This window comes from Cajanus cajan, chromosome 10 (assembly GCF_000230855.2).
Source record: "Cajanus cajan strain Asha chromosome 10, NIPB_CcT2T_4, whole genome shotgun sequence".
NCBI lineage: Eukaryota > Viridiplantae > Streptophyta > Magnoliopsida > Fabales > Fabaceae > Cajanus > Cajanus cajan.
In genome coordinates, this window is record NC_138526.1 from 13,745,298 (window position 1) to 13,817,386 (window position 72,089).

The 72,089-nt window shown below is 35.8% G+C and overlaps 5 protein-coding genes and 1 non-coding gene across 8 annotated transcripts; 2 read left to right on the top strand and 4 right to left on the bottom strand.

Moving 5' to 3' along the window:
• Positions 1–5,487: 5,487 nt before the first annotated feature.
• On the bottom strand, positions 5,488–5,979 carry LOC145952319 (uncharacterized). Its single transcript, XM_083064663.1, has one exon. The coding sequence runs from the start codon at positions 5,977–5,979 to the stop codon at positions 5,488–5,490; it is 492 nt and encodes a 163-aa protein (XP_082920789.1).
• A 2,518-nt stretch (positions 5,980–8,497) lies between these two features.
• LOC109806306 (uncharacterized) lies at positions 8,498–9,250 on the bottom strand. The gene has a single exon (XM_020368677.1). The coding sequence runs from the start codon at positions 9,248–9,250 to the stop codon at positions 8,498–8,500; it is 753 nt and encodes a 250-aa protein (XP_020224266.1).
• Positions 9,251–23,885: 14,635 nt separating this feature from the next.
• LOC109805540 (Gag-Pol polyprotein/retrotransposon) lies at positions 23,886–29,709 on the top strand. Its single transcript, XM_020367643.3, has 9 exons — positions 23,886–24,039; positions 24,143–24,289; positions 26,680–26,713; positions 27,126–27,177; positions 27,792–27,887; positions 28,153–28,206; positions 28,291–28,356; positions 28,836–28,914; positions 29,449–29,709. Exons 1-9 carry the CDS (start codon positions 23,971–23,973, stop codon positions 29,524–29,526), a joined length of 675 nt encoding a protein of 224 aa, XP_020223232.1. The 5' UTR covers positions 23,886–23,970; the 3' UTR covers positions 29,527–29,709.
• A 2,975-nt stretch (positions 29,710–32,684) lies between these two features.
• LOC109806746 (BTB/POZ domain protein) lies at positions 32,685–35,585 on the bottom strand. Of its 3 annotated transcripts, XM_083065596.1 has the most exons (3): positions 35,426–35,561; positions 34,250–34,490; positions 32,685–34,014 (listed from the first exon to the last, which is right to left on the bottom strand). In XM_083065596.1, the coding sequence occupies exon 3, from the start codon at positions 33,698–33,700 to the stop codon at positions 32,837–32,839; it is 864 nt and encodes a 287-aa protein (XP_082921722.1). In that variant the 5' UTR covers positions 33,701–34,014; positions 34,250–34,490; positions 35,426–35,561; the 3' UTR covers positions 32,685–32,836. The 3 variants fall into 3 exon arrangements, with proteins under 3 accessions (XP_082921722.1, XP_020224840.1, XP_082921723.1); XM_020369251.3 differs by lacking the exon at positions 34,250–34,490 and having other exon boundaries at positions 35,426–35,585; XM_083065597.1 differs by lacking the exons at positions 34,250–34,490; positions 35,426–35,561 and adding an exon at positions 34,992–35,369.
• A 25,763-nt stretch (positions 35,586–61,348) lies between these two features.
• On the bottom strand, positions 61,349–61,924 carry LOC145952320 (uncharacterized). Its single transcript, XM_083064664.1, has one exon. It carries the CDS (start codon positions 61,922–61,924, stop codon positions 61,349–61,351), a length of 576 nt encoding a protein of 191 aa, XP_082920790.1.
• Positions 61,925–63,158: 1,234 nt separating this feature from the next.
• Positions 63,159–63,264, top strand: LOC114916411 (small nucleolar RNA R71). Its single transcript, XR_003804861.1, has one exon. It is a non-coding gene; the product is annotated as a small nucleolar RNA R71 (small nucleolar RNA).
• Positions 63,265–72,089: the final 8,825 nt, after the last annotated feature.

Below are 72,089 nucleotides of genomic sequence, written 5' to 3' on the forward strand. Positions count from 1 at the left end.
GTAAAGTTAAGGTTTATTTACAAAATGGCTGGGGTAAGTTATGGGGATTTGTATAAATGGGTTAGAGACGATGTGTTAAAATGTGATTCGTCCTTGAATTCTTGTGCTGCCATGGATTGCTTTTATCGAGAGCATGTAGTCTGTAGTGTAGGTGATAATGTTATTATTTGTGAGCCTTGTGTAGATAGGGAACCTGTCTGTGTTAGTGCCCCTAGCGCCCCCCCTAGAGCGTTTCACATTTTGCTATGCTACTCTTATCTCCAAACTTAAGATTCGGTGGCCTCTGACTGAGTGCAAGAAAGGAGTACTCCGAATGTTAAATGTGGCCCCCACCCAATTCCACCCAAATGGATGGGCCTTTGTTCACGGGTTTGAGATTTTATGTTTAGGACTCGGGATTTCGCCGAATATGAACAAATTCTTTTACTTTTTTGAGAGTCGGATAACGAAGCGTAGTAGCTGGGTGTCGGTGAGTGGGGTTACGGGTCAGGGATTGTTGTCCCTTTTCCAGTCGTCATATAAAGATTTTAAGAGGTCTTATTTCCGGATTCGTTGCACGGCGGGCAACGAGAGCTTGCTCGAAGGATACCCACTATATTGGTGTGAGAAACCAGCATCTATTAAGGGGTTAGAGGCCAATGTTTTGTCGGAAAATGACCGAGAGGATGCTAAAAAACTTGAAGACCTCAAAACCATCTTCAACACTGCCAAACTTCTAGACTTAGAAAATAGGCCTACTGAACTGAAAACCTACATAGGTACTTTATGATTTTTTTGTGATTATTGTTGTTGCTTTACTTAACAAGATTCAATTGTGAATATATTGTGTATTGTTGAAATTATTGCAGAAAACATGGCCAGCGTAAGTAACCGAGAACTTAGGAAATTGTGGAAAGAACAAGAGGCGTCCAAAGCTGTCGGGGTCGAGGGATCAGCGGTCGAGAAGGTGGGAGAGTCTGGAGCTCCCGTTCAGCAGAAAAAAGCAAGTTCTCCCTCGCTGAAGCGTCGCCGAGAGGCCGACAGGTCAATATCGGTCGTGAATTTGGAGACTTTAGTCGCCACTGAAGAAGGTGGTGAAAAGGATGAAGAGAATGAAGTTCAATCGGTTGAGAGGATGTTGAGTTTATGTCTCGGTGAGGATTGGGAGCCCACGGACCGCGGAGCCGAAAGGGGGAAGAGTGCTTCATTCTGGGATGACAAGTTCAACCACCCCGGTCACATTCACGGGACTGACTTGTTGGAGGGCGACAAGGAAGATTTGGAGAAGATGAGTGCCTTCTCCATTGTGAAAGGCATTGAGTCTCTGACCAATCGGCTCTCTGTCCTTTCCTTGGTTAACGAAGACAAAGTCCGGAGCCTAACACGAGAATTGAAGCTTCAGGGGAAGAAGGTGAGCAGTTTGGTTTGGAGGAACACTTAAATAAAGGAAGGGCGGATTTGAAGTGGGTGACCAATGAAAGAGACAAGCTCCTTGATGGTCGCCGAGAATTTGAGAGTGAGAGGAAGGCGTGAGCTGAAGAAAAAGCGGGAATGGAGAAGGAACTTGAGGAGACTCGAATGGCTCGAGACAAGAATGTTGACGTTGCCCAAGTCTTTGAGGCTGATGTTTCCAATCTCAAAACTGAAATTGAGGACTTGAAAGCCGAACTTCATGCTGCCAAGATGGAGGCCTTGAAGAAATTTACTGCGGGTTTTGACGCGGCGACTGCGCAGGTGAAGTTTCTTCATGCCGACTTGGATCTTAGAGGTATCGGGTACTTCAAGGAGATTATTGGTGGAGAGTTGGTGGATCTCCCAGAAGACGATTGATCTTTTGCCTTAAGCTGTTTGTTTGTTTTTATGTTTTTGTGTCCTAAACCTTTTTGTATTACCTTTGTAAGCTGGATAACAAATGTTTTGGATCGTGTATGAAGTATGTTCTTTTTGTTTGATATTGTGCGTAATTGTTAGACTTATAATGTATCTTCTACGTTTAAAAACTTATGTAATCACCAAAATATCAGTCTCTACCGCGAGCAAGAAAATTTTCTAAGTTAAATAATGAAATTTGATCAACCACATCACCCAAAATTTTGACTTTAATCAGAGTGAGAAATTTTTCTAAGTTGAAATTGAAGTTTTTACAAAAGGAGTCGTCCAAATTCTGACTATAACAAGTGTAAAATATTTTTCTAAGTTAAAAAGTGAGGGCTTGTACAAAAGAAGTCGCCGAAGCTCCGACTTCAACAAAGGTGGAAATTTTTTCCAAGCGTTGAAAGGTCGTACAAAACAGTCGTCCAGATACCGATTCATGCACTATGAATCGCCAAAATTCTGGCTCAAAAGATGTAAGTAGAATTTACCGAATTAAAATCAACTTCAATCATATGAGCAATCATCCCAAATCCGTCTCATATAACTAGTTAGAAATTTGGCTAAGTTAAAAAAGAAAATTTCACGAGTCCAGTCAGCAAAATTCCGACTTATATAATAAGTAAAAAACTCTAAGAACAAGAAAATTTTGCAAGGCGACTCACCCGAATTAGTAATCACCCAACTCCCGAATCAAATAATGTGAAAATTTTTCCAAGTTAACAGCGAATTGAGTAGCTAATCGTCCATTTACCAAGTTAAAATTCAGCCTCAATGATATGAAGGAGTCGTCTGAAGTCCGACTCCCGTAAAGAGTAAAAAATTTTCTAAGTTAAAATGAAATATCAAGTAGCCAATCGGCCAAATTCCGACTCACATCGAGTGGAAAAATTTGCTGAGTTAAAATGAAATTTTAAGTAGCCAATCGGCCAAAATCTGACTCACATCGATCGGAAAATTTTTAAAATGAAACTTCAAATAAATAATCGGCCAAATTCCGACTCGTATAGAGTGGAAAAATTTGCTAAGTTAAAATGAAATTTCAAGTAGCCAATCGGCCAAAATTCGACTTACATCGATCGGAAAATTTTCTAAAACTGAAATTTCACGAAGCCAATCGGTCTAATGCCGACTGAAGACAGTGAGGAAATTAAACTATGATCGTCAAAACTTTGATTTGAAGATGTAAATGTAGTGCTCTGATAAGATCAATAACCGAAATATAGTTCGGCTATTTGCCGATTGGTCGATTGAAGGGAAAAAATTCGCGTTTCTGAGCTAAATTTCTAAATCGGCCACATGTTGGTCCTTGACAATTAATGAAACAAAGTCGTCCCAAAGGCGACTGAGATAAATAATCATGGTTTCTTTTTAGTTGCCAAAATTCTGACTTTGATGAAGTAAAGAAAATCACCCACGTACGGTAAGGGAATAATCCCAGTTAAAAGTGAATTGGAATTGTAGTAGTTGTCCTATACCTGACTCAAATTCACGAGAAGATGTGACAACATTCATTCTATTTCCGATTCCTATAGAGTGAAATAATTGATAACCATAACGGGTGTCGCCTAATTTCCGATTGAGTTTGTGAGTTTGTCTTCGAGTTATTTATACTCTCCCAGTCAGATTTTTTTCGATCAATCATGAGTTTTGTCTTCGAGTTATTTATACTCGCCCAGTCGGATTTTTTCCGATCAATCACGAGTTTTGTTTTCGAGTTATTTATACTCGCCCAGTCGGATTTTTATCAATAATCACGAGTTTTGTCTTCGAGTTATTTATACTCGCCCAGTCGGATTTTTATCAATAATCACGAGTTTTGTCTTCGAGTTATTTATACTCACCCAGTCGAATTTTTACCGATCAATCACGAGTTTTGTCTTCGAGTTATTTATGCTCGCCCAGTCGGATTTTTACCGACAATCACGAGTTTTGTCTTCGAGTTATTTATACTCGCCGAGTTGGATTATTACCGATCAATCACGAGTTTTGTCTTCGAGTTATTTATACTCGCCCAGTCGGATTTTTACCAACAATCGCAAGTTTTGTCTTCGAGTTATTTATACTCGCCCAGTCGGATTTTTTCCGATCAATCACGAGTTTTGTCTTCGAGTTATTTATACTCGCCTAGTCATATTTTTACCGATCAATCACGAGTTTTGTCTTCGAGTTATTTATACTCGCCCAGTCGGATTTTTATCGACAATCACGAGTTTTGTCTTCGAGTTATTTATACTCGCCCAGTCAGATTTTTACCGACAATCACAAGTTTTATCTTCGAGTTATTTATACTCACCCAGTCGGATTTTTACCGACAATCACGAGTTTTGTCTTCGAGTTATTTATACTTGCCCAGTCGGATTTTTACCGATCAATCACGAGTTTTGTCTTCTGTATATAAAAAACGTGAAAAATCATATAAGGAAGTAAGGGATAATCATGTTCATTGAAATAGAGAAATTATTGGATTGTGGTGCCTCGTTAAAAACCTTCTCAGCAAAAACCCCTCTCATTTTTACGGGGAAAAAATACTGAGTTAGGAAAAGAGTGCACCTTCTACAAATGAATGGACTAACTGTAATAGAAGCGTAAATTTGATGCATTCCACGTTCTCGGTATCTTTCCTCCATCCAAAGTCTATAATCGGTAAGCTCCTTTGCCGACTACATCATCAATTTTATAAGGGCCGACCGATTTAGGCGACAGTTTGTTCCTCATTTGAGTTAGCTGAGCGCGCTTCAGGACGAGGTCTCCTACTACAAAATCTCTTGGGACGACCTTTGTATTATACTTGAAAGCTGCCCTTCGTTGCGCTACTGCTTGATTTATCCGTGCTCTTTCTCTTGTTTCTGTGATCAAATCCAAATCAACTCATCTTCCCTGTTCGGATTCCTCTTCAGAGAAGCATATGGAACGTACCGAGGGTTCAGCAATTTCGATTGGTATCATAGCATCTGTCCTGTAGACTAGGTTGAAAGGGGTGTCTTGAGTCGACGAGTGGACAGTCATGTGGTACGACCACAACACTCGGGGAAGTTCATCCACCCATGAAGTGCCTGAGTCTTGGACGCGCTTTTTTAGTCCCGAAAGTATAACCTTATTAGCCGACTCCGCTTGGCCGTTAGATTGGGGGTGTTCGACGGAAGTGAATGTCATTCGGATACCGATCTCTTGATAGAAATCACGGACTCTCCCACTCGCGAACTGTGTCCCATTATCAGAAACAAGCACTTGAGGAACACCATACCTGCACACCACATTCTTCCATAGAAACGCCCTAACCTTCTCTGCTGAAATGGTTGCAACTGGCTCCGCCTCGATCCACTTGTTGAAGTAGTCTACAGCTACTATCAAGAATTTCAGCTGTCTTACCGCAATTGGAAAAGGTCCCAGAATGTCAATGCCCCACTTGTTGAATGGCCAAGGAGACAAGATCGAATGAAGTCGCTCGACTGGGGAATGGTGTAAGGTTGCGTGTCTCTGACAACCGTCACACTTTTGGACCCAATTGACGCAGTCGTTTCTCAAACTCGACCAGAAGTACCCTGCCCGCGCGACTTTGTATACTAGGGCTCGCCCTCCGATATGACTCCCACACATGCCGCTATGCACTTCGTCCATTACTCTCTGCGCTTGTTACATAGTCAGGCACCTCAAGAGAGGAGAGCTAAAACCCCTTTGATATAGCCTTTCATTGATGACTACAAACCTAGCTGACTCCCTTTGCACCAATGACGCCTCCCTTTTGTCTTCCGGAAGCTCCCCCCGTGTCAGGTATGCAATGTACGGCCCCATCCACGAATCAAGCTCCTCTTGGATGAAAAGGACATTCCCCTGTGGCTCGTTGATACTCGGCTGGGCTAACGTTTCTTGGATAACCGACCAAGTGGCCCCTGGCCTCCTTGTGCTTGCTAGTTTAGATAGAAGATCAGCTCGTGAATTCTGCTCCCTAGGGACGTGGTTCAGTGAGAACTTGGTGAAATCGGCCGACACGACTTTTACCTTCTCCAAGTACCGAGCTAGCTGGGGATCCTTTGCCTGGAACGTTCCTGTCACCTGACCCGTCACGAGCTGTGAGTCACTTCTCGCCGACAGACTTGTTGCACCCATCTCCTTTGCCAAGGTCATCCCTGCTAACAGTGCTTCATACTCTGCTTGATTATTGCTCGCGCGAAACTCGAACCATAGTGACTATTCCAAGAGTATGCCTCCCGGACCCTCGAGGACGATCCCGGCTCCGCTGCTGCCCAAGTTCGAAGCGCCGTCGACAGATAAAATCCACTCACTTTCTCCAGAAGAATCCTCTTCGGCGGGTGAAGTCAACTCCACTAAGAAGTCGGCCAGTGCTTGAGCCTTGATGGCACCTCTCGGTTCATATTTGATTGCGAATTATGACAGCTCGATTGACCACTTCATCATCCTCCCCGCCAGGTCGGGCTTTTGCAGAACCTGCCTGATCGGGTAGTCTGTCCGAATTATTATCTCGTAGCTCTGAAAATAATGCCTGAGCTTTCTTGCCGTTATCAATATGGTGAACGCTAGCTTCTCAATCTTCTAATAGCGAACCTCCGCTCCCTGTAACACCCTGCTAACAAAGTAAACAGGCATTTGAGAACTACCTTTTTCTTGCACCAGAACAGTGCTGACAACGCTGTCTGACGCCGACAAATACACCAGCAGTAGGGAATCGGTTCGTGGTTTGGTGAGGATCGGCGGCGAGGTGAGAGTCTTCTTTAGTTCGTCAAACGCCGTTTCACATTCGTCTGTCCACGCAAAGCGATCGTTTTTCCTTAAACATTAGAATAAGGGTAACGACTTGTCAGCCCCTTTCGAAAGGAACCGAGAGAGGGAAGCCATCCTCCCTGCCAACTGCTGGACCTCTTTTACCGTCGTAGGACTTCTCATACCGATTATTGTGGAGCACTTATCTGGATTCGCTTCAATACCACGATGAGTCAATAAGAATCCGAGGAATTTCCCTGCTTGGACGCTGAAAGAGCACTTGGCGGGGTTCAACTTGAGCTGGTAGCGCGCTAGAGTGTCAAACGATTCTTGCAAGTCAGAAAAATGTCGAGACACACTAGACGACTTGACGACCATGTCGTCAACGTATGCCTCCACATTCCTTCCTAGTTGATCTGCCAACACCTTGTTCATAAGCCTCTGGTACGTCGCCCCCGCATTTTTCAAACCGAAAGGCATGACCTTGTAACAGTAGGTAGCTTGGTCGGCTATGAACGTCGTTTTGTCTTCATCAGCGGGATGCATCCTGATCTGATTGTACCTTGAGTATGCGTCCATGAAGCTCAACAATTCATACCCTGATGCGTTGTCAACTAGGCAATCTATGTTGGGCAGCGGGTACGAATCTTTTGGACAAGCTTTGTTTAAGTCAGTGAAATCCGTGCACATCCTTCAGTTTCCATTGCTTTTTCGTACTATTACCACGTTCGCTAGCCACGTCGGGTATTGGATTTCCCGAATGTGACCAGCCACCAACAACTTCTTCGTCTCCTCAGCTATGGCTTTCTTCTTATCCTCTCCAAACTTTCGCCTTTTTTGAATCACCGGTTTCGCCTTGGGGTCGACCATGAGACGGTGACATAAGAAGTCGGGATCAATACCTAGCATGTCGTCGGCACTCCACGCAAAGGCCGATATGTTGCTCTTCAACACAGTCAACAACCCTTCATCGTCTTCTTTAGCCAAAGACACACCGATCTTGACCGTTTTTCCTTCGGCCAGGCTAACTTCCTTTACATCCTCTGCTGGGGCTGGTCGGGAATGGAAGTGAATCATCCTCGGATCTAATTCAATTGACTGAACACCCCGATCAACCTGCATCACATATAAGTGTCTTCTCGCTCTCAAGCTGTCCTCATAGCATTTCCTCGCGACTTCTTAATCGACACAAAGGACCCCGACCTTTCCGCTGGGCAAAGGATACTTCAGCTTCAAGTGGGGTGTGGAGACGACTGCTCCCAACTTATTCAGTGTAGGTCAGTCGACTAATATGTTGTAAGACAACTGAGCGTTCACCACCAGGTATCGGACAGTGTTAGTCTTCATGTGATCTCCCTGGCCAAAAGTTGTCTCCAAGTCGGCGTATCCCCTGGCCGTTACCTGATCACCTGCAAAACCAACCAGCGTACCTGCATATGGCATAAGGCAGTCAGTCGGAATTTTCATCCCGACAAAAGCTTCCCAAAACATAATGTCTGCCGAGCTGCCTTGGTCTACCAACACACGTTTTACGTTGTATCCCATGACGATTGCTGAAATATGACTATGGGGTCGTCCTCATGGGGAGACACCCTTTCGAAGTCGGCGCCCGAGAATGTGATGGCTGGCCGAGAGGGTCTCACCCAATCCGAGACCAACAACACCGAGCGAGAGTATCTCTTCCGTGCTGTCGATGTCGGACCTCCTCCGGCGAATCCCCTCGCTATGGTGTTAAAGTCTCCATGAACAGCCTGTTGGTGGGTCTCTGAACTCTTCTCCGAGACATCTCTCGGAGGAGACCCCCTTTGCGTCTTCCTCCCCTCGCATCTTCCCCTTCATGTCTGCGTCGTCTGTCCGATGAGCCTTCATCATGCTTACCTGCGATGAACTTATTCAAGTGATCCTCCTTGATAAGACGCTCAATCTATCTACCAAGAACAAAGCAATTCTCCATAGTATGTCCATGGGTGCGATGAAATTCACACCAGTCAGTCTTGTAAGGACCCAATTGGCGATCAGTCGCTGCCGAGAACTCGAAAAGCGACGCATTGTTGACGTCATGGAGTATGTGCCTCCTGGGAACGTTGAGTGGGGTGAATTTTTCCTGTTCGTTGCTTCGTGTCCACTCGCCCTTCGCCTGACCACCATAGTCTGTCTGCCTGTGATTCCCCTCCTTAGTATCGTAGTGATCACGTCGCTTATTCCAATCTGAGCGCACCCGGAGGTGCTTGTTGCCCTCCTTATTACCGCCCCCTGCCTCTCGGCTTTCAGCTGCTCTTTTGATAATTTGGTTTTCCTCCGTCTTGATGTGACTCAGGGCGAAAGCCCTGACCTCCGACATCGTTTGACAATTAGCTTTTTCGAGCGCGATGTCGAAAGCTCCGGACCTTAAACCCTTCTGGAATGCAATGACCGCCATCCTTTCATCCAACGACGCTATCCTCAAGGCGACCTCATTGAACCTTTGCAGAAAGTCCTTCAGCGACTCCTCGCGTTGCTGCTTGAGGTCGAACAAGTCCGACGTGATCGGCGGTTTCTTCTTGTTGGCGGCGAATTGTGCCATGAAGAGTCGACTGAAGACATCGAAGTCAGTGATTGATCGGTCAGGGAGACCACTGAACCAATCAAGTGCTGCCTTTTTGAGTGTGCCCATGAACAGTTTGCAGCGGACTTCCATGCTTCCTCCACAGATCAACATTTGAGCTCGGAAATCCGTCAAATGCTGACTAAGATCCTGCGTTCCATAAAAAGGCTTGACTTGGGGTATCCGATGATCCCTGGGGATGGTCTCGGCCTCTATGGCTTCCGAGAAAGGTCAAAAATCCCTAGGGACTTCCAACATGACATCCTCCTCCACCGTCCTGGTACTGGCCGCTATTCTGGCCTGCATCTCGTCAGCTCACCTCCTGATCTCCTCGTTCTCGCGTTGAATGGCCTCCTCTCTCTCCCTAGAGCGCGCATTCTCCTCCCGTAAGCCATTGATCATGGCCATCATCTCCTCCATGGTAGGGTGTTGTGAGTCGTTGTTCGATATGCCGCCTCTTGCCATGGTAAAGCGCGAGTTCCTCTATCTGACTTGGGGCGTAGGAAAAGTTTTACCGTAGCCCCACGGTGGGCGCCAAAATGTTCCGGCCAAGGGGTGCACTAGGGTTTTCTCCTAGGTCGAGCCTCAAAGCCAGAACATTCAAAGGTGTAATCTGCCCCCTCAACTCTAGGGTTTTGGGTTTTATAGTTTTTCGTTTGTGGGCCTTATGGGCCCCGAGAATATAGGGATCTCTTTGGCCGTTCTAATCTAGAAAATACTTGATGAGTGAGGGTGGGACCTCGCCATTGCTGAGTATCCAATCGGATAACGACCGAGTAGGCCTTTATGGGTAAATGAGATCGACATCTGGTTGTCGTGTTACGAATTGGCTATACGCCAACTGACTCTGAGAGGGCGAGTTGGTATACGCCGATTGACTTTGAGAGGGTGAGTCGGCCAAGATTACAGTCGGGTGATTGCGTGAGGAGAGATCAGGTTGTGATTCGGCCTAGGTAGTACACGGGTCTATAGTCGACCTCACACACATTGTAGCTCTTATCTTTCGAGACACCACTCGGCTTACGGCCGAGACGGTCCAACATGGGTTGAAGAACTTCCTCAATTGTTCATTCCTTAACTCAAGAATCTCCATTCAATTTGGTAATGGAATAGATATTATGATATCGATTGAAATCAGGAAACCTTCTATGTGTATTGGTATGTTTCTTTTGAGGAGGAGTACAACTGAGCACCTAGAAAAACTAAACATTCTCCAAATCAAAACAAAATTAAACTTTAATTCCAAAATATGACATTATCAATTGATTTTGATCATTATAATATTTTAAAATTGATAATTAATAATTAATTTATATTCGCAAATATCACTTTCATTGACGAAATATACTATTTTAACATTAATAGAATCCTCGAAACACAAGTCAATCCCATTGATTATTTCAATTACGGAGTTATAATCTATTCATAAAATAAAATATCAATAACAACCAAACGAAGTTATTAGATATTCGAGTACTGTTTCATAATGTCAGATAAAGTCATAAACTTCACCTAAATATTATAAATTATAAAATAATTAATTAAGGTATGATTCTTTGCTGAAATCATCAACCTTACCAAGCATGGGATGCGGCGAATTTTACAATGCATTTGCCTTGATCAGGACCACGTGGTTCCTGGAAGTAGCCTTAGGATTCAGTTTTACACGTAAGTAAAATTTTAAATATTTGATTTAATTGTATTTTTTAAGCATTTTAATTTTATGAATTTTACTCTTATTTTTTAAAATTTTCTTCTAATTTAATAAGAAAAATAAATTAAATAATATTGATATAATTTTTACTAATTATTACATCACTAATAACTTTATCTTAAAAGTATATTCTGTCAATTCAATAATAAAATTATATATAACTTTATGTTACCTCGAATATTTATGATAATTTTTATTAAAATTGAATAATAATAAAAGGAAACCAAATTATTCAGTTTACTATATTTTGAAAAGTACATATATTATCGATTTTGATTTATATAAATGAGGTATTAAATAATTTTATTTTAGGTTAAAATATTTTTTAGTCTTTATAATTTTATTTATTTTATTTTTTAGTTTTTATATAATCTAAAATAGATATTTTTAGTCTTTATAATTAAATTTTTTAATCCTTTTTACATATGTCATTAATTTCTTGTTAACACTATTTCTATGTAAATAATTTAGGTTTATTAAATTCATGTGACAATGATATATTTTTAATTTTGTTGTAGTGATTTGATACAATGATTTAAGAGAGAAGAAAATGAAGAATTTGATTATAAAGTTTTTTTTCTCTGTTTATCAACATGCTTGTGAAGCAAATAGGAGAAATCTTATTAAAATCTTTCTTGTAGTAAAGTGCAGTGGGTTAGAGTTCTTGTTCAAGGAAGGATGTAATATTGTCATAGTCTTAAGGAAGTGTGCATATTGTTATTTTTGGTGGATTGTGATGGTGTTGCTATTTTTGGTGGAGTGCATCTTAGCAATGGATGTCAAATGTGAGAGTTAAAAATAGACATGAATTGTTGATGAATCTAATTTAAAATATTTTATCAAAATAAATTTCACATCAAAATTAAAATTAAAGATTTCTATTAAGTCAACACGAAAAGTGATAATATTATAAAGAAATTATCGGTAAGAACTAAAAAGGATTACAAAATGTAACTATAGGAACTAAAAATATATTTTAAATCATAAAAATTAAAAGATAAAATAAGTAAAGTTATAAGAATAAAAGATATTTAAATATTTATTTATATTAATATAAAGTATCATAAATTTTGCTCTTAAATCGCAACAATTAAAATATTTTGTTTGTGATGGGTTAAAGGAATAGTGACCACAATTATATATTAATTAAAAAATAGTCATCACATAAATGTCATTATTGTATGGTTTTAGTATGTGGAGACAAAATTCGTGATATTCCGTAAATTTGAGTGTAAATATTGAAATAAAAAAAACATGACAAATTTTACAAGATTGTATAACTTTAAGGATAAAATGTACAGTTTAACATGAATTTTTAATATATACACATTCTGCAATATAGATGAAGCATCTTTTGAGCAAGTATGTGCTTTTCCACTGAGAGAAGGAAAACAAAAGAAAGAGATACAAAGAGGGGATTAAAATTTGCTATGATCTCATAAGTTCCAAAAATGTCTAACCACTTGCAAGACTTGCATATATAGATTTAAAATTTACAGAAAATAACCAAAAATAAAGAAAATAAATACATTCAAGTAATAATAAACTGTTGTGAATTTTGTCTCCCACAACGCACAGTAATTTAGCCACACGAGTATCTTGCTAACAAGTTTGGTGCTTCCATATTGGTTTGCTCTGCTATATCTTTTGCAACCTTTGAAGATTAAGGGGTGTATTGGTTTAGGATTTCGTAAGACTTTAAAAGATTTTTTTGAGTAAAAAAGTTCATTGATATTCAATCAGGATTTTATGTCACTTAAAAACAATCTAGTAGTATTCAATTTGGATTTTGAAGATTTTTTAAAGAGTCCATTAAAATCATTGGTATTTATTTGAGATTTTTTACAACTTAAAAACAATCCATTGGTATTCAAAAATATAAGGATTTTAAAGGATTGTTGTGTGAGAGAGATTTTGAAGGACTTTCTAGTGTTATCTATAAATAGCAAATTCATAAAACAATCCCATCCAAACCCATCGGATTTTGAAGGATTGTTTGAAGTGATTTTTCAAGAATTTTCAAGTGAGTTTTTTATCTTCTTTTTTTTTCTATGCTCCTGTCTTCTCCATTTTTTCTCTGTTAATAATACTGCACTATTGTTCATTGTTCATATATAATATTGTAGTACTGCTCTCATCTCATTCTCCTATTTTTGTGAAACTCCAATATGTAAATGATAGTGTCATTGACTTGCTCTATTTTTCTATTCGTTCTCTTTAATTGACTTGCTTTATTTTATTCTATGTAGTTGAATTTGTTCCTTTATATAACACAAAAAAAATGTTTGAAATTTTAATTTTTAAGTGGTAATTTTTTTTATAACACACGTCAAGAAAAGAAAAAGGTGAAAGATGAAATTGATATCATAATCTCTACAATATATATATATATATATATATATATATATATATATATAAGATGAATTTGTTAGGATTTCTGTGAGTAGAATGAGATGAAAATGAATCTTAGTTGGGAGAAGAACCCTCTCAGCATAAAAACTACGATATCTCTATTTCCTTTAAGATTGTTATTCTTATCACTCCTCCTTTTATGACTCAACAATTATTTTATTTTTTTTACTATGAATATTTCTTTTTATTTTTATATTGTGAAATTAGGACTTTTTTATATTTTAAAAAAAGAAAATTAACATAAGACATTGCAGTATCTAATTTTTTAGGATTTAGGATTTATGCCTTCATTAGCTTATTTTTTAAAAAAGGAAATATTGTTAAAATATTTTTTAGAATAATTTACATTTATAAATATCGTTAAAAATTATCATATAATATATAACTAAAATTATATATATATATATATATATATATATATATATTCTCTATATCTAAATGCTTATTCTTTAAATAATAATAATTATCCCCTAAAAAAATTATTATAATTATTATTATTATACTAATATTATATATATTGCATATGTAATTAGGTAAATATTTTTTGGTGGATTGTGGATTTCCTAATCGATGCCAATTTTTAGCTTCATTTCGAGGTGTAAGATATCATCTACAAAATTTTGCAGGTCAGGATAATGACCCTGAAAATGAGAAAGAATTGTTCAATCTTCGTCATACGTCTTTAAGGAATGTGATCAAGATAATATTTGGTATTTTCAAATCAAGGTTCACAATTTTTAAGTCAGCACTTCCATTTTTATTTAAGACACAAGTAGAACTTGTGTTAGTATGTGCGCACTACATAACTTTCTACGTAAAGAATGTCGTTCGGATGAATTTCCAATTGAAGCGAAAAATGAACCTTCATCTTCAACGTTACCAGTTAATGAAGATCATACTTTTGAGCCTATTATTCAAACCCAGGAGTAAGAGCGAAAAGACGCTAATACTTGGAGGACTAGTATAACTATAAATATGTGGGTGTATGCTATTTAAAAGGATAGGATATTATGAAGAATTATTATTATTATTATTTATCTAGACATTATTATTATTTTTATTATTTTTGTCTTTGACTCTTTTTAAATTTGAATGTATGAAATTTTTTTTGAAATCTTATCAAATGTCAAAAATCCACGAAAAGTCTTGCAGAATCTATTAAAATCCTGATTTTAAGTCTTATAGAATCTTGCAAAATCTTAAAAGTCATGAAAATCCTGCAAAATTTTTTAAATCCGCAGGATTTTTTTTAACTAAAAAAGTCCTTTAAAATCTTAATCCAATATGCCCCCCTAAGACCACTGAAAAAGATGTAGTGGTCTTCTTCTTCAAAGAGTGCACTATCCTCTAAGTGAGTTGAATTTCACCAATTTTAGTATTTAACTTAATTAAACATAAATCACTTTAGATTTAGATTATTTTTTTTTCAACCGACATTATTTGGGTCGGTTAATTAAGTTAATTAATTACAATATTTATATATTCTAAATTTTGAAACAAATACAAAAATAATACATAATTAGTTCAAATTATAATACATATCTCAATCAATGATGACAATTACAAATAACATTTAATATAATATATATTTTCATATAACGTAATACTAACAAAAATAATAAGATAAATACATGTTAGATTATTAAGTTTTAATAAATGTATCATATATATCTATAATTCTATGTAATAGGATTCCAATACATATTAGATAATTAACATTTTTTAATTATTTAAAATTTTGTACTGATCAGGTTATAAATTTTTTAATCTCTTAATCCAATCATAAATATAATCGAGTAAGTAAGAAAATGTGTAACCCAATCAAATGACCTATCTCTAAAATGTAATTAAGTTGAGTGGGTTGGTTAAATTTAGACAAATATTATTTTGTTCCCACTTTTATAAGATTATATTACCCCTTATTTATCGTCTCTTTTTACTACATATCCGTATTCTTTCTTTCTTTTTCAGTTATTTATTTTAATCTGAAACTACTTATAAATATCTATAAATTATTTTTTCTTTAACCACACCTTATATTACTTTCCTCCTCTTATTTTATTTTAGATTTTTTATAAAAAAAAAAAAAAAAAACAGAGAGGTACATAAACCTCTTTTCTCCTAATTTAATAATAAAGAATATATGATAATTTTAATCTCCTATTTGAGTTATATATACAAAATAATGTACACACATTAGTCGAGAAATTTTAGTATAATTGTTTGAGTACTGAGTATATTGGTTGGATTTCAGAAAAAATAAAATAAAATAATATATATATATATATATATATATATATATATATATATATATATATATAGATAATACACACTAATCTAGTGATTTTAGTATAATTGTTTGAGTATATAGGCTGGATTTCGATCATCAAATCTTACTTGTGCACGTGTTAAAACACTTTTTATATGTATTTTACACACTAACTTTTTCATTAAAAAAATATTTTTTAATCATTTTAGATTATTTTCGTTCTTTTATCAGTTTCAATCCAATCATTTATTTATCTCTATTGCTAAATTAATTTGTTTAAATTAATTATTAAATTTTTTTATCACAATTTAAATAGTTTACTGAAAAATATATATTTATTTATTATAAATTTAAATTAAAAACTTAAAGGTTAAGATACATGTAATATCCTATTTTATTTTTCTACTCCACAAGCAATTTCTTCCATCACTATTTGGTATTATCATATCGTAAGCATAAAATATGTTTAATAATTGTCTAAAATAAAATATATTGACATATTTGATAATTATCAATTTTTTGATAACCATGTTATTATTATGTAGTTTGATTTAGCCCTACATCTAATATTCTTAAGAGACTTTTCTTTCTATATTACTATATAATTAACACCTTGTAATGTTTTTATTCACACCAAAAAGTAATAAAACATTTCCTAATGTAGTCGTGGACATAGGTACATACATTGTGTGTTGAACCACGTTAAATCCTTCTATCATTCTTTCTCTCTCTCTCTCTCTTTCTCTCTTTTCTTTTATTTATATGCTTTCCTCCTAACAATTGGTATAAAGAGCCTATATTTTAGTATGCTATGTGGTTGTAACTTTGTTTGATCTTCTACATCAGAAAAGATTTGGTTTTCTCCACGAGAGTCTTAGTTTAGAGAAAGGAGTTGGAGCTTTCTTAGTTTAGAGAAAGCAATATGAGTGATGGAATTATAAGAAAGGAAGGTGAAGATTGAGAAGTTTGATGGCAGAGATTTGGATTATAGAAGATGTCGATAAAGGATTATCTCTATCAAAAGAAGATGTATCAACCCTTAATAAGGAAGAAGCCAGATGACATGAAGCAGACAGATTGAGAGTTGTTAGACTGATAGCCTCTTGGTGTGATCCGATTGACATTGACCAAGAATGTTGCGTTCAACGTTTTGAATGAGAAGACAATTGCAAATCTGATGAAGGCATTGTCCAACATGTACGAGAAGCCATCTGCAACCAACAAAGTATATTTAATACGTCGGATAGTCAACCTCAGAATGGGAGAAGGTAATTTTGTGACTAATCATATTAATAAATTCAATACAATTCTTGCCCAGTTGGCATCAATGTAGATCACCTTTGAAGATGAGGTGAAAGTGTTGATTCTACTATCATTTTTGTTGGATAGTTGGGGTGCAATTGTTACTACAGTTAGTAGCTCTAAAAGGAGTAACAAATTGAAGTTTGATGATATTCATGACATGATCTTAAGCGAAGATATTCGCAAGAGAGATTCAAGGGAGTTTTCCAGTTCTACTTCTAGTTCAGCATTGAATACCGAAAGTAGAGAAAAGAGTAGTCAGAAGGGTTATAGTCAAAGCCAAGGCAGACCAAAATTCAGAGGAAGATGGCATACAAATACCCAAAAAAAGATATCATTTGTTGGAATTATGACAAAAGAGGTCACTTTACCAATCAATGCAAGGCTCCAAAGAGGAAAAACAAAAAACAAGAAGCAAAATGATGATGATGATGAATCTACAAATGTAATAACTGATGAAAGTGCAAATGCACTAATTTTTAGTTTAGATAAATCTATTAACTCATGGATTATGGACTCAGGTGCGTCGTTCCACATTACACCTTCCTTAGAATCATTATATAACTGTTTCTAAAAAATTTGGAAAAGTTTACCTTGCAGATGGTAAATCTTTTAATATTGTGGGAAGAGGTTTAGAACCTCTAATAGGACCTTGTGAACATTACACAATGTCAGACATATTCCCACCTTAAAGAGAAACCTAATATCCATAGGGTAGTTGGATGATGAAGGGAATTACATCACTTTTGGAGATAGAACTTGGAAGGTAACAAAAGGTAATTTGGTTGTTGCCTGTGGAAAGAAGCGAGGGTCCCTTTACATGGTTGTAGATGAGGATATGGTAGCAGTTAGTGAGGATGCCAACAATTCCTCTTTATGGCATCAAAGGCTTGGACACATGATTGAAAAAGGAAAGAAGATCATGGCATCAAAAGGTAAACTATCTAACTTAAAGCATGTTGACATTGGTGTTTGTGAACACTGTATCTTGGGAAAGTAGAAAAAGGTTAGCTTCTCAAAGTTAGGAAAGAGATCAAAAGTTGAAAGGCTAGAACTGGTGCGTAGAGATGCTTGAGGTCCAACTCCAGTAAAATCCCTTAAAGGCTCACATTATTACGTCACCTTTATTGATGACCCTACAAGAAAGATATGGGTTTATTTTCTTAAAAATAAATCTGATGTATTCTTTATGTTCAAAAGGTGGAAAGAAAAAGTTGAAACTCAGACAAATTTAAAATTTAAAAGTTTGAAATCTAATTATGGTGGAGAATATGATAACCAAAAATTTAAAAACTTTTGCTCAAAAAATTTGATCAGAATGATCAAGACAATACCAAGAACACCAGAGCAAAATGGTGTGTCAGAGAGGATGAACAAAAATCTAAATGAAAGAGCTAGATGTATAAGGATTCAGTCTGGTCTACCTAAGGTATTTTAGGCAGAGGCAATAAACACTGCAACCTATCTCATAAATAAAGGACCATTACTTCCTTTAGATTATTAGTTACCTAAAGAAGTATGGTTTGGACAAGAGGTAAATCTTTCACATCTAAGAGCTTTTGGTTGTGTCTCATATGTCATGATAAACTCTGATAGTAAGGATAAGTTGGACCCTAAGGAAAAAAGAGATGTTATTTCATTGGTTATGGATCTGACATGTATGGCTATAGGTTTTGGGATGACCAAAATAGGAAGATAATCAAAACTAGAAATGTCACTTTTAATGAAAATGAGTTCTATAAAGACAAGTCTATAGAATTTGTGTGTGCAAGCAAACAGCCAGAGATTTATGAGAAAGTAGTATTAGAAGAAATTTCTGAAAGTGATTTTGCCAACACAAAACAAAATACAGAAGTGGAGATTCTATCAGAACCAGAACCAATAATAGTACCACAAACTCCCAAGACCCAACTAAGAAGATCTAGTAGAATAATAGCAACACCACAAAGGTATTCCCCTTCATTAAATTACTTATTATTAATTGATGCTGGTGAGCCAGAATATTTTGTTGAGGCTATGCAAGGGAATGACTCCATTAAGTGGGAGCTAGCAATGAAAGATGAGATGAAATCCCTTCAGAAGATTGGAACCTGGTCTTTGACTAAACTACTAGAAGGGAAGAAAGCTTTGTAGAACAAGTGGGTCTACAGGTCAAAGGAAGAACCTAATGGTAGTAGAAGATACAAGGCGAGACTCGTAGTGAAAGGATTTCAGCAAAAATAGGGAATTAACTTCACAAAGATTTTTTCTCCTATTGTCAAGATAACTACCACAAGAGTTATCTTAAGTATTCTAGCTGCAAAGAATCTTCATTTGGAACAGTTAAGTGTTAAAATTGCATTCCTACATGGTGATTTGGAAGAAGACATCTTTATGACATAGCCGGGATGTTTTGAAGTACAAGGTAAGGAGAATCTTGTATGCAAGCTTCATAAAAGCTTATATGGCTTAAAACAAGAGCCGAGACAATGGTACAAAAAGTTTAATGAGTTTATGAGAAACTCAAGATTTCATAGATGTGAAGGAGATCACTATTGTTATATTAAAAAGTACATTGATAATTATATTATCCTTACTTTATACATTGCTGACATGTAGGGTCGAGTATGACAAAAATTAATAGGTTGAAACAACAGTTGGCAAAAAGCTTTGAGATGAAGGATCTTAGTCCAACTAAACAAATTCTTGGTATGAGAATCTTCAGGAACAAATTAGAAGGTACTCTAAAGTTGTCCCAAGAAAAATATATATAAAAAATTGCTTGATAGGTTTAATGTTGGAGATGCCAAGACTAGGAATACTCTTTTGGGAACTCACCTAAAGTTCTCAAAAAGGAAATCTTCTCAAATAGATGAAGAAGAAAGTGATATGTCTAAAGTACCATATGCGTTTGCAATAGGGAGCTTGATGTATACTATGTTATGTACCAGACCTGACATAACACATTGTTAAGTCTCAATTATACTTCTTTTTGGACAAGACTTAAGGAACAATTTCACTCATTCTTTGAACCATTGCAATAGAATTGTTCTCTTTTTGATTCATTTTGTGTGCAGATATAGCTAACCCATAATTTAGCTAACAATACCCTAATACACCTCATTTTTTGTGCAGGTATTGAGCTAGAGATTTGAGGATTGAAGACCTTAGGATTGGAAACCTAAGGAGCTAACGAGCAGAGAAGAGTGACTGCGCCAGGCGCAAGATGACCCGCGCCAGGCTTGATAAGAAAAGAGTGTCTCATCTTTGCAAGTTATATGTGCACTGGGTGCAAGACTACCTGCACCGGGCGTGATCGCGACAGAGAGTACTTCAAACTCTCTGGAAGACATTGCGTCGGACGTAAAAGAAAATTGCACCGGGCGTGTCCTGAGGCAGATAGTGCTCAACTTCTCTGGAAGGCCCTGCGCCGGGCGCAAAGACTTATGCGCCGGGCTCGTAACCCTAATCTGACTCCCCAAGCTCGTATTTGAAGACATTTTTGGGGGCTTCTTCCTCATTCACACATTGGGCACGTTTTAGGAGCTGTGGAAGGGATTCCCGGAGCTTGGAGCCGTTCGTGTGTGGGTCTTTCCTTCGGTTCTTCATTCTCCCTTCATCTCTATTTTGTATTTACCCTCATTGTTTTGAGTGGTTCTACCCATTGTTTTGTGGGGTTAGATGTAACCAACGAATTCTATTGTAATCCTTACGTTTTCAATGATATATATATATATATATATATATGTTGTTCATTTATTGTTGTGTATGTTTCTATTCTTAATGCTTGCTTTGGATTGATTCTGCTTGCATGATATAGGTTCCATTGGGTATTGGAAAATAACCTTTGAAACTAGCTCTGAAACAAATGCCTAGTGGGAAATATATCTAGGAATGGAGCTTGGCCCATTAGTAGTCTTAAACCCTAGCCCGTAATGCGGGTGTAGATATTGGGTATTCAAGGAATTGATATTCAATATCCGCACCTAGGCTCTTGCTCTAAGGGATTAGGTTTGAGTAAGCTTATGGGTTAACTAAGTAATGTATGTAACAAGAGATTAAGAATTCATTAGTCTGACGTTTGGTGAAATCTGACCCCACAATCTCACAAAAACCATTATACCATTTCTACCCTTTTTCACTCATAACCAAACATTTTTATAGTTAACATTCCAGTAGTTATACTCTTCAATTAACTTTCACATGACAAACTACAAAATTAGAATTATTCTTTAGTCACGAATAGTTAATAAATACTTATTTTACCTACTAATCCCTGTGGATATGATAATTTTACTACTTGAACGGCCGGTATACTTGCCGTGTTTGAGACCGTTGATAGAACAAAAGTGATTTAAAATGATAACAAAAATAGTTTTAACGGAAATCTCAACACACATGCAATGGGAGTTGAGTAGGTTTTTATCCAACCTTGGAAAAGAGCATTAGGAAGGCGTGAAGTGGATATTAAGATATTTGAAGGGTACTTTGGGGGATGTGCCTGTGTTTTAAAAGAAACAATGTCACTTTATAGGGTTTTTCTAATACAAATTTGGGAGGAGATTTGAATGGCAAAAAAAGCACCATAAGTTACATTTTTATCTTAGGCAGTACTACTATTAGTTGGAAATCTAAACTATAAGGTATAGTCGCTCTCTCAACCATTGAAGTCGAGTATGTGGCTATCTCAAAAGCTGCCAAAGAGATGATATGGTTGAAGAACTTTTTCAAAGAATTGTGGAAGGAACAATATGACTCTCCATTGTTTAGTGACAATCAAAACACTATATGTCTTGCTAAAAATCCAGTCCTTCATTCCAGATGCAAGCACATTGAATTGAAGTATCATTTTATCAAAGACTTGATAAGTGATGGGTGATTTGTCTTTGTTGAAGATCTTAGGATTAGAGAATCTAGCTGATATGTTAACCAAGATTGTCACAACTGATAAGTTGAGGCTTTTTATTGCCTCAACTGGCCTTCGAGGATAATTGATGATGAAGGTGCTACACTAGGTGAAAAGCAAACGAGCTTATTGGTTACAAGGAACTGATGTATATCAAACTCCAAGTGGGAGAATTGTTAGTATTATGCAGTTTGATTTAGTCCCACATCTAATATTCTTAAGGGGTTTTTATTTCTATATTACTATATAATTAACACCTTGTAATGCTTTTATTCACACCAAAAAGTTATAAAGCACTCCTTAATGTAGTTGTGAACATAGGTACATACACTATGTGTCGAACCATGTTAAATCTGTGTCGTTTTCTCACTCACTCTCTTTTATTTTCTTGATATGCTTTGCTCCTAACAGACCAAAGTGTAAACTTGAATTTCTCCCTAACTTAGCTCATAATACACATATATCTCTTAGGCACAAATAACTCATGGTACACACTTCTCAATTGTACATAATAACTTATAACACAATAGTTCATCACACAACACACAAATCACACAGTTTTCACCACATATACTTCTATTGTACAAATACTCATAAGATAGAAATTCAAGCACAATATAAATGGTTCATATAGCTCTTAACGCTCTCTCAATCATTTATTAAGAAACAAATATTCACACTTCCAACTCTTTTTTTTTTTCACACCACATATGAACCGTATGAACCATTGATACATATGTTATCAAGTTGATTTCTATCTCATTAAAAAGTTAAGAAAATTAATTACAACTCTTATGTTGACCTCAAGTGTTGGTTTTATCATCTAGTGTACCTAAAATTACAAAAATTATATCCTTAACTCATTAGTTTGATCATATATTAAGTTCATGACATCCTTTTTGAGTAATTCTAAAGTCATTGGTTAGCTAACTTCCATAAATGCAATTCTTATGTAGACCTTAAACCCTAATTTTGTCATCATTGCGTCTAATGAGGTATTTCTTGTGCCCAATGACAAGAATTCAAAAAGTTTTCTAGTGTTTTTGCACTCAATACCATGATTCTACGCTCGACAAAGTTTACAATTGCTCATAAAGGTGAACTTTGCAAATTGGAGGCTTCCCATGGTTTCATATGGCTTCTAATTGTTCAAATTCCACTCGTATATAAATTCAAGCCTATTATAAGGGTTTTAAATCATCCTTAACTCATTTATTCAATTAACTTCATTATCAATTCATCATATTTGATTTTAAGGTCCTTAAGGGTTCTCACATTTACCCTCAACTCTATTGATAGAATTTGAACCAAATCAATTAAGTTTCAATCATGAACAATATTAAATTACAAATGTAGAAAATTCATAATCCCTTCATGAAATCACATATAAATCTAAAGAGACTTAATGATTGTCTCAGTACTCACAATTCCCATATATGCCATAGATGGAAACAATCTCACTCTCTCTTACTTCAAGAGGTGATCTCTAAATCTTTAGAGCGTGATTCACTGATTTAGTTTTCATTCTCCTTGTTCCACTACCAAGAGTTCCTCACAACCATTAAGAAACAGTAAAACCAAATTCCAAAACGTAATCCGAACCCCTTTTATAATCTTGACATGGTTAAACTATTGGATTGGACTTCCAAATTCCAAACCCAACATTTAATTCATTAACACACTCTTAAAAATCAACTTATCTTATTTCATTTTATTATTTAAAAAAAAAACTTTATTTTAACTAAATTAAGCAAATAAAATAAATTACTTATTAAAAAATTATTATTTTATTTTCAAAAAGTAAGATATGACAAGTCCAATAATTTTAGTGTAATTTTTTAGCGCACATTGGTGGCTATTCAAACTTTAAATATGTTAAAATAATTTTTTATGTAAATTTTCTTGTTAAAAAGAAAATCAATCATTTTAAATTACTCACAATCATTTATCACTTTCAATCCACTCATTTATTTTTCTCTATTAGTAAATTAAATTTCATTATATTTTAAAATGATTGATAATTAAAACAACTTAAGAACACAATGTAAATGGTTAATCGTAAATAAAAAAATTTATTTATCGTAAATTTTAACTAAAAACTTAGAGGTTAAGATACATGTAATAATAATATAAACAAATGTAAAAAAAAGCTGGTGGATTATCCTATTTTTCCTCCTCCACAGCCAATTCCTTCTCTCACTATTTGGTATTATCATCAGAAGCATCCATCAATGCATCTTTCTATTAAACTTAAACCACACTTCAATTCCACACTCCATTCTCATCTCCACACCCACCAGGTACTGCCACTTCAATTTTTCACTCACATTTCACGCTCTTCTCTTCCATTTCCATCCAAATTTATGCTCTTTTTCGTTTTCTGCTATCTGGGTATGTCTCAAGTTTGCGTTAGAGGGATTCCCTGGCTTCTCCCAAAGAAGGGTTGGCACCCTTTTCATGCCATGGCACTTCCCTCAACTGAAGAACAATACCCTTTTGTGCCTCACCCTCCATGGAAGAAGGCTTTATTCAAGTTCCAGCAATGATAGTGTAAGTAATCAATCTTATCATTATATCCTTATGTTAATTTTATAGTGTATTTTGTTTCACGACTCATCTTTATTGCCAACCAATTGGAACCCATGTAGTGGGGTGTAAGTTAACCTTGAATGGCCTTGAAAAAATGTGTCAAAGAAACTAGGCTTTGGAATGTGTATCATTTATCTGCACCATGGCTTTAGACAAGGTTTCAAATTGTGGTTATGACCACAATTTTGGCACAACATCATGGTTTTGGAGGTGTCTGCAACCATTTGACCCCAATTGCAGCTGCATCAGGCGCCTATGTCTATATTGGAAAAAACGCAAGTACCATGTCAACTAAAGATAAGGCCTTATTAGAGTGTATAAATGGGCGACAATCTTCACCTTTTGAACCAGTTTTGTAAGATTGAGTTAGACTCAAACCACTTGCTAAGAGTCTGCATATTTTTGTAATTTTGGTAATTGCAATGCACAGTTATTATAATTTAAAACCTTGATTAATATAGGTTTAGTGTAGTTTGAGATCCAATTGTGACTGGTATACCAATAGCTTGTGATTTAAGTTGTAAGTAAGCTTGAGTTAAGCAGTTTGAGATTGCAGAAAGAAACACATCAAAAGGAGGGGAAGCCTCAGTATTCTGAACGATATATGTTTTGTACCCGAAGTGTGTGGGTATACCCAGGCAAAACACGAAAAATAAAACATGACTGGTATATCTTTAACATATGGTGATGCTTTTTGCAACTATATGTGTTTCAACTACTATTATACTCCCCAAAAATTTGCGGTTGAAATTTAATCGATGTTTTATTATATGGTTTTAGATAATAATTAGATAAAATAGTTGTCAATGCAAATAACTATAAGAAAATAACTATAAATACTATTTAATCTTTTAGGAGCTAGGTACCTCCTGTTTTTGTTACCGTAATCAACATGGCGATCCATTAGGATCCTAGATTTATATTGGAAAATAAAAGAAATTCCAAAATTGTGTTAATTAGAATGAAGGACTACAAAAACAATATTCTGGTAGAGGTAAACTCTAACCAGCCCAGAGTCTCGGCTCCTTCAGAAGAATGCTCTATGCATTTGCTTCCAAGCAGAAACTGCTCACAACAACTTCTACAGTGTTTTTTCTCATAATGCTCCCTTTCTTTCCTTATATTCCCCCTTCGCACCACTCACACTCTCCCCAATTTTGTAACCTCTGACCAGCTTTCACATTCCTTCTATTGGGGCTTGGGCTCTTTATATCTGCTTGATATCATAATCGAAATTTTCTGCTTAATTTTCAACATTCTGGTTCCACCTAAAAACTAATAAAGGTAACATGGTAAAAATACAAATACAAAGGTCAAAATGCTCCCGTTTAAGAAAATCATATCCTTGAAATACCATGTCCTCATTGTCAAATCACACAAGTTGGGAACTGATGTATGGCCACTTTGCTTGATGTTTATAGTACCAAACAGCTTTCATGATTCACATATTAGATAAGTTTCAGCCATTGTAGCTCGTGTTGTATGAACTTAAACCTTGGAAATTTGTTACTTGGTTAAATCTTACATATCTAGGAAGGCAATAACTGAATTGTTTGGTACTGGCTAGAGATATTAGGAAAATTGGGAGATTTTCCAACAATTAAATTAAACTACAAAAATGTATTACAAAAAGTTATTATGAAGCAACAAATAGCTTATTCTTCCCACTACTGACTGATTTTATTATTGAATTATGAAGATTGATGGCTAGCACTGTAATAACGGCCATGTCTGACACATTCTTTCAACTACATTTTTTTTTGCTTATCATGAAATTGGGCCTCTACTGTTATTGTTTTAAAGTAACTTGCTTTCATGTGATCTTAGTTTGTTAAAAAAATTCTTATCAAACATGGAGAGTTCCGTATCTTCTTTCTTCAACAGTACAAAGCATTGTTAGTTTAGGACTATTAAAACTCTAAAACTGTACTTTATCTTTACTAATATACATATGTGTGTATATATATATATATATATATATATATATATATAATATATATATTATATACAACGATAAACATCAATGGAATGCCCTTAATGATAGATTAGAAGGTGTTCTACTGCATGTTTGGCCTTAAAAAAATTTTCTTTCATGGAATGGTAATTCTTACGGTACAATTAATTATGCCTGAAACTGAAAGCAATTCTAGTATACACTGGATTGACATTTTATTCCAACAAAAAATATGTGTGATATTTCATGAATCTTCTTGTTGAACCTTTTCTTGACACTTTCTTCCGCATCACTTCTACAATTCATAATGTGTGTGTTTCTACTTTTAATTTTCCTTTGTGTGCTTATCTTTATTCTTATTGGACTGTTGTCTTATCTGTCATTGGTGCAAGGTCAGACACCAGAGCTATCAGATGCAAACAGCCATGAAGGTACTTTTTTTTTCCCCTCTATTTCCAGAATTATGCAGTAACTAGGATCTTCCTTTTTAAATTGTTTTAATTTTCTAATTAGTGTTTTAAATGGACAATATTACTTTCTTATTTTAAGTTTCTTTTTGCCGAGGGCAATGCCCTTGTTTGAAAGGCTCAACATTAATCAGTACCTTCATAATAAAAGTTTGAATATTTTTTAGATTAGATTTATTTGAACAAATTCCCATCTCATGTGGACCAAAGTTTCATTGGCAATCTGGTTGAATATGCATAGAAAGAGGAGAGTTAAACTATGCCATCGCAGTATATTAATTTATGGATGTCATTTTGACCCTCGGTGTTGTTTAGCTCTTACATTTAATTTTTAAGTATTATAAATTTATAATTAACAGTGACAAGATATTTTTAGGTTCATCAGAAAGCAAAGAGAATAAGAAAGGAAAGTCTCTGACAAGCAATGAGTATGTACTACTTTCCCTGCAATATTTTTCATCTGTTGTTAGACTGGAAAAGTTGTTTTATCAGATGATGATGGCATCTCCAAATGTTATATGTATTATTTTCTGATTTCCCACTTGACCCTTCAAGGTTGAAGAAGTTTGTGAATAATTGTTGATTCTTAAATATCCTGCCAGGGATGCTGTAAATTCAAAAATAAATATTTTGTCCAGCCTAGTTCAAAGCATGGAACTATTTATATCTTGCATTATCTTACCTGGATGGAAGTGAGAGAAGTGGACGAAAGCCGTAATCGTTTGATACCATTTTTTTTCTTCTAATATTATCAAATCAATAAACCAGACAGTAAAGTGACAGGACCTCATTACTTTGCCTTGAAGGATAAATAAAATAGTTTAGTTGATATGCTCTTTAGTGCATTGCATGTCTAGAATTTCATTGTCAACATTCGTCATTGATGTTGCCACCCTATCACTCTGCCTTCTTCCCTTTTTTCTCATCTTTTGTGCTTAAATATGCATTCAAAATATGATGGATGATATATCTTGCTTCCATTTTGGATGAATTCTTTGTGCTGAAATACTTGTAGCCCGTACTTATTTATTCAGTATGGCAGGATCCTGAAGAAACTGAGGAGATATGGAGTTTCTGGAATCTTATCCTATGGGCTTTTGAACACTGCATACTATCTCACAACATTTCTTTTTGTGTGGTACGCGAACATTTGTGCCTCTTACATGGCTTGCATTTTTGCCCTCTATTTTCTTGGAGAACCAGTTTGTATAAGAAACTGTAAATTTGTATTGAGAGAGTTCCTCAGTTCTTCCTACTTAATTGTGTTCTCTTGGCAAGGGTTGTTACTTGGAGTTGGTCTACCTCTTACATACTATTTGATAAGATTCCTTATTAACAATTTCTACTTCTTTCTAAATTATTTCAAGGTCACTGCAACTAAGAGTACACTTCATGTTTGTTAGGTTTTACATTGCTCCAGCACCTGCAAAGATGGGTTATGTTGCAGCTGTACAAAGGTAAGAACATATTACTGTTATTTTTTCAATGTTTTGTCCATTATGGTTTGTTGATATGGCTTTAACTACTTCAGTGATGTATAGATTTCTCAAAGTGATGGCCATGGTGTGGGCTGGTAGTCAAGTTACTAAACTTTTAAGAGCAGGAGGGTGAGCTACCAAAACCCTTTCACATTGTTAGTTGTGTAATGCATAAACATATGTTCTTGTCTTGTGTCCCAACTAAGCCAAAGAAAAACTTGCAGTGCTAAGTGTAGAATATTTTGTAAATATAGTTACAAACATTGTTCCTATATCATTCCAACTCTTGATTGTAACTTTGTGATAAAGTTTTAGCTGTAACCTGTAAGGATTACATGGCAGTTGGCATTCGGACTGTACACTTTGTTTGAAAAATCATAACTTTTAAAATTTTCATGCATCTTTGAGATTATAGATGTTGAAAATGTTTATGGATGTGGAGGCGTAAGTGATCTTTGTACTATCCTAATATTGCAACTTGTCATTGTTATGCTTATGTTTTATTTGTTTACATCTGTCTGCACATATAAATTTGGCAAAGCCCTTTTGTAATTTATAATACATCAACATGAGGTTAGTACAATGACAACGAGTTTCTTTATGTGCAGAGCATTGGCACTAGCACCTTTTGTTGACAGAGGATTGTCCTGGTTTACTGATAAGTTTAAGTTTCAATCACAAGGGAAGGTAAGTTTGAATTGCATAAATACACACACATATATATATATATACACGAGGAGAGATTCACTTATTCTAAGAGTAAGTCTTAGTAGATTTAATCCACTCAATAACTCATGTTCTATATTAAATTTCAAATCTAGATAGACTTATTTCGTTCAATAACTCGTATTCTACATCAAATTTCAACGATTTAACCATTGAATTTAAAGTTTTTAATGTATAGATCAAGTCCGCAAATTTTTAAAAAATTTGAAAATCATTTGATGTTTCATATCATTAATTCATTTTATGAATATCGGTCAATTTGAATTAATAAAATGAAGTATCAAATGATTTTCAAATTTTTTAAAAATTTGCAGATTTGATCTATGTATTAAGAATTTTAAATTCAATGATTGGATTATTTAAATTTGATGTAAAATATGAGTTATTTATTCTTAGAGTAAACGGATCCCTCCTTATATATATATATATATATATATATATATATATATTAATTGTCTTTCTCATTGTCGAGTTATTTAATTTGATCTTGTCCAGGCTTTCATGGCAATTGTGGGATTCTGTCTTGGATTGGCCCTCATCGTATTTTTGGTCATCACACTGCTTTGGGCATGATGCCCCTTTTTGCCACATTGAGATGACATTCAAATTCATTTAATCACCTGAAAATGTATAAACGTTTTTAATATCCCATTTTTTTTGCTCTAAAATACATTTTTGAATTTTTAACATGTTCTGTATGACGATGTTTCACAAAATTGCTCATTTTTCATCTATGCGTACTTGTTCCTTACATCATTTCACTCTCGAGTAATTTTATGCTAGTTTGTTCTAACAATGAAATTTTGTGCCGTTTTTATTTTTGTCAACGAATATAAGTATTTAAAGAAGGGGACATTTATTTCTTTTGAAACCTTTAAAAATAATTAAAAATGTAAGTTCTTTAAGCGTAAAAGAGGAAGAGTTTGGAAAAGAAATTGAGATTAAAAATGAAGTGTACTAAAGTGTAAGTTCTTTAAGTGTAAAGGAGGAGTACGGAAAAGAAATTGAGTTTAAAAAAAAAGACTAAATTCAGAAAGAAAAAAAAAAGCAGGGAAAAAGAAATTACAAAAGGTTATTGAATTAAAATAGTAGTTAATAATGTTGTAGTAGCATTGTTCTGTGAATGTAGACTTGGGATATATATTGTTTATATTGGTTCTAATAATTATTTAATTGTACAAATTAGTATTTATAAACCAATGATTCTAATTGTTCTTAACTTCTAATAGCTATTAACAATCTTCACTATTAATGACATTTGTCTTTGATTTTTATAGTTGATGACTTTTATGATCGTATTCTTCATGTCTAAAACATTTTCATTATAGTTCTATAAAAGTGAAATCGATAAAAAAAAAAAAAGGTGGTATACACTATCAAAATAATATTATGAGATACTTAACTAATTATGAAATGATCTATTTAAAAGTCCATTCTTGACACTTAACTAATTTCATAGTAGCTTTGACGGATTGAAATCAATTAAAGATGATATACACGTATACTTAGTCCAAATAATATATTAAATTGAACTGATCTATTTAAAAGACCATTTTCGACACTTGGGGAAAAAAATGGTGATGTTAACCGTTTGGTTTTGCAAAACCTAAAAAAATACTTGGCATTAGTTAGAGCACTGGTTTCTGCCTTGTATAATGCGGTGGTGTTGCTCTTTTTAGTGATTCCTACTACTCTATAAGTTTGAATATTCGTTTTCTTCTTTTAACTATACAAGTGACGGCTATCCCCTCGGTGGTAATTAGTTACTTGTAAAAGTTTAGCCCATCCAAGAATGTTTTATAATTTTTTGCCTTTTGGGTTACTTGGATTGTTTAAAATAACAAAAATGGTGTTACATTAGGGAGAAATGTACAAACATAAAATTATTTACAACAACTCATGAGAGTTGATTCATTGAAGTTGGCATTAATAGTCCATGACTTTGTAAATCTCCTTATAGTCTACCCTTTTTCTCGTGTTCTATATTTTAAAATGAGTATTATCAAAATTTTATTAGAAGAGTTGCGCGGAAATAAAGTGATTTTTTTCCCTAAAAATAATCAAAGCTTAACTTACGCTGTAAAAATATTGATTAGTACAAAGCTCATCATGATGGCAAACAAGAAACTTGAAAAGGGGATGACCAAGAAACTGTAGTCCTGTAATCCACTCAGCTATAGTTTGCTTTCGAGGTGTAACTAGTACGCATATTGATATGCACAAGTCTCGAGACCATTGGAATCGAAAACAATAACAATTCTAATTCCTGTCACAGTGAATTGAACACATAAGACCATTGAACAATTCAGATGTAAAGTCTATTAACACTTACATTCAACTTCTTTGTTTTTTTTTTTTTAGAATAACAATGGAGAAAGCTCTTATCAGAAGAAGAAAAAAATGACAATTTAAACTCGATCCTGTAGATCAAGCTTGAAAAATAACATTTAATGAACAATCAGTCCGCCCAAGATTACCTTAAGAAAATGATCTTAATAGCATGTACTGGTTCCACCAACCCAACCCCTTTTGTTTGCTCTCCCATTGCAGCCAACAGAATTCATACCCTTATCATGACTAGGGATGGCAAAAATACCCGCACCTGCGGGTAAAATCCGCTACGGATAATAAATGAATAGACTAATTGGATACCTGCAGATAATGGAGACGGATAATTTTTTACCCGTTTATAAATGGGACGAGGGCGGGTATGATGGTATCCATACCCGCAGGTACCCGTTTAATAATATTTCTTAAATATCCTAATTATCCTTGTACCACATAATCCTAAAACTATACTCTCTCATCTTTTTTTCTTACAAAAGAGAGGTTGATTAAGTTACCAACATGCGTTAAACATGTTATAGAATTATGTTGGATGTAATTTAATTAATTTTCTAGCTTTGATTGGACCAATAAAATTTATGTATTTTAAGTCGTTTACTTGCGTTTGAAATTATGAGAGATTGAATTATTGTAGTTTTGTGATGAGACTTTAACTTACTTGTGCGATTGATGTATTTTATGTTATTGATTATCTTGCATTTTTATTATTATTTCAACAAAATTAACGTTAAATACAAGTTCAAAATTAACATTGAATTTTTATTTTTAATATTTCAATGACATTAAATATAAACTTAAAATTACTTGTAATATAATTTTTTAAATTTCTTAAAAATTTTATAGATATCCACAGATATCCATGGATATCCGTGGATATTCAAGAAATTCATGGATACCCGCTTAATGGATACTCACGCGGATATGGAGTGGGTATGAGATCAATTTTCATCCAGCGGGGCGGGGGCGGGTTTACTATTACCCGCCCCATGCGGCCCCATTGCCATCCCTAATCATGACAAACCCTAAATCCTAAATCTTTTACCATAAGAAAGCACAAACAAGCAAAGTTGAATATATTACTTGTGAGACAATAATATTATTATGAGCTTGTTTTGATGCAAGTTATAAGTATTTTTAAGAACTTTTCTGTTAAGAAAAAGTTTTTATTTTTAGTAGAGAAACTTTCAAAAATTCTTATAAACTTCTATCAAAACAGATTCTAAGTGAAACATTGATTCCTACATAACCCTGTGCAGCAAGTAAAATACTCAGTGAGTCGGTAGTTTAGTAGTCAAACTTTAATGTTCAGATATGCTTATAGTCTTTGACTTTCGTCATATAATTGTCTTAACACAGTTAAATCAATAAAAAGTGGAGGGATAGAGTACATGAACATCAATTCATTCAGCTAGTGTGATGAAAGGAATCAACAGCCCCATCCAACATCATAGTTTTAATATAACAATATTGGAACTAAGTTTATCCAAAATCAAATCTATAAAAGAACAGGACAAAGGTTAGGATTCTAGAACCAAAGTCAGCTGCTTACAGCAGCATCACTGTGGCCATCTAAACCTTCCACTAATCTCCTTTTGGCAGATTTGGTTCTATAACACCAAACCTCAAAAGCCTCGCTCAAGTCAGGATAGCCAACCTCGCGATTTCTCATCCAGTCTGCCAAAATGTCTGCTTGATCATTTGATGGCAATGTCAATATCAATGACACAATTGCTCCCTCAATAGCCTGGCATAAATCTTCATCCATTTTGTAAGGAAAACCGGAGTCCTCAACCGCTTTTAAATCCAGCAACGGCTTCATTTTCCTAACATATGGAAACCAGGTCTTCAGCAATTGCACGCGACCTGGAGCTGGAAGAATCACACTACCATAACCAACTGCTTCCAAAACTTTACATGCTACTTCTATCAATTTCACTTTCAAGCCCCACATGGCATGGTCAAGCTTTTTGTTTTCAATGATCCCCAAAATTTTACCAGATATTGAAGCCCAATTTGAAACAAAATTCTTCATTAAATCCATCTTTGGGAGTACATTACACATCCATTCAATATCAGATACCCTTTTCATTATTCTGTTGTACACACCCTCAAACTCAAGGGTAGAGTCCAAAAGCAAGGAAGACAAAGCCATTTCAAATGAATGAATGATATTGTAAACACCCATTCTTACTACTGATTGTACTTCATCATCAGCCATGATGACCGTAGTATCTCCATCTTCTCCTAACATGTAGTCAACTTGCTCTTGCGCAGATATTCGTAACTCATCCCCAAATGGAAAACATGGTCCTTCAATTGACAAAGCAAAGCGAACAGCTGAAACAAACATATCTTTTGTAGTGCTTAGATCTACAGGTTTGATGTTAGGTATTTTTGACATGGCAGTTAGCTATTTCAGTACCACATTTAAATTTGTAATCCTCTGTATTCATTCAGGAACGACATTAGGTTTAGAATGTATGTGCTCTCACATCAAAGAGCAATCTTTATCTAGGAATGCAGACAATAGCAAAAATTCTAAAACTATACTCATTGAATAGGATAGCCCTCTAAGAAGTCTGCTTTCATTTGTATGTGAAATAGTTGCAGGAGTAACATTAAAATCCTCCTCTGTATCCCAAGATCACTAATCTTACACCAATAATCCCATGGAAGTTTGCAAGGTAGATATAACTGGAAATATTTATGCACAAACTGCAAAGCCAACAAAATACGAATCACACTTCAAGAAACAGAATATGTAAGCTTCAAATAAGCATGATACAGAAAATAAAAAATCAGCCATAAATTTCAGCAGCCTAAAGGAATTTTCCAAACACAAGAAACACCAGCTAGTTGACTTAAAAGATAGAACATAACAAATTATCTCCTGTAAACTACAGCAGAATAGATCATCAAAACATAAGTATCTAACTTAACCGAAGTTTACCAAACAAAATCACATTGCTAGGTAGTGCAGGGGAACACTTGCACAGCCACTAAATGCAAGAAATTTAATTCTCAGCTGTTCACATGGAATAATAGGCGAAAAAAGAAAAGTTAGTGGTGCTCCACTGCTCCCCACTTCATATATTCTGGGCCCCAAACTTGTTTCTTTCTCTCTCCAGTAGTCCAGTTGATCTCACGCAGTTACAAAAAACAATGGGTGCATGCATATCTATGGGGTAGATCTGAGGACATTCAGAAGTGGTTAGAAGGGGAAAAGGAGATCCATTCTCTCCTACTGCTAGTCATTAATCAATTGAACATGATTATTCCTTTTAAAAAAAAAAAAACATTTTGAACGCACAGGTCAATAGGCATAACTTTTTAGTTTACCAGTTTGTCAAGCAACACATACAAACTAGACTATTAATCTACATGCCTTCGCACAGGTATAACCATTTAATTGAATTGTAATATGGGCATAAGTCTAAGCACTGAGAACAATTCTGACTAATTGGAAGCACAATAACCATTGTTGGTTAGGAATTAAAAAGCCAGTACACGATGCACACAGCAAATTGAATTGGACCCTATGGTTATCAAATGGAAGTATAAACCTGCAGTCACAAATTAATGATTATTTCATGACAAGAAAGGATATAGAAAGCAAGAAGCACAAAAAGAAACATTAACACAAATAACAAACGCTATTCCAAAACTCAACCCAGAATGAAATTAAATCTGACCTCTCCAAGACATTTTTCCAGCACCCCATGACATTGTCAATGTATCAAAGAACATTTCAAATGGAAAGTCAGACAATATTCAGAAAAAGAGTGCACAACGGAACTTCCATTTCCAAATAAATTCAAATGATTTGAAAAATTCAAGTTAGCAGAACAGACAACTACAACGCCACAGCTATACAAAAAAAAAAAATACCATACACAGAAAGAAACAACAAAACCAAACCAACGGTACAATAAATAAATACATAAACAAATAAATAAGGAAAGTAATCAACTTCTGACTTGAAAATAACAATCGTATTTAAATCAAAACAAAAGCTGATGATCTTGGTGCTGAAAGGGTATTTTAATTAGATCAAAAAGTGGAGATTTTGATTTTATACACAAAGATAACCACGAATCAAATTAGAAAATAAAGACAATGAATTTACCTTCAATCCGATGAACAGAGAAAAAGGGTACTGGAATAGAATTTTGTTCCAATCTGCTCACTTCACCAGCTTCAAGGCCAAAGAACAAAGCCCTAAGAATACTGTGGCCTTTAACTCCAAGTTTTATCATTAAAAACTATGCCAATCTAAGAGATAAGTGATATTTTTTTTGGAATTTAAATAAAAAAGTTGTAAAATTAAATATGTCAATATATTTCATATTTCTATTTTATTTTTTAATTTGTATTTGATTCTTCTATTTTAAAATAAAATTATTTAATTTTTTTTATTTTTAAAATATAAATTTTGATATTTTCATCAAAATATATATTAATTATTAAATTTTAATATTTACGTGATGTAACAGTGACATAACATTTGAAAATGAAAAAAAATTAGAAAAGAAGACATGCAAATAAAATTTATTAATGAAAGAAATATTAATAACTTATTAAAATAGATACAATTAGATATATTTTAAATATTTTTTAATTTTTAATTTTACACATTATTTAAGTAATATTAGAACATTAAATAATATTAAAATTTAATAATCAATGAAGATTAAATTAATAAAAAGACTAAAATTTAGTATTTTTAAAAATAAAGAGACTAATATCTCTATTTTAAAATAAAGAAATCAAAATTATCGATAATATATATATATATATATATATATATATATATATATATAATCCATGCCATACACAGCTATTAAGTTTTTAAATTTTATTTTTATATAAAAATTCGTATGACTGAAATATTTTTAAATTTTTCAAATTTAAGAAAATTTAGTTTTAGCCTTTTAAATTTAAAATTAATCTTTTTAATCTCTACAATTTGAAAAAAAAAATATTTTAACTCTTCATGTCATAAGTGGCATATTTGATGGTGATAAATTAGGATAACATCAGTTAGGTTTAATGTTTTCTCTAACAATAATACTTGCAGGTAAGGTTTGTTTTGACAAAATATCACATATTCATTAAAGAAATTTAACCATAAAAATTAAAACAAGATTTTTTAAATTACAAAGATCGAAAAGATTAGTTTTAAATTTGAAGAATTAAAAATAAATTTACTTTAAATATAAGAAATTATAAACATATTTAAGCTGGTTTATATTAACTTATATACATTTGAAATCATATAAAAAGTGAATATCAATAAATATATTTACATGAGTTTATATTTTCACATGTATTGTAAACATATTTAGGCCTATTCAAGCTCACCCATCTATTAGCGCACCAAAAACAAGTCGAGTGGAACTGATATGTCAAATGAAAACGGATTGGACATCTTGACCCTCCCTGCTTAAGAATGGATTAGTGGGCTGACCCATTAAAAAAACAAAAATATATATATTTATTTTTTGTACCTCTTCTAACATATTTCTTTCTTAATATTTAAATGACTCACATAAATTAGTATATATAAATAAAAAAAATAAATTTCAAATTATGATAAATTTGGTTTAATTTGTTACATAATAAATTTTAAATTTGTTACATAATAAAATAGATATGTAATAATAATAATAATAATAATAATAATAATAATAATATTATTATTATTATTATTATTATTACAACAACTTTTTCAACAAATTTTCTATATAAAAACTCTTAAAGTATATATAATAAAATAAATCCATAATATATTTGATACATGAGAAATTATAAATTATTCACGTAATAAATTTCATATAATTTATTTAAATTATTAAAAAAAAAATTAGACAGAGTGGCAAGTCAATTCATCCCTAACCCTATTTGACCTGATAAGTTGGTGAGTGAGGTGGAGAATTTTTTTCTGAAATAATATTTTTTTAAAAAAAAATTACAAGAATGATCACTGTGCAGGATTATTTACCAAGATAGAACCATTTACTGTTCAAGCTCAGAATTCGGTTCCCCGGGAACCGAATTCTGAGCATTAAAATGTAATTTTTTTTGTTTTTTCAACTCAGAATTCGGTTCCCGGGGAACCGAATTCTGAGTTGGTTTTAAATTTTTTTTTTTTTCGTGTATGGGGCAAATGTGGGCTGATCTGGGAAGCGGAACGGCCCGTTCCAAAAGCAGAACGGGCCGTTCTGCTTTTGGAACGGGCCGTTTCACATTCAGAATTTGCACTCTGTTTTTTTAAGCAGAACGGCCCGTTCTGCTTTTGGAACGGGCCGTTCCGCTTCCCAGATCAGCCCACATTTGCCCCCATACACGAAAAAAAAAAAAATTTAAAACTAACTCAGAATTCGGTTCCCCGGGAACCGAATTCTGAGTTGAAAAAACAAAAAAAATTACATTTTGATGCTCAGAATTCGGTTCCCGGGGAACCGAATTCTGAGCTTGAACAGTAAACGGTTCTATCTTGGTAAATAATCCTGTACAGTGATCATTCTTGTAATTTTTTTTTAAAAAAATATTATTCCAGTAAAAAATTCGTGAGGTGGGAAGAGGGCACATGAACTAGTAGACTAGGATGCTCAATCAAACCGGTCAATTTTTTGTAGGCCAATCATTTGGACCATTTTGTCATTCCCAATCTTGTATCATTTTAATTCATATAAAATGTGTTTTAAAAGTATGATTTATATCCATTAAAAATATGATTTATATATACACATAATTTTAATATTTATTTTATCATGTTAAAAAAATAGTTCAATGAGAAGATACTATAAAAATATATATTTATATTAAAATTAATATAACATTACATTTTAGAAAATAAAAAATATAATAAAAAGAATTACGTAATTAAGATGTTAATGTACTTATATGTCAAAAGTTCATTTTCATAAGTTGTATACATTTCATGTAAAAAAAAAAAAGTTGCATTTATCTGTAACTTAATTATTAATCGATAGATATATAATGTGAAAAGGCTAGTGATTATTATACATAAAAAAATAAATCATTCCCTTAATCCACCTAGTGTGTGCGTTAATTATATGAATAAATACTATATTAAACGTGGTCTAAAAGAAATGTCATCAAACATTTCAATAAAGACATGATACTGTTAAGTATTTATGTAACTAAGTTAATTATATTTAAATATTTTAGTAACATCGTAATATTATCAATCACACATCGTTAATTTAATTACTTATAAAAAAAAGCTTTTAAAAAATTATTTTAAAACAAATTAATCATATTTACATATGTATTTATATTTATTCTAAATTTTATTTTATTCAAGTCGATCAATTCACCTTTAAAATTATTTAAAAAATAATATGTTAAATCAGTTGTTTTTGATATTTTTTGCAAACACTTAGAAAATGATTTAGATACAAAATGGAATTATATATATATATATATATATATATATATATATATATATATATATATTAATGTTGGGATTAAATTTCATTGAACCCCACTTTCATGTATTTAAAACACACAAATCTTCTTTCGCATTTGATATTAATATCAAACCACTAGTTTACTCAAACTCTATTTTTTTAGAAAAGAGAGTCTATATTTCCTCATAACATAAATCTCTTGAATACTTAATAAACAAACTTGCATTAATAAAAAATGGTTTAAGACAATTAATGTTATATACTTAGATATACAAGTTTCATTAGGTATTTTGTTCCAGCTCAAGATTACAAAAGATATTTTCTAATACTTAATAAATCAAATAACAAGCTATGATTGATTATTCCACAAGAAGCATTAATATTAAAAAAAAATACTAACATTGAAATGGAAAGACGTATATGTGTGTGTGTGGAGAAAAGATAAACATTAGAAGGAGGGTTGAATAATGTATATAAAAAACTCACATGTTTTCTACTGTGTGAAGTGGTAATGTTATTCAGATAAAGCAAAAAGAGCAATCATATGGAACATTAAGTATTTTTTATATTGATTTGTCTCAACCATTGAGATTACGTCCAATTCTCAAACCAAACAGATTAAGTTTTAGTATCTTTAAACAAAGATACAAGTATTCTTTTAACAAGTCACTTTTGGCTCCACCCTAAGTATTCTTTAACTTGCCTCTTCAAGAAATTATTCAAGTATTCTTTTAACAAGTCTCCAGGCTTAACAATCAAGTATTCTTTTACAATTAACCTTTTTCAAGCTTAAGAAATAGTATTTTTTTTTTCAGACAACCCTCTCTATGCTCAACCTTGTAACAATGATTATTAATGTTATAGAGAATTTGCATTCAACTCGCTTAAAAGTTATACAACTAATTACATAGCAATGAATGTTTACAAGAAAGAATAGATTTTCAGAGAACATGTTTCCGTACAAATGTATTTATATATGTTTGTTCTATCTCGTGTAAATTCTCTATGTATATCTCTATCTTTCTTGTGCTTTGAATCTTCTTACACAGTAGCCTAAAGAAGATGACCCTTGCAACACTTTGAGTCTAGCTCACAAGTTTGTTTTTTTCTGTCTATCATCTTCCCTAATGGTAGCAAGTGTTGAGTGCTTATTATACATATTTTTTTGGTTAAGATTTAGCAATCTTTTTGATCAAAATGTAAATAGGTTGATGTTATTTAACCCCAAAATAGGAAAAATTAGAAGATAGAAGAGTAGTAGAAACTTCATGGAAATTTTCTCTCTTTTTTTGTAGAAAAATTTTGGATGTTAGAATTTTGCAGCCATGGCTGTGGTTTTGCAATCATGGTCATGAGTACTTGAATGGCAATTAGGAAGCACCAAAGAGTTGCAGCCATGGCCGTGGAAGCCTAGAGTGCAAAAATAAAGTTCTAGAGACTTGCAACCATGGTTGTGGGTTCACAACTAGAGCCATGGGGTACTGGAGATCAAGAGAAAGTTCTAGAGACTCACAGCCATGCCTGTGGATTCTATAGCTACAGCGCTGGGACTACTTAAGCATGAAGGATTCTCCATAGCCATGGCTGTGGATTTCATAGTTGTAGCCATAAAGATTACTTAAACATGAAGGACTCTTCATAGCCATGGCTGTGGATTTCACAACTGCAACGGTGGGATTAAAATGTAGATTTTTCCTCTGTTTTGAAGGCCAATATAAAAGGGGAAAAAAGGAGAGAGATAGGGCATCACGAGAATTATGAAGAGAACAAGGGAGAGCTCACAAAAATGGGAAAATAGAGTTAAAGAGAAGATCTCGAGGTTGGATCACTTGGGAACGAGGATCAACTACTTTTCTTCATCTTTTTCTTTGTAAATTCTTTTTCTCCTTTGACCTTGTAATGACCCTCATCATGAACGACTGAACTCTTTAGGATTGGATATGGTGTAACTACTAACTCTTCTTTTTCTTGAATATATATGCATTTCACTCTCATTGCTTGTGTTTGATTCTTCTCTTAATGCTTATATCGATTTGATCACCCGGTGTATGATTTTTGGTTTTTGAATCCCGTTGGAAAACATTTTTGAAAACCCGAACTGAATCTTGTACTTAGTCATTTCTTGATCTAGAAATAGACTGGATTTGACTAGCCACTTTTGTTCAAGTTGTTGTTCTTAATGCAAAGTGTTAATCTCAAAGCATAGAGGAATCATGTTTAAGATTAACCACTTTAGGATTCAACTTTGAGGAATCTTGTTGAATTATTAAATGAACGTGGAAGTAATGAAATTGAAATCATATTTGTTTAAAGAAGATTTAGGAGTTAGCAAGTACAACTGAATCCAATCCACTCATTATATAATTGTTCTTCTAGATTTTACCTTGTTGTATTAAATCAACTCATATTGAATCAACTTTCAATTATATTGATTTCTCTCTATAAATCATTAGAATAGGAATTACCAATATCGCAAATCCCTGAGGATGATACTGTACTACTACAACAAAGCTTGATCCGCTTGCCAAGTATAGTGAACTAAATCTTTCACCAGCAGGTAACCATTTGGCACATTTAATACGAGTATTGAATATATTTCACCAAATAGTACCTTTTATCTTATCAAAGAGACTACTTATCAACTTTTCATACCAACGCAAAGTTTGTAGAAACAATGTCAGTGTAGAGTAACTATAGTAGTGACTTTATCAACTTTTCTCCATGATTTCAAGGATTTGATTCTAACAGAAAGCAAGACTCTTTTCTTTAACAAATTTATGACTTATAAGATGGTCTTTTGATTTGATCTATTAAGGAATGAAGAATTCAAAGCAAACTTTGTTGTTAGTTTCAATAAATGATAAATATTTAAGGTATATGAGACAAATTGTATACTTATTCTAGTTAACAATGTCTTACAAATGATTTATGTCTTACACTTCATTTGATAAGCATTTCAAAGACGTTTTTGCATACATTTATCGTATGTAAAAATGCTTTATTTGTTAGCATTAAAACTCTAAGTTTAGGGGATCATCTTTTCACTTAACAATATATATATATATATATATATATATATATATATATATATATATATATATATATATATATATATATAACCAATACAAGTTACATGAGAGTTTAGTTGGTTACATCTAATCCCAACTAAGATGAAATTAGCTCCTCATTGTCACAAAGAGTACAAAAAAGAAAACAAATGGGTTGATGGAAGATGGAGAGCAAAGAAGAATATTCAAGTATGATAAAGGAAGCCCCAACAACACTTGGAAGACCCCTAAACTCATCCAAGATGAAAAATTCCCCAAACCCTCAAAGAAAGGGATAAAATAAACTAAATGTGCCATGAATAAAAATGGGGTGCGATGTAGGCTAAACCATGCCAGGCATAGACACATAAGCAAGAAATGACCTTCTTTTCCGAGATTATGTCATGTGTGGATATAGGTGTGCTTGACATGAGCGAGTGTTGAGATTTCCATTAAAACTATTTTTGTTAACACTTTAAATCACTTTTGTTCTATCAACGGTCTCAAACACGGCAAGTATACCAGTTGTTCAAGTAGTAAAATTATCGTATCCACAGGGATTAGTAGGTAAAATAAGCATTTATTGACTATTCGTGACTAAAGAATAATTCCAAATTCATAGTTTGTCATGCAAGTTGAATTAAAGGTTATGACTATTGGAATGTAAGCTATAAAAATATTTGATTGTGAGTGGAAAAGGGTAGAAATGGTATTATGATTTTTGTGAGATTGTGGGGTCAGATTTTACCAAACGTCAGACTAATGTATCCTTAATCTCTTGTTACATACATTGTTTAGTCAACCCATAAGTTTACTCAAACCTAATCCCTTAAAGAAAGAGCCTAGGTGCGGATATTGAATATCAATTCCTTGAGTACCCAATATCTACACCCGCATTACGGGCTAGGGTTTAAGACTACTAATGGGCCAAGCTCCATTCCTAGATACATTTCTCACTACGCATTTGTTTCAGGGCTAGTTTCAAAGGTTATTTTCCAATACCCAATGGAACCTATATCATGCAAGGAGAATCAATCCAAAGCAAGCATTAAGAATAGAAACATACACAACAATGAATGAAACAATATATATATATATATATATATATCATAAAAACGTAAGGATTACAATAGAATTCGTTGGTTACATCTAACCCCACAAACAATGGGTAGAACCACTCAAAACAATGAGGGTAAACACAAAATAGAGATGAAGAGAGAATGAAGAACCGAAGGAAAGACCCACACACGAACGACTCCAAGCTCCGGGAATCCCTTCCACAGCTCCTAAAACGCGCCCAATGTGTGAATGAGGAAGAAGCCCTCGAAAATGTCTTCAAATACGAGCTTGGGGAGTTAGATTAGGGTTACGCGCCCGGCGCATAAGTCTTCACGCCCGACGCAGGGTCTTCTAGGGAGTTTAAGCACTTTCTGCCTCAGTACAAGCCCGGCGCAAATTCCTTTTACGCCCGGTGCAATGTCTTCCAGAGAGTTTCAGGCACTCTCTGTCTCGATCACGCCCGACGCGGGTAGTCTCGCGCCCGGCGCATATGTGGCTTGCAAAGATGAGGCACTCTATTCTTCTGAAGCCCGGCGTGGGTCATCTTGCGCTCGGCACGGTCACTCTTCTCTTCTCCTTAGCTCCTTAGGTTTCCAATCCTATGGGTCTTCACTCCTCAATTCTCTAGCTCAATACCTGCACAAAAAATGAGGTGTATTAGGGTATTGTTAGCTAAATTATGGGTTAGCTATATCTTCACACAAAATGGATCAAAAAGAGAACAATTATATTGTAGTGGTTCAAAGAATGAGTGGAATTGCTTATTAAGTCTTGTCCAAAAAGAAGTAAAATTGAGACTTAACAACTCCCCCAAACTTAGAACCTTGCTTGCCCTCAAGCAACAGGTAATTAATCTAGTAGATAACAAACAATGCATGTGTGTCAAATTCTACATCCTAGTTCACTTGTATTTTCTTTTCGCAAGCATGAGCCTTAGATGAACTTTCAGTCACAATTATTGCAATAGAACATGACAAGGTGAAAACAAAGGTTTCAAAAGAGATCAAAGAGCTGAGAAAAGTTAATGACTATCTATGAATGCATCCTCACTGGGAAAATGTTTCTCTCTATGCACACTAGTGTATCAGGGTGAGTGTTTCTCTCTAGTCTACTACTCACGCCACATGATTCAACTTTGCTCTTCGTTTCCAAATGGAACCAATGGTAAAACAAATGCAGGCACTTATCACAAGGTCTTTATTAGGGCAAATCTAGGTTAAGCAGTAACAATCTCATGGTTTTTCAAGGATTGAAGGTGTTATGGCTTAAGAGAGCAATTGAGATTTTACAATGATGTTCCTCTCCATACCCCAATACAACATTTTGGCACATGCCCTTAACCGGATCCAAGCCATTAGCCTTTATGTGATGCATATTTACACTTTTGCATCTTAATATTTTTGCTTTTTTTTTTTTAATGGCTGACCACATACTTTCTTCTTCCCAAAATTCCTCATTCTTCAACTCCCCCAAACTTGTTTGATGTCATCAATTTGCTCTCTTAACCAAAGTAAAGGTATTGTTAATTTTTCACGGTTTGGGATAAGTGGAAGGTGTGGTGTTTAGGCTTAGGAAGGTATGGGTCAAGTGAAAAGTGGGGATGACTTTTTGGCTTAGATGGTTAACAAAATAAAGGAATATGAATGCCTTGATCATATAAATGCACAACACTAGCAAACCACCAGGGAAACTCAAGCAAAGTCTATCATGCAACTTAAGCGTAGTTCACTCATCAGTATTTAGGCTCAAACCTCACCCGGCTATGCATCCACAAATTATCAAACTCAGCTCAGTTCTATGATCAACATTGAAACCCGTATGCAACTAGTCATGAACTAAAGATCTAATGTGACTTGAAAATGTCTAAGGTACACGCACCACAAACATCAAGCAAACCACAATCCAGAATCGACCACAAGTAAAGCAAGTATCAACGAGATTAAAAACCGTGCAAAAATAGAATATTCACAAAAAGAACCAACAGAGTAATCACCAAAAAACAACACTAAATATAAAAGAGTTCTGAAACAAGAATAGTTAAACAACTACAAATAAAAGACAGAAAAATAAACTGCAACAAAAACATAAAAATGGACTAAGGCAGGCTCCATCTGCATCCATCTACGGAGCCTGGTCATCATCAGCAGCAGCTGCTCCATCATCCTCCTCAGCAGCATTAGCAGCAGCTCCACCCCCCTAAAGTGAGGAGCCTGGTCCCCAGGCCAGCCAGTGTAAGCATGATAGTTGGCAGTGGTGGGGAACTGGTAGCCAGGAGCGGAGTGCATAGAGAAGCTCCGAAAGGCATCCAAGATGAAGATCTGTCCTCGCTAGAGGGACTCCTGCTACTGCATGAAGGCGTCCATCCTGCCCTCCTGCTTCTGCATAAAGTTGTCCATGCGGCCTTCCTATCTCTGCATAAATGTCTCCATGCGGCCCTCCAGAGCGTCAAAACGCTGATGGATAGTGAGTGGAGGGCCTGGGGTAGGAGCATTCTCCATAGGCATGTCCGACTACGGCCCAGCAGCACGAATGGGCTTCGGATCAGTGACGACCGGTGGGGCGCGATCCTGGAAATATGCAGAGATGTATCTACTGTCAATCGCCCGGCCAGGACCCTCAAAAGGAGGCGAGTGGACATCCACACCTGCAAGCTGGCATAACTGAGTGATAAGCGAAGGATGTCCAAGGGCGGAGGAAGGAGCAGAGTTGGCACAGCCAGAGATCTCGACGCAAATGATGCTGCCTAAATCCACAGTCCTCCGAGTCATAATGTAGTACATCAAAATGGCCCTGGTCCAGTGAAGATTAGAGACATGTGAGCAGGGGAGGATGTTGGCGTGCACCAAAGTAGACCAAATCTGGACTACTGGTAAGAGCTCCCGGCGCTTCACGTGGAGAGGCTGCTAAGAACGGTTCCTGTGGAACCCGAATCCAGGTGTGAAGATGGCAGCCTCTACCACTATAGGGTCCATCGTCTCTGTCGAGTAGTTGCCATACTCACTTTCCTCATCAGGCCTCAGCGTAGTCCCCAGAAATTCATTGATCATCTCAGCATCAAAGGGGACTCGCACACCCCTGACATAGCTGGTATATGGCACAATGCCCTCCTCCGGTCTCAGGGCATTGACATAGAACTCCTTGACCACAGCTATGTTGGTCGGGAGTGGGTAGGAGCCTAACTTGTCCCAGCACCGCCTGGTAAGCTCATTATGAAATTTCGGAGCCTCATTTGCCTCCAATTCAACCCTCCTCTCCAGGATAAATTTCTGGCCACTGATGGACTCAAAATGTTTCTCATTCTGCTTGGTGAGGAACCAGTTGGAATAGGGGCGACTTGGCTTGCGGGTAGGCGGCGCCGGTTGATCGGAGCGAGGATGCTTGCTGGAAGAGGCCATCTGCAAAGCATAAAACAAGAAATCCCAGGCAGACAGATGAGCATAAAGACATACAATGATGACTAAATCAAATAAGGCAGAATAAAAACCATCCTTAGACCAACTGACACAGTGAAAGATACTACACTGGGAACAACAACATAAACACAAAACAAATTAAGATAAAATAATAAAAACAATGAAAAAAAGGAAAAACAAGGTGCTAGAGGTGTAACGCGCCGGGCTCATGATTCACGCGCCGAGCGTAGAGAGTAACTGAAAGGTTTGTACATTAAGCACGCCGGGCTCCGTTCCTCGTGCCCGACTTAGGTTCAACCTGTAACTCTGGAATCAAGTTTGTACCAGGCGTAGTTCTTTGCGCCTGGCATGATTGCACGCAGGGGGAGCCATATTTATGCATTTTTGGCCCCAAAAGCCCCATGGCAGATCCAAAGCCACCATTTAAGCCCCAAAACCCTAAACCAGCAGCCACACCAAAAGCACAGAACAAACGGGACAGGGACGAAAGAACAAGAACAAAAACGAAATGGAAACTTACTTGAGTGTAGAGGGTGTTGAAAGGAAAGAAAACGTGAATGCCAAGCCTTTAGCAGGAGAATTAGGGGCGTAGAGTGAGGGAAAATGAAGAGTTGGAGAAAAGATGAGGGATTAGGAGTTGTGGAGTTGAAAAGGCAGAGGAAAAAGGTCCGTGAGAGAGGGAAAAGAGGTGAGGGAGAAGTTGAGAGTGAGGAGTGGGAGAGTGGGATTTGGAGAGAACGTGAGAGTGAGAGAGAGCCGTGAGAGAGTGAGGGGTTGAGAATGAAGAGTGGGAGAGTGGGCATGAGAGGTTAACGGGGCATCTGAAGGGTCGCGCCGGGCGCACAATTCATCGCGTCGGGCGCACAATTCATCGCGTCGGGCGCACAATTCATCGCGCCGGGCGCGATATCAGTGAAATCCCAAGGGTTGCCCTTATCTGGTATGGTGTCGGGCGCTGGCGTTTCGTGCCGGGCGTAATTAGGTTTATAACGTGCACGCATTCAATGCGCCGGGCTTGGCAGATACGCGCCCGGCGTATTTAAGGCTGTGACCTTCCAGTAGTAAATGCGCTGGGCGCATTCATGAACGCGTCGGGCTTGCCAACCCCTGGAGCCTCTAACTTTTAATGCGCCCGGCGTGCCAGTAAATGCGCCGGGCATGGTCGTTCCAAGGGATCTTTTGAATGATGGGCCGGGCGCAATAGAAATTGCACCCGGCGTGGGTCTTCACAGAGACCAATTGGCTCTAGGTGCGCTGGGCGTGGCTATATCGCGCCCGGCATGATCAACTCTATGAAGATTTCACCTAGATTTTCCACTCCTCAGACTCCTAACATATTTAACTTATATCTACCTACTCAAGCATGCTTCACACAATTAACACATAACACGAAACACATATAACACACTACAACACATATCACAGAACAACATAAACAGTCACAAAACAAGTCCCATAACCAAGTAAAACATACAATTATAGCACACATTAGCAATCAAAGTTAAAAACACAGAGGAACTGAAAAACACGTAAATTAGAGTTCAAATCTCTGGGTTTCCTCCCAGGAAGCGCTTGTTTAATGTCCCGAGCCTGAAAAGAAGAGACCTCAAGGGTCTCTGAAAGAAATGACACAACACACCTTCGACGTAGATTGGACTTTTTGTTGAGCTTAGGAGAGCTGAAAAAGAGTTTTGATGATAACAACAGCCGGAGACAACAAGTGTGCAACAACAACATTGAACACAAAAACAAAGTCAAGGAAGTTCAAGAAAAATGCTTTGAAGTATAGCTATGTAATAGTGTTTAGGAAATAAAGTGTTAAAAGAATTGTTATATTTGTGCTTGTGTGTGTGCTTTGTGCATTAAGCAAATCTTGTCTAAAATCAAGTAGGGAGTAGATGATGATGAGTTGAGAACATTGGAAAATTATTTTGAGACTTAAAATGAAGTTTTAAGAACTGACTCAAAATAATCGATTATTGTTAAATATAATTAATTATTTCAGCAAATGGGCTAAGTGGAATGCCTTGCTGTAATAATCGATTATTTGCCAAAATAATCGATTATTTCAGAAATAACTCTCTGGAATAATCGATTATCCAGCTAAATAATCGATTAAATTGTTCTTGGTTGATTTCCAGAAATCTGAAGAACAAAATAATCGATTATTCTTTAAAATAATCGATTATCTGGGTTTGAACTTTTATAAATAGACTTGAACTATTTTGAAACATAAGACAATTGAGTGAGAACTGATAATCAACTTCTAAAAGCACTTTAGAGAGTCTGTGTGACATCTTGGAAAGGTTTCTTTGTGAAATTCCAAGAAGAAAAACATTTTGTGAAAGAACTTGTGAAAATCATCATCATCATCATACTCTTGAAAGAGAAGGACAAAGAATTGTTCAAGAATTCCAGGTGAATTCGTTTCATTTTTGTTTCTTTGTGAATCTTTGTGGAAAATCTTGAGAAGGGTTTCTCAAGTGATTAAGGTTCTTGTAGTGGGATCTACAAGGGGTACTTTCTTGGGGTCAAGAAAGTGATTATCTTTTAGTAGTGAAGTATATGCATGTGTGTTTGCTTGTAAACCTTCTTGCTTAAAGATAGTGGAAAAATCTTAATCAGGTGGTGATTAAGGACTGGATGTAAGTCACATGTGGAGTGGCTGAACCAGTATAAAAGACTTGTGCAATCTTCTTCAACCTTATCTCTTGTTTTGTAATTTCTTGATTGAGTTTTAAGGAAGATAAAATTTGATTAACAAGTGAATGTAATTCTTGATGTTTTAAATCTGTAAATTGAACATTGTTGATAAACCTCATGATGTTGTAATCAGGTTAGCATATTGCATTCATATTATCATAACAAGTCTTGAGAAGTGCTTCAAGTGAGAATTCTGTCATAGAAAAGTTTGTAATTGAAAGTGAAGATCCAAAAACTCTGATAAATCTTTAAAGGGTCATTGAATCCAATTCACCCCCCCTCTTGGATTTGGCCATTCTTTTCTAACAATTGGTATCTAGAGCAAGGTTCTTGAGAGTTGTTCAAGACTTAAAAATGGCCAACAACAACCTACCCTATGGTGAGGGTGTCTCTATACATAGACCTCCTGTTTTCAATGGTGAAAATTATGTCTATTGGAAAATTAGGATGAGAATTTTCATTGAAGCTATTGATATTGCTGTATGGGATGCTATAGAAAATGGACCCTATGTTCCAATGAAAAAGAATGATGATGGTGAGCTTAAGGAGAAACATTGGAGTGAGTGGAGTGATGAGGAAAGGAGAAGAGCCCAACATGATAAGAGAGCAAAAAATATAATCACATCTGCATTGTCTATTGATGAATTTTTCAGGATTTCACAATGCTCATCAGCTAAAGAAATGTGGGACACCTTGCAAGTCACTCATGAAGGAACAAGTGATGTCAAAAGATCAAGAAAACATACTCTCATTAGAGAATATGAATTGTTTAAAATGCAAAATGGTGAATCCATCTCTGATTTTCAAAAAAGATTTACACATTTGATAAATCACCTTGTTGATCTTGGCAGGAAATTTGAAAAGGAAGAGCTGAATCTAAAAGTGCTGCAATGCTTGGATAGAACATGGCAAGCAAGGGTGACAGCCATTGAAGAATCAAAGGACTTGACCTCCTTAACATTAGCTACTCTCTTTGGAAAATTAAGGGAGCATGAACAAAAGCTGCACATATTTGATGAACATGAGCAGCAAGACAAGAAAGGTAAAGGAGTGTCATTGAAGGCCTTAAAAACTGCCAAAGGAAAAGAGGTATATGAAGAAACAAGCTCCGATGACTCCGAAACCGAAAATTTCAACCTGCTAGTGAAGAAATTCAGAAAGTTTATAAGAAGAAAAAGAAACTCTCCCTATAAGTTCAACAAAAAGCCAAACAAGAAAGAGGAAGCATCCTCCTCCTCCTTCAATTGCTTTGAATGCGGAAAGCCTGGACACATGAAAGCTGAGTGTCCAAATATCTTAAAGAAGCAACAAGAGGAGAAGAAGTTTAAGAAAAATGCAAAAGGAAAAAGAGCCTATATTGCTTGGGAAGACAATGACTCAAGCACAACAAGTGGAGAATCTGAAAGTGAGGAAAACAATTTGTGTTTGATGGCTGGAACTACACAAGACACAATAGTAAGTGACTCAGACCTTGAATCAAATCCTGATTATGACCAACTTCAAGAAGCTTTCATTCAAATTCATGAAGAGGCTGTCAAGTTAGGTGCCTCAAATTTAAAATTGAAAAACAAGCTGAAATGGTATGAAAATGCTTTAATTAAAGCTGAACAAGAACTTGAAGATTTGAAGCATGAGCATGAAAATCTTCAAACAATGTTTAACTTTAGTGAAGCTCATTCCTCAAAAGATGTTTGTGAACACTGCAAGGTTTTTGAAAAAGAAAATGCTGATTTAAAATTCACACTTGCAAGGTTCACAAAGGGAAATGCAAATTTGAACATTCTTTTGGGAAAACAAAGAAACACTTTTGATAGGAGTGGACTTGGCTTTAATCCAAGCACAAGCATACCAATTGAGTCTAGGAAAGTAGCTTTTGTGAAAAGTCAAAATTTTAGAAAACTCAAAAGTAACTTTTCTAAACAAGCAACTTGTTTTTATGGTTGTAAAATGGGTCATACTATTAGGAACTGTTACTCAAGAAAATATGGAGTTCCAAGTGGAAAAATGATTTGGGTTGAGAAGAGTCAAAGGCTGAGAACTAACCAACAAGGACCCTCCACATGGGTACCTAAATTTTTCCTCTGAATTTATTTTGTAGGAATGCTTGAGGGCCAAAAATTTGCTGTGGTATCTTGATAGTGGCTGCTCAAGGCACATGACCGGGGATCCCTCCAAATTCTCAAGTCTGAAATTGAAGAATGAAGGGTATGTTACCTATGGTGACAACAATAAAGGCAAAATTCTTGGCCATGGAAATATTGGTAATTCCTCCTCTCAAACATTGATTGAAAATGTTTTGCTTGTTGATGGATTGAAACATAATTTGCTGAGTATTAGTCAATTGAGTGATAAAGGCTTTAAAATTGAATTTGACAATACATGTTGCTTAATTTGTGATAAAAGGAGTAAAGAAATCAGATTTATAGGAAAAAGGATTGACAACATATACATGCTAGACTTAGAGCATTCAATATCAATGTCAAACACTAAATGTCTAATAACTCAAGAAGAAAATATATGGCTTTGGCATAGGAGAGCTGCACACATTCACATGGATCACTTAAATAAATTGAGTAGGAAAGAATTGGTGGTTGGTCTACCTAAACTCAAGTTTGGAAAAGACAAATTATGTGATGCTTGTCAAAAGGGCAAGCAAGTGAAAGCTAGTTTTAAAAGCAAAAATCAGATTTCAACATCTAGACCTTTGCAATTAATTCACATGGATTTGTTTGGTCCATCAAGAACAATGAGCTTAGGTGGAAACTACTATGGCTTAGTAATTGTTGATGACTACTCAAGATATACATGGGTTATGTTTCTTGCAAATAAAAATGATGCTTTCACTGCCTTTAGAAATTTGCTAAGCTTGTTCAAAATGAGAAGTGTTCAAACATCACCTCTATAAGAAGTGATCATGGAGGTGAATTCCAAAACATCATGTTTCAAAAATTCTGTGAGGAACATGGTATAAACCAAAATTTCTCAGCACCTAGGACACCTCAACAAAATGGAGTTGTTGAGAGGAAAAATAGGTCCTTAGAAGAACTTGCAAGAACAATGTTAAATGAAACAAACCTACCAAAATACTTTTGGGCTGATGCTATTAACACAGCTTGTCATGTGTTAAATAGAGTTCTAATTCGGCCTATTTTAAAGAAAACACCCTATGAAATCTATAAAGGGAAGAAGCCTAACATTTCCTATTTTAGAGTGTTTGGTTGCAAGTGTTATGTGCTGAACAATGGGAAAGAACAACTTGGGAAGTTTGATGCAAAGGCTGATGAAGCAATATTTCTAGGATACTCTACAAATAGTAAGTCTTATAGAATTTACAATAAGAGAACTTTAGTGGTAGAGGAATCTGTTCATGTAGTATTTGATGAAGTAAATAAGCAAGAGACAAGGCAAACAGAAATTGAAGATTTAAATGAATTGCTTGATCAACCCCTATTGGAGAGTGAACCAAATGAAAAATCTAAGGAGAGTGTATCACATGAGAAAGAAAAGGTAACATTTGAACAATTGCCAAAAGAGTGGAAGACTTCTAGAGAATTATCAATAGATAACATAATTGGAAATATTGGTAAAGGTGTTACAACTAGGAGTGCTATCAAAAATATTTGCAACACTATGGCATTTGTTTCACAAGTTGAACCTAAGAACATTGATGAAGCACTTAAAGATGAGCATTGGTTAATGGCTATGCAAGAGGAACTAAATCAGTTTGAAAGAAATGAAGTGTGGGATTTAGTGCCATTACCAAAAGATTATCCAATAATTGGAACCAAGTGGGTTTTCAGAAATAAGCTTGATGAATCTGGAATAATTCTTAGAAATAAGGCAAGACTAGTGGCTAAGGGGTATAATCAAGAAGAAGGAATTGACTATGATGAGACTTTTGCCCCTGTAGCAAGGATTGAAGCTATTAGACTACTTCTTGCTTATTCATCAATTAAGAATTTCAAGCTTTATCAAATGGATGTAAAAAGTGCTTTCCTCAATGGGCTGATACAAGAGGAAGTGTATGTGGAACAGCCACCTGGATTTGTGGATTTCAAAAATCCTAATCATGTGTACAAGCTCAAAAAGGCACTTTATGGCTTGAAGCAAGCTCCTAGATCTTGGTATGATAGGTTGAGCAAATTTCTAATTGAGAATGATTATGAAAGAGGAAAGGTGGACAATACATTGTTTGTTAAGAGATTTAAAAATGATACAATGTATGTGCAAATATATGTGGATGATATTGTGTTTGGATCTACAAATTCCTCTCTTTGTAAAGAATTTGCCAAAACAATGCAAGGAGAATTTGAGATGTCAATGATGGGAGAACTTACCTTCTTTTTGGGATTACAAATCAAACAAATGCATGATGGAACTTTCATAAGTCAAAGCAAGTATTGCAATGAACTTTTGAAAAAGTTTGGTATGGAAGGGTGTAAGGAGGCTGCCACACCAATATCAAACAATTGCAATCTTGACTTAGATGAGAAAGGAATTGCTGTTGATAATTCAAAATATAGAGGTATCATAGGATCACTCTTATACTTGACAGCAAGTAGAATGTTTGCTGTGTGCCTATGTGCAAGATTTCAAGCAAATCCTAAAGAATCTCATATGAAAAGTGTAAAGAGAATCCTTAAGTATTTGAAGGGTACAACTAATGTTGGTTTGTGGTATCCAAAAGGAGTATCATTGAGTCTAATTGGCTACTCAGATTCAGATTTTGCTGGGTGCAGGCTAGACAGAAAGAGCACAAGTGGAACATGTCACTTGTTAGGTAGTGCACTTGTTTCATGGCATAGCAAAAAGCAAGCTTGTGTTGCTTTAAGTACAGCTGAAGCTGAGTATATAGCAGCTGGAAGTTGTTGTGCTCAAATCCTTTGGATGAAGCAAAAATTAAGAGACTATGGAATTGAGTTGAACAAGATTCCTTTGAGGTGTGATAACACTAGTGCAATAAATCTGACCAAAAATCCAATTTTGCACTCTAGGACTAAGCATATTGAGATAAGACACCACTTTTTGAGAGATCATGTTCAAAGGAATGATTGTGTTGTGGAGTTTGTAGAGACAACCAAACAACTAGCTGATATTTTCACAAAACCTCTACCTAGAGAGAGGTTCAATCAATTGAGAATTGAGTTGGGAATAATTAGTGAAACAAGTTTGAATTGATTATGTTGTGAGAATGAATACAAGAGATGTGTGGAAGATAATATTTGGAAGTTGCAAACAAGACTTGGTGAAATTTGAGAAGTTAAAATTTTCAGTGAAACAAATCATCACTGGAATAATCGATTATCTTAAGATATAATCGATTATCTTAAAGTGACTCATGAAAATAATCGATTATCTGAGGAAATAATCGATTATCTGGAACATGAAGAATTCCAAGAGTTTCGGAAATAATCGATTATTTGGGTAATAATCGATTATCTGGTAAGCAAGAAACTCAAAAGTCACTGGAATAATCGATTATTTGGGTAATAGTCGATTATTTGATAAGAAGAAACTCAAAGGTCACTGAAATAATCGATTATTCTGTAAATAATCGATTATCTGGGGAGTATAAGGAAAATGAACCCTCTGTAATAATCGATTATCCTTAAAATAATTGATTATCCATATCAGAAAGTGGTTTAAACTGAGTTTACTGATGCAAATAATCGATTATTTGCACAAATAATCGATTATTTGGGCGGTTTTTTTTAAATTTTCTTAAAACGGTTAACTCCGCGCCAACTCATAAAACTACCCACTTTTTCCATACCCAGAACGTGCAAACACCTTAAAATCTTCTCAGAACCTCTCATTATCTCATTCTCTCATTCTCTCATTATTTCCCAAACCCTCCAAACCCTAACTCTCTCAAAACCTCTCAAATCCCTCTTCTTCTTCATCTTTCTCCAAGACCCAACCATGGCATCTTCCTCCAAGAGACCCAAGAAGCTGGAAGTGAGGGGGAGCAAGCGCCCTCTTCCCTCGGAGCAACTCATCTCGAAGTGGTTCGCTGATGAGAAGGCCCAAGAATACTACTTCGAATGGTATGCCGGTCGGAGAATCATCCCTCCGAAGACCCTAAAGCTTGATTGGTTCAAGAATGAGGGGTTTAGCTTTCCAACCCTCTTGGAGTACCAAGAGTTGAAGGCGTTTCTCGAGATGGACGGACCTTATTATCCGGAGCTCATCCGATTATTCCTCTATTTTGCTACCACTAATAATGGGGTTATGCAATCGGTGGTTAAGGGGAAGTTAGTCAGGCTGGACGGACCCACATTGAGAGCTGCTGCGGGTCTGAGCGAAACTGGAGCAGAGAAACCCCAGCCATTCAACTTTGGAGATTTTGAAGAACTGATCACATTCCGGGATTGTCAACGGAACCCATCCAACACAAACTATGAAAAGTTCTTGGCGGGAGGTATGAAAAAGAACTCTCGCTTGATTTCCTTCATTATTGCCTGGATGTTAAAACCTAGGTTGCACAACCATGCTCAGATGTCTCGGGATGACATTTTGTTAATGCATGTAATTAAGAAGAAAATTAAGATTGATTGGGTGGCGGTTGTGAATGACTGTATTTGGAAGGCAAGGAGAAAGGAAGACGGTCCAATTCCTTATGCTTTGCTTCTGTCAAAAATTTTTGAGATTGCTGGTGTAGATTTAACAGGTGAAAGAAAGATTGTTCTGCACGCATCGAACAAAATAGAGAAGTCTTCTTTGCATCATATGGGGATGCTAAAGCAAGAAGACAAGTGGGTGTTTAAAGGAGATGTTCCTCCTACCCCGGAGCCAACTACAGATGAGGACGGTGTGCTTTCTCATGATGAGGATCAGCCACCACAGGTGGAAGCTGAGCCTGGAGAAGCTGAGCCGGAACTAAAGCCGTTCTCACCTTTTGAGCAGATCATGATTAACAAGATTGATGCTGTTATGGACATGTCAAGGAGACATGAGACTTTGTTTTCTGGTTTGCTTGACAGGTTTGATGATCTGGATCGCGAAGTTAGGCTGATCAAGACTCAGCTTGGAATTCCGGAGGATGAGGAGTGATTTCTGTTTTTGTTATTCTGTGTCATTTTTAAATTTACGTTTGGAACAATTTATAAGTTCAATTGGGTTGTAATGATTTTAATTCCTGAACAAGTTTATTGTTTTTGATGTTGAACAATTTAAGTTTGATGAATTTGAAGTTTGGTTTGCTTATGTGATTGGCTTGATTTTGATTCCAAAGGTTATTTTGGAATGCTGGTGCACAATGCTCTGTTTTTGGTGAACATATATGTTGTAATGTGATTATTTGAAATACTCTGTTTTTGTACTGAGATAATGGATATCTTGACTTGATTTGATTTGGTTTGTGGTATGGTGCACAATTGGCATCACACATTGGTTTATTTTGGTTTGAAGTATGGTTGAATAATGAGCAACTGATTTGGTTTGAGCTGCTGAAAAATTCTATACATGGCTTATAATTGTTAACCTTGGCTTACTTTGTTTTTGATAATGCCAAAGGGGGAGAAATGGTATTGTGTGTTGAGTTTTTGTTGCAGGTATTGTGCTTTGTGTGTGTGTGTGTTGTACAGGTTTTGGTTCATGACACAATAAGAAGCAGGCACAAAGTGCATTATGGATTGATATCATTGTCCGTGGGTTGTCATGGGTTGTCATCATCAAAAAGGGGGAGATTGTTGAGCTTAGGAGAGCTGAAAAAGAGTTTTGATGATCACAACAGCCGGAGACAACAAGTGTGCAACAACAACATTGAACACAAAAACAAAGTCAAGGAAGTTCAAGAAAAATGCTTTGAAGTATAGCTATGTAATAGTGTTTAGGAAATAAAGTGTTAAAAGAATTGTTATATTTGTGCTTGTGTGTGTGCTTTGTGCATTAAGCAAATCTTGTCTAAAATCAAGTAGGGAGTAGATGATGATGAGTTGAGAACATTGGAAAATTATTTTGAGACTTAAAATGAAGTTTTAAGAACTGACTCAAAATAATCGATTATTGTTAAATATAATTAATTATTTCAGCAAATGGGCTAAGTGGAATGCCTTGCTGTAATAATCGATTATTTGCCAAAATAATCGATTATTTCAGAAATAACTCTCTGGAATAATCGATTATCCAGCTAAATAATCGATTAAATTGTTCTTGGTTGATTTCCAGAAATCTGAAGAACAAAATAATCGATTATTCTTTAAAATAATCGATTATCTGGGTTTGAACTTTTATAAATAGACTTGAACTATTTTGAAACATAAGACAATTGAGTGAGAACTGATAATCAACTTCTAAAAGCACTTTAGAGAGTCTGTGTGACATCTTGGAAAGGTTTCTTTGTGAAATTCCAAGAAGAAAAACATTTTGTGAAAGAACTTGTGAAAATCATCATCATCATCATACTCTTGAAAGAGAAGGACAAAGAATTGTTCAAGAATTCCAGGTGAATTCGTTTCATTTTTGTTTCTTTGTGAATCTTTGTGGAAAATCTTGAGAAGGGTTTCTCAAGTGATTAAGGTTCTTGTAGTGGGATCTACAAGGGGTACTTTCTTGGGGTCAAGAAAGTGATTATCTTTTAGTAGTGAAGTATATGCATGTGTGTTTGCTTGTAAACCTTCTTGCTTAAAGATAGTGGAAAAATCTTAATCAGGTGGTGATTAAGGACTGGATGTAGGTCACATGTGGAGTGGCTGAACCAGTATAAAAGACTTGTGCAATCTTCTTCAACCTTATCTCTTGTTTTGTAATTTCTTGATTGAGTTTTAAGGAAGATAAAATTTGATTAACAAGTGAATGTAATTCTTGATGTTTTAAATCTGTAAATTGAACATTGTTGATAAACCTCATGATGTTGTAATCAAGTTAGCATATTGCATTCATATTATCATAACAAGTCTTGAGAAGTGCTTCAAGTGAGAATTCTGTCATAGAAAAGTTTGTAATTGAAAGTGAAGATCCAAAAACTCTGATAAATCTTTAAAGGGTCATTGAATCCAATTCACCCCCCCTCTTGGATTTGGCCATTCTTTTCTACCACTTTTTACGTCAGACCCTACCAGGTCCGACGTAAAAAAGTTTGCAAAAATTACAAAAATGCCACCGCATTTTTTTAACGTCAGATTTTCGTATTTCTGACGTAAAAGGGGTGACGTAATATGCTAATTTTCCACTAGTGTTTCGAATTCTCCACCCAAGTAGGGTTTCAGCCGCTGCCCATTTACAACCCAGCTTCTTTGTGCCTCAGGATCTTCAATTTCTATGGCACCATAGGGTTTCACCTCCTTGAATCTGAAAGGGCCAGACCACTTTGATCTTAGTTTTCCAGGAAAGAGTTTGAGCCTGGAATTGAACAGTAGCACCGACTGGCCTGCCCTAAACTCTCTTTTGAGAATCTTCTTGTCATGATAGCTCTTGACTCTCTCCTTGTACAACTTGGATGATTCATAGGCTTGGAGCCTCAGTTCATCAAGAGCATGCAACTCCAACTTCCTCTTCTCACCAGTGCTAAGAGGATCAAAATTCAACAACTTCAAATCCCAATAAGCTTTGTGCTCCAGTTCTATAGGAAGATGACAAGCTTTCCCATACACCAATTGAAATGGAGTGAGACCAATTGGAGACTTGAAGGCGGTTCTATAAGTTCATAGAGCTTCATCAAGCTTTATAGACCAATCCTTCCCTGAAGATGATACAGTCTTCTCCAAAATCCTCTTTATCTCTCTGTTAGAAACCTCAGCATGACCATTGGTTTGAGGGTGATAAGCGGTGGCAACCTTATGATGGACTTCATAGTGTTCTAGAGCCCTCTCCAGCTGAGCATTACAGAAGTGTGAACCTTCATCACTGATAAGTACTCTGGGAGTACCAAATCTGCTAAAAATGTGCTTCTTGAGGAACTTCACCACTGTTTTGCCATCCGCCTTGGGTGTAGCAATAGCTTCAACCCATTTTGAGACATAATCCACTGCCACAAGAATGTACTCATTTGTGAAGGAAGAAGGCAGTGGTCCAACAAAATCTATGCCCCAGCAATCGAACACCTCAACTTCTTGCATGTTCTGTAAGGGCATCTCATGCTTCCTTGTGATTCCCCCAGCCCTCTGACAACTGTCACATTGCTTGGCATGATTGTGGGCATCTTTGAAGAGTGTTGGCCAGTAAAAACTAGATTGAAGCACCTTAGCAGCTGTCCTTTCCTGTTGAAGTGTCCTCCATAAGGGGAGTTGTGACAGTGCCACAAAATACTCTTGGCCTCCTCTCTTGAGACACACCTCCTCAGTAGGCCGTCTGCACCAATCTTGAACAGGTGAGGGTCATCCCATACATAGTAGGTAGCATCACGGAGGAACTTCTTTTTCTAGTGCCATGTGAAATCTTCAGGTATGACTCCAGCTGCCTTGAAGTTTGCCAGGTCAGCAAACCAAGGCCGCTCTTGCACCATAAGCAATTTCTCATCAGGGAACTCCTCCAGGATCTCCCTCTCCTTCAGGGTCACCTCATCATTTATGAGCCTTGAGAGGTGGTCAACAACCAAATTTTCCTTGCCACTCTTGTCTTTGATCTCCAAATCAAACTCTTGAAGCAGCAAAATCCACCTAATGAGTCTTGGCTTGGAATCTGGCTTGGTGAGTAAATACTTAATGGCTGGATGATCTATGAACACAACCACTTTGGAACCAATCAAATAGGACCGAAACTTTTCCAATGCAAATACTATGGCTAGCAACTCTTTTTCAGTAGTGGCATAATTAATTTGTGCCTCATTCAAAACCCTGCTAGTGTAGTGAATAGCATGAAAAGTTTTAGCCCTCCTTTGGCCTAAGACTGCCCCAACCGCATAATCACTTGCATCACACATGAGTTCAAAATCCAGTTTCCAATCCGGTGCAGTGATTATGGGTGCAGAGGTAAGTCTAGCCTTCAAAGCTTCAAAAGCTTTCAGACAAGAATCATTGAAACAAAAATGAGTGTCTTTGTTTAGAAGATTACTTAGGGGTCTGGCTATCATTGAAAAGTCCTTTATAAATCACCTGTAAAAGCCAACATGCCCCAAGAAACTCCTAATAACTTTGACATTGATGGGTGGAGGAAGTTTTTCTATTACCTCCACTTTGGCTGGGTCAACTTCAATGCCCTTGTGAGAGATTTTGTGCCCCAGAACTATCCCCTCGGTCACCATGAAATGGCATTTCTCCCAGTTGAGGATAAGGTTGGTCTCCAAGCATCTTCTAAGCACCACTTCAAGATTGGTTAGGCATTCGTCAAATGAAGACCCGAACACGGAGAAGTCGTCCATGAAAACCTCAATACTCTTCTCCACTAGGTCGGAGAATATAACAAGCATACATCTCTGAAATGTTGCAGGAGCATTACACAGTCCAAATGGCATCTTCCGATAAGCAAAGACACCAAAAGGACAAGTGAAAGCGGTCTTCTCCTGATCTTCCAGATCAACCACAATCTGATTATAGCCTGAATACCCATCAAGAAAGCAATAATACGCTTGGCCAGCTAGTCTCTCAAGCATCTGATCCATGAACGGGAGTGGAAAATGATCCTTCCTTGTAGCTTTATTAAGCTTCCGATAATCAATACACATTCTCCACCCCGTGACCGTTCTAGAAGGAATTAACTCATTCTTCTCATTCTGAATAACCGTCATGCCGCCCTTCTTTGGTACCACTTGTACAGGGCTCACCCATGCACTATCAGAGATAGGGTAGATCATACCGGCATCCAACAATTTAATCACTTCCTTCTTTACCACCTCCTTCATCACAAGATTAAGCCTCCTCTGTGGTTGAGCAACCGGTTTGTACTCATCCTCCATAAATATTTTATGCATGCAATAGGCTGGGCTAATTCCCTTGAGATCAGAAATAGACCAACCAATTGCCCCTTGATAGAACTTCAACACTTTTACAAGCTTCTCCTCCTCCAATGTGGACAAAGAGCTACTTATGATAACCAGTTTGCTTCCACCTTCTTCTAGAAACACATACTTGAGATGAGAAGGAAGTATTTTCAACTCAAACTTAGGGGTAATCACCTCCCCTTCCTCCTTCAAATCCTCTATATGCACTGAATCCGGTGTCACCTCCTTATATGAGTCAAGGCTCTTCAGACATGCCTCAATCTCTCTATCTTCTTCTTCATGGAGATATTCAACCACATTAATTAAGACTTTCTCCAAAGCGGTGGAAAAAGATACATGCTTCCTAGTATCTTCAATAAGGCCATCTATTACATCAACCCGGAAGCAACTACTCTTATCCTTGGGGTAGTGCATGGCGTCAAACACATCAAAGTTGACTTCTTCATCATTCACTCTCACCTTAAGCTTGCCATCATCGACATCAATTAGAACTCTTGCAGTCTTCATGAATGGTCAGCCAAGAATGAGAGGTACATCAATGTCCTCTTCAATATCCATCACCACGAAATCAGCGGGAAACAAGAAACAGTCCGCCTTCACCAGAACATCCTCCACTATGCCATGAGGATACTTCACAGATCGATCCGCCAACTGCAAAGTCATGCGAGTAGGCTTCACCTCCAAATCACCAATTCTCTGAAGCATAGATAAGGGCATAAGATTGATGCTAGCCCCTAAATCAAGCAAAGCCTTCCCAATAGCTAAATTCCCAATAGTGACTGGAAGAGTGAAACTACCAGGGTCCTTGGATTTTGTTGGCAACATCTTCTGAATAATTGCACTACACCCCTCCTCCAATGTAATGGTCTCCTCTTCAAAATATTTCCTCTTTTTGTTGAGGAGCTCCTTCATGAACTTGGCATAGGCATGCATTTGCTCTAATGCCTCGGAGAACGGAATGTTGATCTGCAAGGTCTTGAAAATCTCTAAGAACCGAGCATACTGCCTCTCCTTATCTCTTCTTGAAGGTGCATGAGGATATGGTAAGCTCTTGGTGGGTGGCACTTTCACAATACTCTTCTCCTCCATGGGTGCTTTCTTTTTCTCTCTACTAACTCCTCCTTTCTCTTTTTCAATTTCTTTCTCTTTCTCACTCTTTTTGTCATTTTCATTTTTCATTTTATTTCCTTCAACCGACTCACTTCCTTCACTCCTTCTCCATACTCTTGGGCCCTCTAAGATGATCTCTTCATCAACACTAGAATCATCATCTACACCTGTTTCAATTTTTTCTTCGCTCTCATTACTCTTCTCACTCTCCTTCACCACAAACTCCCGACCACTCCTTGTAGATACTACATTCAAGTGCCCCTTCGGGTTTTGCTCGGTGTTGGCTGAGAAAGAACCCTTTTGTTGCTCTGCTATCTATTTTGCTATTTTCCCCACCTGTATCTCCATATTTTTTATTGAAGAATCATCTACACCTGTTTCAATTTTTTCTTCGCTCTCATTACTCTTCTCACTCTCCTTCACCACAAACTCCCGACCACTCCTTGTAGATACTACATTCAAGTGCCCCTTCAGGTTTTGCTTGGTGTTGGCTGAGAAAGAACCCTTTTGTTGCTCTGCTAGCTATTTTGCTATTTGCCCCACCTGTATCTCCATATTTTTTATTGAAGCATCAGTGTTCTTTTGGTTGGACATAGATAATTGCATGAATTGTTGCAATGTGTCTTCCAACTTGGTGGTTCTCTCATATAAAGGTGGGTGTTGGTGTTGATGTGGAGGCCTGCTACTTGATGAAGCATTCATGTCTGGCTTGTTTCCACCATAGTTATTTCTCCACCCCTGATTTGAATTTTGCGGATAGGGGTGTTGAGAGAAATTTTGCCGCCCTTGATTTCCCATATAATTCACTTCTTCACCTTGGGAACTAGATGATCCGGCACAATAACCATTTGGGTGGTCACCTCCACAAAAATCACATGATAACACTTGTTGCATAGGAGGAGCATTAGCGTGCATAGCTTGATGTTGTTGAGGTAGCTTGGCCATCTGTTGATTCAAGGCTTCAATTTGTTGGGAAAGTATCTTGTTTTGAGCTAACACCGCATCTTGAGTACTCAACTCCAAAACTCCCCTCTTGTGTGAAGAGCTTCTACCATGCTGGCTCCTAAAATCAGTGGAAGCCATGGACTCAATGATTGTGATAGCTTCTTCAGCAGTTCGGAACATGACTTACCCTCCAAAAGAAGCATCCAATATCATCTTGGTTTGAGGTTGCAACCCATTACAGAAAGTTTGGACTTGAAGATCCACCTCAAAACCATGATTAGGGCACCTCCTCAACAGTGATTTGTACCTCTCCCATGCTTCACATAATGGCTCATCCGCACCTTGAGCAAAAGTAGCAATAGCAGTTCTGGCCTCAGTGTTCTTGGACGGGGGAAAGAACCTGGCTAAGAATTTAGTCTCCACATCCCTCCAAGTGGTCAGGCTTTGGTTTGGCTGAGAATGAAGCCAAGCCTTAGCCTTCCCATTCACAGAAAATGGAAACAACCTCATGAACAGTGCCTCTTCATCAGCCCCTGAAACTCCAATTGAACCACACAACTCATAGAAAGTGTAGAGATGAGTATGTGGGTCTTCATGATCCAGGCCAGAAAATTGATGAGAGCTGATAAGCTGTAGGAGTGCAGGCTTCATTTCTACTAGTCTGTCATACATTGTAGGCCTCACAATGCTAGAGAATTCCCTCGGGCTAGTGTAGGTGAAAGCATCACCTATAGTGCGCCTCCGGTTTTGATTTTCATTGTGAGCACCACCTTCACCTTCCATAGTGAACTCAGGAATATCAGAGACCAAGACTTTAGGAATCTGAGTGGTTGGTTGGCCAACTGGATTTGCTATGTTCCTCATTCTCATCCTGTTGCTATTATTCCTCCTTGCCGTGCGTTCAATCTCAGGATCGTTCAGCAGTGGCTCAGAAGAAGTAGTACCTCTGGTTCGAATAATACCTTGCATACAAGAGAAAACAAAAGACTAGAGTGCACAAGTCAGCCCAAAGAATTAATTTGCTGAAATAGAAATTAACAATAAAAGTAAAGGAACAAGTCACAAATAACTATAAATACTAAATTGCCTTGCTAATCCCTGGCAATGGCGCCAAAAACTTGTTGAGATTTTTGTTAAAACTATTTTTGTTAACACTTTAAATCACTTTTGTTCTATCAACGGTCTCAAACACGGTAAGTATATCGACCTTTCAAGTAGTAAAATTATCGTATCCACATGGATTAGTAGGTAAAATAAGCATTTATTGACTATTCGTGACTAAAGAATAATTCCAAATTCATAGTTTGTCATGCACGTTGAATTAAAGGTTATGACTATTGGAATGTAAGCTATAAAAATATTTGATTGTGAGTGGAAAAGGGTAGAAATGGTATTATGATTTTTGTGAGATTGTGGGGTCAGATTTCACCAAACGTCAGACTAATGTATCCTTAATCTCTTGTTACATACATTGCTTAGTCAACCCATAAGTTTACTCAAACCTAATCCCTTAGAGCAAGAGCCTAGGTGCGGATATTGAATATCAATTCCTTGAGTACCCAATATCTACACCCGCATTACGGGCTAGGGTTTAAGACTACTAATGGGTCAAGCTCCATTCCTAGATACATTTCCCACTAGGAATTTGTTTCAGGGCTAGTTTTAAAGGTTATTTTCCAATACCCAATGGAACCTATATCATGCAAGGAGAATCAATCCAAAGCAAGCATTGAGAATAGAAACATACACAACAATGAATGAAACAATATATATATATATATATATATATATATATATATCATAAAAACGTAAGGATTACAATAGAATTCATTGGTTACATCTAACCCCACAAACAATGGGTAGAACCACTCAAAACAATGAGGGTAAACACAAAATAGAGATGAAGAGAGAATGAAGAACCGAAGGAAAGACCCACACACGAACGGCTCCCAGCTCCGGGAATCCCTTCCACAGCTCCTAAAACGCGCCCAATGTGTGAATGAGGAAGAAACCCTCGAAAATGTCTTCAAATACGAGCTTGGGGAGTCAGATTAGGGTTACGTGCCCGGCGCATTAGTCTTCACGCCCGGCGCAGGGTCTTCCAGGGAGTTTAAGCACTGTCTGCCTCAGTACAAGCCCGACGCAATTTTCTTTTACGCCCGGCGCAATGTCTTCCAGAGAGTTTCAGGCACTCTCTGTCTCGATCACGCCCGGCGCGGGTAGTCTCGCGCCTGGCGCATATATGGCTTGCAAAGATGAGGCACTCTGTTCTTCTCAAGCCCAGCGGGTCATCTTGTGCCCGGCGCGGTGACTCTTCTCTGCTCCTTAGCTCTTTAGGTTTCCAATCCTATGGGTCTTCAATCCTTAATTCTCTAGCTCAATACCTGCACAAAAAATGAGGTGTATTAGGGTATTGTTAGCTAAATTATGGGTAAGCTATATCTTCACACAAAATGAATCAAAAAGAGAACAATTATATTGTAGTGGTTCAAAGAATGAGTGGAATTGCTTATTAAGTCTTGTCCAAAAAGAAGTAAAATTGAGACTTAACAGCGAGACAAGGACTCTTTGTGGAGATTGTGTCAAGCATGAGTAGAATGGTACTCGACATTGTAGGATCTTCAAGATGGTCTTCAAAAATTCTTCCTTTTTCACTTGCATGTTTCCTCTCTTGGTTGGCTTGCTCTAAATACACTCCTTGATTACATGTTAGTCAAAATATGGGGATTAGTGGTATTATTAAGTAACGGTTACCATATTCCAATTAATTACAAAAATCATTAAAAGGAAGAGTAATCTTATTAAAAGCTAAAAAAATTGATAGTTAATGTAAAATGACCAATAATTATAATTATAAATTAACATTATCACCCATATTTCACTAAAGTTTGTGATAGTTTTAAATACTAGTTATGCAATTCTTGCTTTAAACCATATAGAGATTTTCGCAAGTGATACACTAACCTTTTAAAGACATATTGTATCCTTATGGATCTAGCATTTCCTTATCCAATTCTTCATACAAGAAGGCATTACTCACATCCATCTGATAGAGCTCTCATCCTCTTGCTACTGCTACTAAAAGTAAACACCTTGTAGTAGTCACCATAGCAATCGATGCAAAACTTTCGTTAAAGTCTTCTCATTCAACCTAGGTGAAACTTTTTGCCGCAAGACGCACCATATATTTTTCAATCTCATCTATTGCCTTATACTTTATTTTGTAGAACCATCTACATCCTATATCTTTTCTTCCTAGGGGAAGTGTCATCATTTCAGCAATTTGATTTTTTGTGCCTGACCATATGACTTGGGTTTTTCATGAATGCAAGCTCTACAAGGAAGGCTCAATGGTTTTGGAGAAAATGGTTATGATTAACAAAATTAGAAATGGGATAGATCGTACTTGAAGGGACATTAGGATGCAATGTCGAGCTTGTAGGGTATACGATAATTGTTTGACAATAATAATCTTTGAGATAAATGAGTGGTTGTCGTATCTGATAGACATTATTACTAGTAACTCTGATATATTATTTACATTATCTATATTAATTATATATGTTGTATGCTATGTTATGTGTGTGGCTACCCAATCTTATCTCATACCAAGAGTTAGAGTGAGACATATCTCACTCCCTTTACTCTACTTGTTTGTTTTATGTATGTTTTGCAAGAGGTTATGATGGAAACCTACTTCCCATAAATCTATTTAGAAGAGATAAGTCCAAGAAGTTTGAAGGTTGATAAAATTGGTTTGAAGAATTGTAGGATACTTATCTTTATTTTGTAGGGTACCTTACCATTGTAGGCCTACCCTACCTAGAGGACTCCTATAGTTGGTATACATTTTTATTACTTGTAATTCATTTTAATAGTGATTTTATTAGGATATTTTTGGTCTTGTATTTTGACCTTAGTTTATAGGGTTTAGGACCTTGATTTATAAGGTCATAGTTTCTTTGGGCTTTGTATTTTAATCATTGTCTTATTTTATGTTGCCTATATATTAGGGGGCTTTTTTTAGCATTTGAAAAGGATTTTTTTAGCATTTATAAAAGTGCTTAGTGTGCTGCACCTGTGGCTACACATGGGTTGTGGTATCACTAGGTTGCATGGTTGTTACTTTGCATCCTAGTGTAGCCTAGCCTTGCCAAGTTGTCACACCTATCGTATGATTCATTCATTTTTCATTTGTGTTGACTTTGGATTGAATTTGAGTCTCATTTTTCCTATTTTGGATGTGATTTTAGGAGGGAAAGAGAATTCAAATTCAAAATTCAACTCACATGGAGTTAAATTAAGCCAACAAAGGTTATTTCTAACCTTAGTTAGCCTAGCTTTCTCCACAAACTACCCTACCCTACATATCTCCATTTTATTCTATTTATTTGTTTTATTTAATATTGTTTAAGAATGATATTAGTTATTATATTCTGTATTATATTTGAACAACCACTTTGGTCTAGTTATTATTTTGGAGACATTTATGTTTTGAACTTGTTCTATTTTGAATCAAATGTGAGTCCTTTATCCTTAAACTTGCCTATAGGGGTGTAGTTTCACATAAACCATATCACTAATCTGATACTTCTTATCTAATCTATGCTTGTCAGCCAGCTACTTCATCCTTTCCTAAGCTCTCTTCAAGTGGGACTTGATCACTTTCATCATTTCCTCCCTTTTTGTAAGACTTTTGTACACTAGCTCCACCTTGGATTCCCTTGGAAAGTATGACAAATAGGAAGTAGGGGGTTGCCTATACACTATCTCATAAGGTGTTGCTTTAGTAGCAATATAATAAGTAGTATTATACCACCACTCAACCAAAGGCAACCACTTAACCAGTCTTATAGTGAATCAACACACATACATCTCAAATGAGTCTCAAGGCATCTATTAACCACCTTAGACTGTCCATCAGTTTAAGGGTGGTAGCTTATGGAAAGTTGAATAATGACATAAGGTCTTGCCAAAATTGACTCACAAACATGGGATCCCTATTGTTGGTTATGGTGTATGGAAAATCGTGCAGCTTAAACGCATTATCCAAAAAGGACTAAGCTACTTCTTTAACAGAATAAATATGTGACAAAGCCATGAAATGAGTATCCTTGCTCAATCTATCCACAACTACAAAAATTACTTACTTACCATAAGAACTAGGCAAAGCCTCTATAAAAGTCCATAGTGATATGTTTCCAGATATTTTCAAGGATAGGTAAAGGTTGTAGTAGTCCAAGATTAACAGAAATACCATACTTACAATACTAACATATAGAACAATGCTGAATGAAATGCTTGACATCACTAATCAATCCCTCCCAATAAACCATAATTTTTACTCTCTTCATGGTTGCATTGACCCCTGAATGCCCACTAGTAGTAGATGCATGTAGCCATTACAAAAGATCCTTTCATAGCATAAAATTATTCCTTACCACCAACTTCCCTTTCCTTCTCAATTCCCTATTCTGCCAGTTATAGTGCTTATGAGAAACTAAGTTTCCCTAAACTTCCTTGATTAACTTCTGCAGATTCAAGTTAGCATCCCAAAATTGATGGATTCTTTCAAACATGTTAGATTGTAACTAAAGGGTAGTCAAACTATTGTATTCAACTGCATCAATCTTAGAGAGAGTATCAACCACCACATTATATTGGCCTTTCCTATATTCAATGGAGAAATCAAACACCATCAACTTTACTAACCATTTTTGTTGAAAGTTTGTGGTCCACCTTTGATCCATGATATACTTGAGACTGTAATGGTCAATTTTCACAATGAAATGCCTATTTAGAAGGTTGTACCTCCATTTCTAAACAACAAAAACCACAACAAACAATTCTTTCTCATAAGTTGATAACGAGTGTTGTTGCATATTCAAGTTTCTACTAATATATGCAATGAAATGATTGTCTTGCATCAGAACTACCCTAATCCCACACCCTGAAGCATCCAAACCTACCACAAAAATCTTGGAGAAATTAAGGGGGTGCTAGAACTGGTGTGCTACTCAACAACTCCTTAAGCTTCTAAAATGCTTGTTTAGCATTTTGAGTCCATACAAAATTGTCTTTTCTCAGCATATCAGTTAATGGCTTAGCTATAACTCCATAACCCTCTACAAATCTTTTGTAATAAAAAGCTAAACCCAAAAATATTCTTAGTTTCTTGAGAGATTAGGGCAAGGGCCACTTAACTATAGCTTCAATTTTGCTAGGGTTTGTAGAAACTCCTTCACCAAAAATAAAATGTCTCGAGTATTCCACTCTTGTACAAAAAAATAACACTTTGATCTCCTTGCAAACAATGAATTAATCCTAAGAGTAACAAGTACTTTCCTCAAATTTTCTAAATGATCTATCAAACTCCTACTATAGATGAGAATGTCATAAAAAAAAATTATTAGGAATTTTCTCAAAAACTACTAAAACACTGTATTCATAAGACCTTGGAAAGTAGTAGGGGCATTTGTGAGGCCAAAGGGCATCACAACATACTCATAATGCCCTCCATCCATTTTGAATGTTACCTTACACACATCTGTAGGATCCATCCTCACCTGATTGTAACTAGTCCTCAAATCAATTTTGGAGAAGACCATAGGCCCATTCAACTTATCTAATAAGTCATCTACCAAGGGAATTGGAAACTTATTCTTCATAGTACCTTTGTTCAATTCCCTATAATCCACACACAACCTTCAAGACCCATCTTTCTTACCTACTAACACCACCAAACTTGCATAGGGACAACTACTATCTTGAATAACTCTAAACTTCAAATATTCCTGGACAAGCTTCTTAATGATATCTTTCTGATTCTTAGCATACTGATAAGGTCTTTTATTCACTAGGTTTGCTTTTTAAATAAAGGGAATCTTATGATCATGCCTAGGCCTAAATGGTGGTAATTGAGATGGTTCTTAAAACATATCCTCAAATTCATGCAACAACCGTTCCACTTCTATTGGTAGGGCAAGTTGCTCAGCATGAGTAGTCAAGAACTACAGTAAACTATCATCACTAGTATAGAGTTGCATCATGGACAAATTGACTCCCTCAGCCAAAGCCTTGTTCAATTGTTACTTCTTTGCAGTTTTCACACTATTTGATGTTACACCTCTCAACATAGACCTTTTTCTCATGAGCCTTGAACTTCATAGTTAACTTCTCAAAGTTCCAATTGATGTCTCCTAATATTACCAACCACTCAATTCCCAACACCAAGCTACAATAACCTAAAGGAAATGACAACATGTTTGACGTAATGGTTGTTTGTTGGATAGTCCAACTAAAATTCTTGACTATTTGAAGATATCATAAGCTTAGAACCATCCACTACAACCACGTTAATAGGCTCCAATTCCTCAATTATGCAATCATACTTCTAAGCAATTTGCACATCTAAAAAGTTATGTGTACTGCCAGAGTCAATCAAGATATGCAAGGGTCTTTTCTATTGATACCCTATAACCCTTATAGTTCTAAATCCAGTCACACCTGTTAAAACATTTACTAATATTTGGGGTTCTAAGTCCCCTGGGTTCACACTTAAAGCTATAATAGTCTCCTCCTCCTCTTCATCCACTTTCAAAACATGCAATTGGAGCTTCTTATGAGATAAGTTGTGCTTTATTGAATATGGGTCATCACAGAAATAACAGCCTCATACATTCTTGCTAAGATAAAAGTTCTTCAAATTGTAGATGGCTGAAACATGCGAACCATAATTTGTACATCCTTCTTGAGACCTCCAAGAAAACAACTCAAGGTATACTCCTTTGACAGATTCAATCTAGTGATAACTGAATCAAATTCCTTGTGATAGTCACATACAAAATGTTTCTGCCTCGATCTCATTAAATCCACCATGGGATCATCACAAACACCACCAAAATGTTCAATTAACAGCGTAATATCTAATCACCCCAAGATAACGAAGATGAAGTAGGGAAGAATTTTGCAAGAGCCATGTGTCATTGATAAGCACGACCCTCCAAATGAACAATAGCACGTTTCACCTTGAATTCCTCAAGTGTATTATCGATCAAGAAGTAATTATCACATTGATATATCCACTGATTGGCATTTTCCCCATTAAAGCGAGGAAAATCAATCATAACTAACATAGTTTCAAGATTACAATGCTCACCTCGTGGGTTATAATCTGCGTTTTAATTACAATTATCTTTCTCAAACTACTACTTCAACAATTCTTGCATGGTTTCTTTGATAGATGTTGTTAATGTTTGTGTGAGTGACCTGCTAGCTCCATGAACCAAGAATCTATGCACACTGAGAGACGTTCTTCAATATCCTTTAACGCTTGAGCATTATGAATAGCATCTGTTATACCCAAGAACTTTGAATGGATCATACAAACTGATACCAATTGTTATAAATATTTGTAGTTCTCGGAATTAAGCAAGAATTTAAAGAACATAGAAAAAAGAGGGAACTTTACAAACGAAAAGGTTTGAACAATTTAGTTGAGAATTTTCAGAGTTACAAAGGTAATTATTACAATATGAAAATTGCCTCCTGATCAATTAGTTAACTTCCTGCTTATATAGCTAACTAACTGACCGAACAATTTTCTTCCCTAATTGGAAATGAACAATTTAATATTGTAATTGAATGAACAAAGATTCAGCCCTTTACTATATATCTTTTATTTCATATCACGGGGAGAAGAGGGTGTAACTATGCCTATGTTTTCTCTTTGAACACGCGGTGTTTTGGGTGTTGGAAACTAGAATTGGTGAACTTTATACCTTTATCACTTTATATCCTTTTTTTTTTTACCATGTTACAAAAGTTTTTCAATATCTCTATCATCTCGTTTTTATGCCTTATTAAAGATGATAAAAAAATAGTGTGACCTATTGTGTCCAGTAGTGCAATATTTTTTCCCATAAATTACTATATATGTATAAGGTGAAAAGGCTCTTAAGCTTTATTATTACTTAGATTAAAGAAAATTTTACATTACTCGGATTAATAGCATATATCACAAACATTCATCCTTATTTAAATCAAAATTACATTTAAGTAAATGTTAATTTTTCTAAAGAGCTTGATTTGAATGTCAATGATTTGCCTTATGCCACAAAAGAGATGCTTGCATAGATCTTTTGAATAACTAAACATTTTCAAGCAGAACACCAGAACCAATCATCCTCTTCATAATCTA

Bases quoted from the DNA above. Each gene is read 5' to 3' on its own strand.
- LOC109806746 (XM_020369251.3), bottom strand. From the start codon at position 33,700: ATGTCAAAAATACCTAACATCAAACCTGTAGATCTAAGCACTACAAAA.
- LOC109805540 (XM_020367643.3), top strand. From the start codon at position 23,971: ATGCATCTTTCTATTAAACTTAAACCACACTTCAATTCCACACTCCAT. The intron at 24,290-26,679 runs GTAAGTAATCAA...GTGCAAGGTCAG, and splicing joins CAAGTTCCAGCAATGATAGT to ACACCAGAGCTATCAGATGC. The intron at 27,178-27,791 runs GTATGTACTACT...TCAGTATGGCAG, and splicing joins AAGTCTCTGACAAGCAATGA to GATCCTGAAGAAACTGAGGA.
- LOC145952319 (XM_083064663.1), bottom strand. From the start codon at position 5,979: ATGACCTTGGCAAAGGAGATGGGTGCAACAAGTCTGTCGGCGAGAAGT.
- LOC145952320 (XM_083064664.1), bottom strand. From the start codon at position 61,924: ATGGAGGAGAAGAGTATTGTGAAAGTGCCACCCACCAAGAGCTTACCA.
- LOC109806306 (XM_020368677.1), bottom strand. From the start codon at position 9,250: ATGGAAGTCCGCTGCAAACTGTTCATGGGCACACTCAAAAAGGCAGCA.